Here is a 72,089-nt window from a genome sequence, read left to right as displayed (position 1 = left end):
GCACCAAAATTATCACGCATTAATTCTATTTTTTTGCGGACACAATAAAGTCTAAGGTAGGTTGTGTTTACTAATGTCAAACTTTCGTATGGAAACGTCAGATCACACCTCACAACAATCAGTGTTGCTAAGACTCAAAATATAGATAGAGTCCCTTGAACAAAAACTACTTGTTGCAGAGTCATCGCCATCACATATACGATGCAATTATAAGCTTAAATAATACCTTCCTTAATATAAAATACTTGCCAAAAGGAATGTATATACTTCCTTTAATAGTATACAAATATTATACAGATATCAAAAGGAAAGGAATACTCTCCTTCATGTGAAACACATTAAAAGAAAAGTAATATTTTCCAATAGAACTATTCAAGCCATGTATGGAAAAGAAAAGGATTATATACGTTAATATGAAACGTATCATTAATAGTCAGTGTTGCCAAAGTTCTTGAAACTGAAATATTTTCTATGCTAATTATTTTTAATAAGTTCATAAAGTTTCTTACAATATTAAGTTAATTTCTTCCTTTTTATTCTTAAATATTTACACTTTGTTATGTATTTGAAGCAAAGAGTTGCAAGCATTTTTTTCACATTAATTAGCAAAAATTAATTGCAATTTTTTTAAATTTTGGATGATGTGAAACAGTGACTGCGCCGAACAGCGTTTTCGGTTTCCTTTAAAGACCCAAGAAGTACGTATTACGTCGCAGAATTTCCGGAAGCGTTCAAAGGGCGCAACTATGACACAGCGTAATTAAAATGAAATTTTTATCAAGTCGTCGAGAGATGCTTAGACCCCCGCCCAGTCTATTTTATTGTATGTGAGTCAATTTACATCTTCCAGTGCGGGCGCGGTAACAAGAAAGTCGTGTGTCTTTAGTTACTCTTGACCATTTCGAATTCCCAGTTCAGCAGTTGAAAGGAAAACGAAAAACTCAAGAAAAAATTTTAATATTAACAAATATTTTGAAACTTCAGAAAAAATATTTGAAGAGAAGTAAGCAGAAGAGAGGAAAAAATTGCTTAAGACATTAGGAATGGCAACTTCTCTAATAAATAAACGCCACTTAAGCTGGTCCCCTTTCCTGCCGAACTTTTTAGTTTTGCTTTAATTATTCAAAAGATAATTACACTGAAAATTTTTGTCATTTGCAAAAATGTTTACCATTGCAGCGACAGAAAAATTGTTGTGGTTTTCAGTTTGCTCTTACAAAAAATAAAACAAAAACGAATAAACAATAAAAAAATTGTAAATAAAATTATAAAATAGGAAGGGTTTCGGGCTAGAAATTATAGCATTTTATTAAGATCATCTGGCAACCGCAAATAATATATTTTATTTCTGCAAGCACAAAAGAAATTCAGTAAAACTTTTGCATTTCCGTTTCATAAATGCTTTTAATATAATTACAGGAAATTAAAGCAAAACTGATTGCTAATATTTTACTAGGCGACATGAAATACATTTTAAGGTACACAAATGGAAACGTCTGCTGTAGCATTGTCATCCTCTTTCGAGCACATTTATCCTCACCAAAGGCTGTGTGGGCTTCGACCATTTAAGCTGCTTTAAAGGAGCTGTTCACATCTAACGTACTTCCTTTCAGTAACCACATAAATGCAAGAATACAACAAATTCTTATACTAGACACTGTACTTTCTCAGAGAGTGATTCAAATGAATTATCTTCTTCTGAAAGGCAAGATTATGCATTTCTACCTTCAGGGCATTGTTAAGATGGCTTTATGCATATATTTGCAACATAGATATTGTCACACCAAAAAAATTTTACTTCATAACAGAAACTTTAACTGAAGCGTTAATGTGTATTGAAACTTGAATAATTTCTGAGTATTCCCCTAACAAGATAAAATCTATTTTCCCACACATGTAAATATTTTCCATATACTAAATTTTATTAAAATAATTTTAATAAACTATTTCTTCACCAAAGTCGAAGCCAGTATTTTGTATGCAACATAACTTGCTTAATAAATCCACAAAATGTCATCTATTCGTCAATAGTAAAACTAAGGTATAAGCGTCGTTTTAATATTTGAACTTTCATTAGAATATGGTATACCTGAAATGTCAATTTTATATGTCATACACAAGCAAATTCAATATAAAATCACCACTTTCGTCCAATAGTCTGTCTTATCATGAATATTGCAACGTAAATTCATGAAGGGAGATTGATTTCCTGAGTAACAAACACACAATCAGTGTCATTGGCAAAGCACGGGGAGGCAAAGAACTTATCATGCCCCGGCAGTCACTCCCAAAAAAGAACCAACCGGTCCTACAAACGTGTTTAGTTTTTTCATCATAAATATGGTTAAGATGAACACAGTTCGATGAAGATGGTTAACATGATGAATTACAGGTTAAGATAATTGAAGTGTTACCTATTCAAGCGACCATATCTTCTTTAAGTGAAATGATTTTTTGTTGATACAAATCACAAAAATTTGTGGAAATAATTAAATATTTTAGAATCCGAAGTTCAGATTTCAGAAGTTAAAAACAAGTTGTATGCTTAACGAGTGTGATCTTACAGCATTTTGGTCCATTTCTAAACAATGGCTTTATTCAGCGCATACATACTGGCATATTATTTAGTCCGCAGCTTGCTTTCTAGCTCACTAAAGCGATTCAGACAGAATAGCCCATCGAATTTACATGTGGCGAATTCGAAAGGCAATCATGTCGTGTGTACAAAATAAAGTGTGGAACATGATTTTTAACTATTCTTGGTTCACACGGAACTGTGTTTTTTGAGACGCTGTCGAATCTTGTTGGAACGTCCATTGTATACGACCGAAATGTTTGCTTGACCCTGGCTTCCAAAATATTTTCCTTATAATAAATCGCATTGAACTTGGCACCAGGCTCGATGAAAACGATTGAAGAGCGTCCATCGGTGGTCACAGCTGCTTAATGCTCATACCATTACTTAAGATGGAAAATTACTTTCATCGAAGGGGTGGCCATTCGTAGTCTCAATATTTAAGGCAGTGCACTGAGTTAAGTAAACACGATTATTTTGCGCAGTCAGAGTTTATGAATTACTCAATGCGGGAATTTTTCTCATCAGAGAACACAGCGTTTGGAAATTCGTCACGTTCGTCCTCGTGCAAGCGTAACAACTTCTTTATTCTTTCGAGTCCAACTTTTTGTTGCTTTGGTGAAAGATCTTGTGCTTTTTGAAACTTGTAAGGTTTTATTCCTTGAGTTCATTTTAGAATAAGCGTCGGATGTTCCGCTGGGATATTTTCAGATCTTTGGACATTTGATTGCCAATACGACAAGGATTTCGTTTAAGTTGAGCCTACTCTATCCAAACCATTTCAGGTATTTTTTACGTCCACCATCATAGGGTTGGATAATTGGCAACGCTGCTGTACTATTATAATACGATACACAACCACTTAATAACCTTTGAAGTGTTTGAGCTCACGAAGAATTCACACTATTACGTTTGATTTCCATTTCGAATAACTTTTGTTCCATAAAACTTAAACGCAAATTCTTATGGTGGCTTGTAATCAATATAAACAGCTGTCATTCGTATGAACTTTACGTAGTTAACAATATGAGTTTGACTGATATACTGTGTGTAGTTTGTAACACTTCAATTGTCTAACTCTATAATATATATATCTCAATATAAGGTTAAGAGCCCTGAAGTATAAAAAAGGTATCTGCACTAGCTCGCAACGTAGCTGATCGTTGATAAATGTGCTCTCTTTATTTCTTTAAAATTATTTATGTGGTTTGTGTAATAACAGATAAAGTATCATTATGGAAACAGCGCTATAAGTATTCAAATATAAAAGAAAGGAAGTGAAAGCACTAATGGGATATCATGATATATGGAAAATTTAAGTGTCCGTTCTCTACTATTATGTTATGTTTAGCTATATTCTCGCTAACCGAAACTATATAAAATAGTATCGCTTCTATTTTAAATATTTAGAAACTTTTATTTTATTTTCAATTATTAATTAATATGTAAAAAAGGATCTATATAACATATATAGATGATATATATTAACTTTTTCATTAAAAAGAAATACTTTTTTCTTAAGGTCATCTTCACTGCTTTGAAAAAGTATTATCTCGACTGACAATCGATCTCATTTCACATAACTCTAAGATAGCTAATTTGTACAGTTGTATTAAATGTAAACTACATTATATTTTTTGAATAAAGTTGAAATAATGTTGGACTCTTTTAGGAAGATAAATTTATTCGTGTTCGTTATGGTATCCAAATGTTTTCATCATAATTGATATCCTTTTCCAAGGCAGGTACGAGATCTCGTGGAAGTGGATTTTCACTACTACGAAGCGTTACCATAACTGAAGATTTCGATTTTTACTACCTAAAGTCTTAGATATTCCTATTCACTCCATTGCTGGTGTCAATTCACAATTGCTTTAGAGGATGGTATTTAGTTTTCAGTTTTAAAAGACAGCACCTAATGAAAACGAAATAATTAATTTAATAAATGGAAACGCTTGTAATTAGAATGTTTTATTAAAATAAGTTTAAAATACGAAAATTTATATATAAATGAATTTAATTATGAATAGTAATATAATAACATAATATAAAATAATTACTGCCTGTATCAATTTTCCGACTGATCATAAATACATTAAAGTAAAATGTTTCTTAAAAATTACTGAACTTTTTTTTGCAATTTTAAATGAATTTCATAAACACTTTTATGAAATTATGAAATTATGAAATATTTTAAATATTTATTTTAAATATTTTAAATTTTAAATAAAGAAAAATTAACTAACTACTACTCATCGTCAATGACTGTCGCAACCCTATTTAAGCCATAACTACTTAAAATACTAGCCTTTTTTCCGAAAAAATAGTTGAAGGAACTGAAAACAAAAAGATTGATTTAAAGCAATAGGAAGACGGAAGTATTTTCTGAATTTGTGAAAATTTGTATAAATCATAGCCTTACAGCTGGTAAGAAAAATCGAAATAAAGGACCCACCCTACCTGGCTCTGTCATACTTATATACGCAACATTTTGAGCAATTGCTGGTGCAAATCGAGGTAGTTCCATTTGTACTACACCGGAAATACTCCAGAATGTTAAACATATATACAGCAATGTGTGTGTGGACCGTATATTAATGATGAACTAATTTACTGTGAGCCATGATGAAGTCGATGTGCTATTCAATTTACGAATATTTTACGTTTCATAGCAATAAATTTATAAGAAAATCATAAAGATTTTAATTCCTAAATTGTTTTATTTTTGCTTTTAATTACACAAGTATTAGAGTGTATTTATTATAACCAATATAAAAATATAAAAATATTTGAGGTGTAAATAATTGCTGGTATTGTAACAAAAATTTTACTAATTAGAGCAGTTATAATTTAAAGCTGGCAACATTTAAGTAATTTAAACGAGGAACTAGTAAATAGCAAATTAGAATAATAACTGGAAAAAAAATGCGGAGAACCTCAACAACGACTATGGCAGCTGCAACACCAGTGTAAATAACCAAATTGCATAACCACCAGGAACGCCAACCGACAAACAGAATGTAAACGTCAGCAGAGAACTGGAAACAAGGAAGTAGCGATACAACTGTGCGGCCCTTGCTCCCGAATGCTAAATAGTCATTACCAAATGCTAGGACGTGGCATTAATGCACGTAATTGCCCTCATTTACACCATCTCCTCTCACCAAGACGAGACACCTAGACACTAGCACTGATTACAAGGAAATGCTGCACTCCCAAGGGCATGTGCAATGGAGTACGATTATAATTTCAAACAAATGGAAATAATTTTAAACAGGATGGAACAAAAGCTTAAAGGGACAAAATAAGTGTTAGATATTTGCATTAAGGATAAAACATTTTATTTACTCTTAAGTCACTTGAAAAGAATTACAGAAAACTAGTTCCGTTAAACATGCAAGTACAAGTATGGATTAATGAAACAATAATAAACTAATGACTGATTTAATAATGATTATTAAATGTATTATAGTAATTATATTAAAATTAATTGAATTTAATTCAATTATATTGTGAAGAAGTCCCATTTAGTGAACACAATTTGTTGAACGTAGCAAACGTGAAGCTGAGAGAATTGAATCAGAAACCTATCTGTATTACAGGTTATGAAATCTTAATAACGCTATTTGGAAAATGGATCACAGTTGAGCTAGGTAACATGCATAGAAGCACAGGGGATTTTGTAAAACACAATTGAAAATGCTTCTTGTAAAAGAACACAACCAACTGTGGTCTAAGTTATACCTCCCTGCGTGCAACTTAGATTAACATCCTAATGGCGCCATATTCAGTAGAGATCTCCTTCCAAGATGCATTTGCCGAGCTCGCTCTTCTTATCATAGATACCCCGGTACTTTTTGCAGTGGACCTAGCATTAGTAGGGTCGAATATAAACTTAGACTTACAGTCCTTCACACAGATGTAGTATACTCCAGTATACAGGTCCCCGGTTAACATTTATCAAGAAAAACAATGTCTCCGCATGTAGCATGAACTGTTCTTGTTCAATTGAAATCAGGACATAGCCACGTGCAAAACAGTTACTTGTTACGCATAATCACTTTTATTCCTAATGTGTGTCCATTTGATAACCCCCATCTGTTCTCTTGCTTCACTGGACATTCAAAATTCCGTTCAATCGATTTTTGGACCGACCCCATTGGCCAAGTTTCTTCTTCTGAACCCGGGTTAATTTCAATTTAAACCCCACTCATTCTCGAGTATCGGTGTGATAATTGAATAATGAAATATATTCCACATGGCTACGACGGAAATATGTTTGCATGAGTCCTTCTGCTCATTAGTTTCTCATTAGTTTTATAAATGATACTTTATGAAATATCTTCCATTTTGAAATCCAGAAAGTTTTGTTTAACCAAGACAGTGCATTAGTCCAAATATCAAAACTCAACATGGTAAAAATACATAAATTTCATTTTAATTTGATTGAAGCTACTATATATTTTCGGAGTTAAAATTTTGAATTGATGTGCAATATAATTGGAAACGGATTCTGACTACGGCAACCTTGGGTCATAGTTAACAACAATAAATTATTAGAAAGCTGAATTTAAACGTGGTTGTATGAGTGTTTTTAATGAATAGCGTCCGGGTCGTCTAAAAGAGGCAAGAGACTGAAGAAAACTTTGAAAAATCCACGATATTGTGGATTGTGGTTGGATGATTCAAAAATTAAATTATATAAGATAGCAGATGTCGCAGATGACAAACATATCATACGAATATTTAGGTTTAAAATGGCTTTCACAATTGATGTAAAATCGAAAATGTTTATGCACAATCAAGCCTATGTGACTGTGAGCGTCAATTGTGGAGTGGTGAGTGGTGAGGGAAAACAACAAGCCACAGAATGAGTAGAGCCTAGTAGTAGTGTTCCCAAACGACAACGAATTCAACAATTAGTTGGAAAAGTTTTGACTTCCGTATTTTGGGATTCAAGTGGAAAAATTTTTATAGACTGTTTAGAAGAAGGAAAAACAATAACATTAGACTACTATTGTTTATTATTGGGTTGATTGAATGAGAAAATCAAAAAAAAACGACCACATTTGTCGAAGAAAAAAATGTTGTTTTTGCAGGATAATATAACCATGCGAAGATTAAATGAATTACGGTACGAATTGCTTCCTTATCCACCGTATTCTAAAAATTTCCTCCCAGTAACTATTATTTGTTTCTAAACCTGAAAAAATGGCTCTAGGGAAGGAGATTTACACCAAAAGATGAAGTGGAATGGGAAACTAAAAATGGAGGACTTAATATATAGTATTATATAAAACCTATTCAAATGTTGAAAGATCGTTCGACTCGGCGTGTCGAACTTTGTTATAAGGAGACTATATTTAAGCATAAAATATAATTTTCCAAAAAAAATGCTTTTTTGTTACTTAGGCCGGGTAGAAGGATTAAAAAAGTAAAGATTTTATCGAGACTTTAAATGGAGTTACGTTTTATTGAGAATAGTTATTTATCTTCGAAACTAAACTACAGGAAACTAAAATTTATAAGTTAAACACCACACTTTTTCTTCCATAATTAAAGTGCTGAACTAAACTTTAACAATTCTATCCATAAAGTAGAAAAATCTATCAAGACAACTTAAAGTATTAGTTTCTTTAAAACAACTTTTAGTTCCTTTTATTATTGGAAAGAAATATGAAAGAATAAAACAAAATAATTACTTGATGTAGCAATTGTGCAATGAATACTTGAAAAGAATAATTTGAGAAAAACTGAAATTATAATATCTATTCGGTATTAATTATGGAAATTTCATAAAAACCAAAACTGAAATGCTTGATATTCTCACTAAAAGAAACTCTACTTGAAATATTTTACACTGCAACAAATTTTCATATTTTATCATGGCACAGATTTGCAACGTTTTTCTTCTGAAACTCGAATTTTTAATCATTTTGCTTTGCGCATTTTTGCAACGCCATCAACACGTAAGGTAAACTTTTCGTTCTTTTTGACACCTGACACCTTCCTCCGACAGACCGAACTCACAATAGCGAAAAGCAAATTTAGCAGCCAGAACTTTGTGGAAAATCTTCTACTTCTAGCAACAATAACTTCATAAGCTGCAACCAAGTACCAACACAATCCGCAACTTGGAAGTGGCAGCACTGAAAAATTTCTATGAGACGACCAAAAAGTGAAATGGTATGATAAGAAGAAAATACTCGTGAGACTAGTGTCACATGGGTCCGCGTCGTCTAATTAACTTAAGCGATGAAAAGCGGAAGCACAACGAGTACTTACGGTTGCCTTGATAACCTTTTAGGAGTCATACCATAAAACTTACAATTCTGTTAAATTCTTTAGAGATCTCATCAAATGCTTCGCATCATAAAAACATATGCGGATTCACCATAACAAACTAGTTTAAATGACAGAACGCTTCAAAAACTGTTTTGTAGTTAATATCTAGCGGAGATTATTTGCATAAATAAATTGGAATTTAGTTTAAATGACATTAAATTATTTCCGATTAAACTATTTCGACTTCGAAAAATCATTTCAATTTATCTTAAGAGAAGCAGTGGATGCCTAAGAGAAGCTTTTACGAGAATATGTTAAAGTGAATGAAATCATATCTAAAATAGGTACAAAACTCCAATATTCTTATAGCCTAAAAATTTGTATGTTACAGATGTGATGTCTTCAGTTATCTTTGTAATAGCAGTACTTCTATAAGTAAACACAACCCATGTAATTTTTTTATCGCTTATATAATTTACAAATGTATAAGACCACCCAGGTATTATATTTTCCGGAAAATCCGTTCCAATATTCTTATAGCCTAAAAATTTGTATGTTACAGATGTGATGTCTTCACTTAACTTTGTAATAGCAGTACTTCTATAAGTAAACACAACCCATGTAATTTTTTTATCGCTTATATAATTTACAAATGTATAAGACCACCCAGGTATTATATTTTCCGGAATATCCGTTCCACTCTTCATACATAAAATATTTCCCTACACATTTTTATCACGAAATTTCATGCATACTCTACAAACCGATATTCTGCCAAGTAAACATTATTCCCAACATTCTGGTTGGGAGTATTTCCGTACACATTTTCAGCAAGAGTATAAACTCTCTGAGTCGACATTCTGTCGCATAAGATATTATCAAAAACACAGATGTTTTTGACTAATTCAATGTTAATTAATTCTTATAATAAACAAATAAAACCAACATTTAATTTTATTTATTTAAATCGACAATTTGTTGATTTATACTAACATCTTTGGAAATATCTAAAATCCGATCCATGGCTATAATTTAACAAAAATTAAGTAACACTTTTCCGAGTTTAAATATTCCATAGACCACTGATAACATATTGCGATAAAAATATAATCAATTTTTCTCTTTTGACTAGTTTAATTTGGGTTCGTTTTAAAATTATCTTTAGTACTTAAATATAAACAATCTTAATTGTTTAAACAAATAACTGAATGCTTATTTTATTGCCTTTAAAACGCAACAAATTTCAAGTGTATATCGTTTATATAGCCTGAGATATGGCCATTTAAAAATCTGCCTACAATGCTAGTTCTCAAAACCCTATGGGTCCATATCTTCAAAAAAAAAAATTACAAAATGTTTTCATGAGATACGTGTCTCATAACAGAAATCCAAAATCCGTCCAGTTTGAAAAAGAATGATCTGTATATGAGTTTTTGTCAATAAAGGATTAAAGTTCAAAATTAAGTTATAAAATATGAATTGAAAAGGTTTATTTTTTGAGATATAAATTTTTTTTTTTTAAAGATAAACATTTTTGGTTTACATATCCTTTCACAAATTCCCATCTTTTTCTCGAAAAGACAAAGTATTCTTCATATGAACCTATTGAAATAAAACCGTTTTAAGAAAAATTTGCAAAATCTCGTTTGATAGAAATGAAGGGCAATTTAGGATATTTGATGTCAGTATGGATGCGCCGAATCGGTTAAAATACCGGAAGATCGCATTCGTGAAGCATGCAACTTATTTTCCGTTTGAAGATTACAGTCAAGACATCGAGTTAGCCACATCGGGGTAGAGTGAATATATACTGAAATTTTGATTGATTTCACAAATTTTCGTAATTTGAATCAATAAAATATAATTTCACACAAAAAATTTGTGGTCGCTTGAATAGCTAACACTTGAATTGTCTAACCCTATATTACATAAATATCTATTAATTTATTTGTAATGAGTGCACTGAAGAGTCGAAATTCATATTTCTTAAAATAGAAATTTTTAAGGGTTAATAACCCTTTAAAATCGAAATTTTTGAACTTTGACACATTTTTGCCAGAGATGTGTTGAAAAAATGGATTGAAGCTCCAAATTCATTCAACATAATTAAAAAATCAAAAGAGGGAATTTAGTTTCGGATAGTGTAATGATTATTGACAATATTTAAAATAGTTTAATGGTCAATCAAAAATATTGACTTCAATAAAAATAAATTATATACTTATATTATATATTTAATATTTGAATAATATTTTATTACAAAACGACCAAAGTGCAAACATTTGGGTTGAGTCTCATACTCTATATACCTAGTTTAGTGTTGAAGTCTCTGAAAGTCTAACTGTTGAAAGATGGTGCACGATATCAAGTACTTAACAGGTAATACAAAACTTAATTAATTGCGAATGAAGTGGCGACTTGCAACGAAATCGAATGCAAGATACAAATTCACCAATGTAAACTATGTGGAAAGAAATTAATTAAAGGAAACTTGCCAGACAGACACTTAAATATTTTATTGACTTTATTACACACAAACAGATGCTGACTTGGCGGCGGGTAATATCTTCAATAAGTTACCTTCACTTCAGCTTATTTTGCATCAAAATGTGAGTAAGAGTAATCCATTTTCAGAAGCGTCAGTGTTTGCACGCTAATTAAGTGTCAACGAATAAGGAAACAAGAACACAGTGCGCAGTGTAGAGAAATTCTAAGAAATCCTTTCGAGGCACAAAGTTTTGGTCGGATTGACGAAGGAAGAAGTCAAGACGAACTTATTTCTATGCTGTGGATAGTTGCGCATTTTCATATTCGCTTTACTGTTGAATATGAATTGCAGTGAAGCCGCAAATCTACTGGGTACACGTATAAATGCTCTACACTGACTTCATGAGAGTCGGAGTGGATGCCAGCTTCAGCAAAGGTGGCATCGGCGACTGCATCAAAACTGCAACAGTGCAGTGGCAGAACTGTGATTATGCGACAGAAATTGGTAAAGACATTGATGTGATTCTTAATGATGACGATCATTATAATACGTATACTTGTTTAGATGCATCTGTGCCAGTTGCTGTTCTGGAATACTTGCTGATGAAGAAATCGCCTTTAAATGTGTTTACTAGAAACTTTACTTAATAAAAGTTTGATGCTTAGTTTTTTGAATATTTAATTTAATATTTTTTATATTCCACATTTAGTTTAAAAATAAAAAACGATTAAGGAATGAATGAATGCAATACATTTTAATTCATTATGATCGTCCTTGAAGACTTGGATTGAAATGGTTTGTATTGTATTTCATGTTGTCTAAGTTAAACGACACTCGCAACTGTCTTGATAAATAAATATTTTAAATGAGTTCTGCTTAGCGTTTATTCGCAAACATTTTCTTCGTACTTGGAATGTAATTTCCGGTATCATTTGTGGAATGCCATTCAAACCATTATCCTGTTTCACCTTAGAATGGTTTTCATTGCAGCTACCGATTTACTGCATATTTTTAATACGTACACTTGATGTTTAAGTTTGATAATATTTTGTTATAGTATCTAGCATAATTATGTACAAGGCTGATTTATTTAATTCAATATACAGGCCTACTCACAGTAACAGGTCCAATGAATTGCAACGGAATTACAAAAGTTTCGTATGCAATTACAATTACAAATGCACCTCGCAGCCACAGATTTTAATCTGTTTAATGTACAACTTGGCAAACTTTTTAATTGCAAATTTTAATTAAAGCAAAAGATAAATTTATTTATTTCTGTATATAAAGAGAAGCGATTTAATTTATTAGCCAACCAGTCGTATTTATGCCGTCATTTTTCAGGCACGCTTTATAAAAACAAATGACAGATGAATTAACGAATAAACGGATGTAGAGTGCCGGTTGACCAAAACTGAGTATATGGTTTCAGAGAGCAAATCAAGTTAACAGTAGGTATCGATCTGAAAAATACTGGTAAATCGGAGACTAAACTATATATTAATTTGTATAAACTTTAAGTTTATACAAAGCGCAACTATTTAGTTAGAGAAATGAAGAGTACAAAAATTAACATATTTTAGTACGTTTTGGTATAGAATCAGGGATGTCCTCGAATATTCGAAAGTTGTTATTCAAGATACAAAGCATATTAAACAAAGCAATTAGCCTTGTTTTGGATGAGTTGTGTAATACTGGGCTCAAAGGATCTTACCTGACTAAAATCAAGAACCCCTCAACTGGACGCAAACTAAGGCTCAAATCAATTGTTCATACGAACGCAACATTTCATTAAAAATATTATATTCATATATTCAAAAGTATAAACCATCATAAAATTAAATTGATTTTGGTTATTCTGTAGATATGCCGCTTCCAACTAGATATACTAAAGAAGCAGAGTGAGAAAATAGTTTAATTATTTAAACATCTGGTTGAACCAATAGTTAATTGCCCGACGGCAAGCACTTTCCCATCCATGTTCTTTATGACAATGCCAAGATCTTACGTGTTGACGAGTACCTATAAACACTCGCCCATACTTACTTTACCCGGCTCCACAAACTCCCCCTTGACGTCTCCATCCCCAATACCCCCAATAATTGTCCCACCACATCGATGAGTGCAACCGTAATCTCCACACCATATTCTCACCCCATTATCGCTAGTCTCACTCACGCGTATGCATTTTAACTCCACCTCCTTCACCATTGCTTCCCTATCTTTCTAATTTACGCCCCTGCTTTTTGGCTTAGATGAACCTAGCTCGCTAGGTATTAAGCCTATCTGTTCACATCTCTGTTCGCTGAATATTGGAATTAAGTTTACTCAATGCTGTGGAAATCTTCTCAATTTATTCCTAAAAGGTGGTTTTAGTGGGTTCAAGTCTCACACTGTGGTTTTAAATAGTTCCAGCCAATTCTTTATTTCTTGATTCAAAAAAGTGATCTTTCGGTGCCAACAATTCTGATAGTTAGTTAATTATTAAAACACCTGGAGGAACCAGTAGTTATAACAAATTCCTTGACTCTGGATTAAAAAATAGTAATCTTTCCATGCCAGCAAAGTGAAAGAGTGAAGGAGAAATATTGAAATAAAATCATATTTAGTTACATTTAAAAGTTTGATGTGATGTTTAAACATTTTATATAGTGTCTGCAAAAGTTTACTGAGAGTATTTTTCAGATTAAGAATGTATATATTCGCAGCCATGTATGAATACAGGATCAATAAAATTTTTTGCTATGATGTTTGTTTGTCTTACTACTATAAGATTTTAGTTCATAAGATCTTAATCTGTTTATATAGACGGATATAGAGTTCAGGATCCTAAACAAACTCGAGGGATATGCTGAGTACCCAGCTTTTATTAATACCATATATAAATAAAAATTATTTACTTGCATGTTAATTAAAAAACTAGTAAAAAAATTTAAATTTGAATGGGTTGTACAATATATCCCTGGATTGCAAAGATTTTTTTGTTGTCAAAGAAACATGGAATAAGAAGAAATTGTATAACCTACAAAATTTTGTACGGATCCTAATGAACTTGAAGTTGTCTTTTCTTACGCGGTTTGTGGTTATGTACGTTTCAAGATTATAAGCAAATAAAGTTGGTTAGTTTGGTTACTTCATGCATTAAGTTCCCAACTAGTCATCAAGAGTAAACAAGATTAAGAACTTATTATGCATATTTCAGTTTTTGCATTTGTGCAAACAACATCTGCTCGTTCCTATCCTAGTTGAGTGCCAACAGTTTTGGATGGAGAAATGCCTTATTTTCAAATGGACAGGCACATCAATAACAGAAATGAGATAATCAACCAGAGGAACTACAGCAACAGCAACAACATAATTATCACAACTGCAGCTGCACCAGTGAGAAAGTTTTTAATTTAAAAAGTTACGAGATTTCGTTAGTATTTGCGATGTTTCTCGTTTAAATTTGTTGAAATAAGTGTCCTTCATATATACTTACTATTAAATTATAAAAATTTTAAACTAAAACTAAACTTTTTCCCAATTTCCGTACTCTTAACAGTGATAGTTTCACTACAAAACAATTAATTAACAAAATATATTATTTATTTTCAGTTTACTTTCACTTGTGATTATACATAAATATCTCTCAGAAATATTGAAACATTCTCAATAATTTTTACTGCTCAAGACCCAGAAGTTTTACACACTGCCTTGATAAACAACAGTGGTGTACTATCTGAATTATCTATATTATGCTTGATTTCTTCATTTAAAAACAAAGACTCTTTGTCGTATGAAATGACATTTTATATATTCCAAAAAAAATATATGGAAAGATAAATCAAAGACTTTGAAAAAACCTCACTACCTCATTCTTCAATATTCTTTGATGAGAACTATTTCAGAAATTTTCAAATTTAGAAATGTTAGTATTGAACTGAATGATTTTGAAAGATGAAATTGTTTAGGCTTGATTTCTTTTGTATGCCCGGGACCTAGAGATCAATCATGCCTCCTTTATGGGCTTATTAGTATTTTTCTAAATATTAATTTTTCAATAACTTGTAGTATTACATCTCATCTCTACATCTCAGAACTCTATTTCTTCATCTAATATATAATAAAATGCTTACTTAGATTTCTCATTTATTAGCGACATGCAAACTTCTAGAACTTCTAGTTTCATTAGAGTTAGTTTCCTCTTTTTTATGTATAGTGCCCTTACATAGTGCCTGTAGGATTGTGAAATCATTTTTACTTGATTGTAGTTATATAAGCCTCAAATCATTTTAGTTCACAAATCCCTATAAGTGAATTTGATTGTGATAGCCATGGTAGATAATCTTAGTATAGCTTTTTTTTTGTTTCTCTTCTTCTCTCTGAATGGGTAAAAAAAAATCACTACTGCTCAAACCACAGCATAGTTTTGGGTCTATAAGCAGGAAGGCTGTTACTTTTTTGGCAAGTTTGTCTACAACTACGTTTCCCGAAATTTCAGAGTAACTCAGAAATCATTGGAGCCAAATCTAATTTTCTTGTTATTTGTTAGTTTTCAGTTACTTAGCCTTTCGAGATGCTTCATTACGAGTCTTGATGTGACTTCATGAGAAGTTAGTGCATTTATTGCTTCCTAGTAATCATTTCGGATGCATACTCTATGGTTCGGATAGTTACGTTTAAGTTTAATAATAGGTGTAATGAGGTGACAATTTTTGTAAAATATTAGAATGGCATTCACGGTACAATGTACGCACATGGGACGAATGCAAAGTACCGCTTTACAAATCACTTCTGAAAGATAATTTGAGTGGGTTAAAATCTTACAAACTGAATAATTAAGAGTGAACGTATGAAAAAGCATTGACTAACGCAAGTATGCTGTGTCATCGAATTCATGAAGCCAATTTTGTGGTCTTACCGGGTTTCAGTGTAAACAATAGCCGTTGTGTGTTCTTTGTTGCTGAGAAAACGACTATATTTAGCCATGTATTGTAAAGGCCACTGGAGAATTCCAAATCGGTTCAAAGATGTAAGGAGTACTTACAATGTCGGAGTGGAGAATTTTAACCCTTGCAGTCTTGCTGCAGAACGGGAATATGAGAATATGGGCGGAACGGGAATATAAGTGATAGAACACCAGCAATATTAAGTCTAGAGTTTATATTAAGTTACAACAACGTCACTTTAAAAAGATTTACCATACTCACAGAAGATTAAAGCGATTTTGCGTGGTTATCTGACGTAAATGCTTAGCACCGTAGTGTTCTCAATACATGTATCAATTGCTATGATAATTACTGGAGGCTTATCTAGCACCACTGCTGTTATTTCGAACACAATAATTGGTTGAAATACTATAATTACTGTGATCTACTTTGGTGCAAGCTCAGTATTTTAATGCTTTGTATTTTATAGTCCCTTTAAAAGTGAAATATTGGTTAATAAGTATAGCCAGAAACGGTATAATTTCCGCGCCATGATTAGATTCGGGAGGTTCAAATTGCCTGTACTCGTTTCTTAAGTAAACGTATAATGTTGATTGGCGATGTAGTTAGGAAACATATCTTCGTGCTCAGCAAAATCATAAATACAATTATGTTTGTTGACAGTAATAGTTTTAACCTATATTAGTAGCGAAAATCAAATTTAATGATTGGATGACTTGAAGAACTCAATTTAGATATAGACAATATCATAAATCGAGAACTCTAAATATCTAAAAAGCATATGTTTCCGTATGAAGTTAGGAAACATGAACTGCGCTATAGACCCCAATCTTTGTGGCATTGAGTTCTAACAGCACAAATGGCTTTACGGTGCTTGCATTTCTTCTATTTCCAGATAATATCGGAATGTTAAAGTGCACATTAAAGTAGAATATTAAACTTTTTCTTTAGAACAATTAAGGAATATTTCTGTAGAAAATTTTTTGACGAAATTTGTTTTCATATTTTTATACAAAAAAGAATATATTATAATAAAATTAATTGATTATTGAAGTCATAATTGATTTTTTAAATCAATTTTGAATTTTTTTGCACCTTACAGGGTTTTACTTTTTAAAGATCTGCAGTCCTTGATGTACCATTTTAGTGCGATTTCTCAAATCAAAATATTTTTAAGTCATCATCTGTTCAGTTTTCATTTTGCCACTTCAGAGTACTGATATTGTAAAAACTTATTGCAAGGAGCTTTAGGAAGGTCATTTTTAGCTTGGTCGATTTGTGAAAAAAACAAAGTTGTCAGATCTGGGACAGATAAATATCGCAATAACTATCGAAAGACCATTGGATGGACAAAAAGTCAGTCTATTGAGTGGCAATAAGCCTGGAGGTCCAAATTTTTTTCGAAACTCACGAATTGTACTGAAGTCATATAAATACCAATATGTTTATGTAGAAAATCGACGATATAGAAGTGAAAGGTATATAGTGTCAACATATCGGTGTCACAATATGCAATACATTCTATTTTGACTTCTATTTTTGGATTATCGAAAACGTGACGATGAACATCTGTCAAGTTCTGTTTGAATTATTACCAGTGATATGGCTACAAGTCATTTATAATACTTCAAAAGATCTCACTACTACTGAAATTTATACGTTTAAGCAATTTCAATGATGTGATATTTTTTACCGAATAATAAAGTTTAAGTAATATATTGCCAAACAAATTGATCGAAATGTCTATCAATAATGATTTTCTTTTGGAACCACAAAATGGATGGCCATGTATAACTTACTTTCACACTATTGGTTTCAAGAGATATGAAGAATATTTAAAAATAAAAAAATTTGAACTGAAAAACGTGACATTACAATTAAAAACATTCGCATGGAACTTAGTTGAATAGAAAACCAAATTGCATGTGCAAGATGCAAGTATGATAATTTATCATTAGGAAGTATCTGAGTGAGAAACCGCAAGGTGTATTACAAGATGCGCTCAGTGCAAGCCACAACTAGTTGAAGAGAAGATACTATAAACCAATACATGAAATACATGAAACCGCATTCTTACTTACTAACACAAACTCCGGTATCCGTTTAACCCAACTTAAATACGCAAATCGATGTTGCAAGGATATTGCGGTAAATCCTAATCGAGCGAGCTTATGTTGATTATTTATTGCGGTTTTCACTGAGAATTAAATACAGGATTCGGCAGCTAAGGCTTTCGTGTTCTATAAATAATTTTAAGCTACGTATTTGTTTCAATTTACATAATAATTAGTAAAAAGAAATTCAAGTCAATAGTCAAGTGTTAAATTTTACATACCACACCCTCACAATTAAGTTCTTGTCGTTATTTATAGATGATAATTGGGGTTCAAGATACTCCTGGCTTAACACGACACCTGAATTGCATTTATTTTATTCAAATGCTTATAAAACTTTTGTTAAGCAGTTTGATTAATATATTAAAATTGTATGAAATACCGCACCTACACAAATTATTTTACATTTTCTCATTTAAAGGAAAAACATTTTTAAGATTAATAAAAAGTTGGACTATTCTGTGGATATTATTGTGGAAAAGATGATGTAATTGTTTTTGAATAAATAAAATTTTGAATTTCATGACATTAAACGACCAACGCCGAAAAAAGTAACGACTCATCCATTAGGTGAAGATAAACAAATCTTATAGTTCTATGATTTTGGCTAAGTGCCTAATACTGCAGGATGAAAGCTCAGTCAGATCGATAAGAAAAACGGCCCCGAAGATTATCGATTTTTTCATAGCTAAAGAATGGCACTGATACATAAGACAGACCACAGTCTCCTCTTTATCTTCCTCTTTATCTGCAGTGGTCTGTCAGCACGAATACCGTAGTGTTGAGCAGGTTCCGCCTTAGTTGAAGTAGCTGACTAGTCAATCTAGATGTAGAAGTTAATCTAGATATCTGACTTTCCAGATCGCACCAATTAGAATCCCTGCCGTCTTCAGCAAATCATGTGTGAAAACTAATAGCATGATGATGCTTTATTTTAGCATTTTGGATTTTTGTTTTGCTTATCTCTATAAATAAGCCAATGTACTTTCTTCTTGAAGGCGTGTTTTAATATATATATTCTCCAAAGTAGACGACTAAAATAGTGAAGATGATACTTTCAGATTATTTGTATTCGTAGAGTATTCATACTTTAAATGAATGAATGTTGTGCTTTTTTATTAAAATAAAAATTATTGTGTTATTTAATGATTTCCAGTAACTTTGAAAAACCATGCCATAGACAAATTTTTTATATTTTGACAGAATAGTAATGCTGATAGCATGCATATTGACCACTACACTTAAAACTTTCCATTACTTAATAAAGTAAATTTCGTAAAAAAAAATTATATTAATTTTAACGGACCTATTCTGTGCACTTTTTAAACTTGTCAAACATTGACACTTGTCAAAATTGACTGTTCTAAAGGTTTTGGTATTTTGTGACATAAATAAAAAGCTCTTTTCCTTGTTAGTTCTTCTTCTTCTTGAGTTAGTGCTATTATGCACTTTTACTCTATAATGGCTGGGGGCTTATCTCTACCCCACACTAGGCTTTAACTAGGCTAAAAAAAAAAAATCATATCATTTATATGTCTTTTAGTTGATGACGGACCTTAAATCAGCATATCTTCCTTGTTAGTTGTCAATACTACAAATGCTGTTGACAACTATAAAAATATGCTCTTTTTAAGCATTTTTTATTTTTTGCATGCATGACAAATATTCTTAACTAAAATATACACTCTTTACAAGCATAATTTTTATTGTTAATTAAATGCATGAAAAATACTTTTGGCAACTTGAAATATGTGCTCTTTACAAGCACTTTTTACAAACAGTTACGAACAATTACGAACAGTTTTCTACACAAAACACTTTACACCATAGTGTGGTGAGAAGCACTAGGTACTTGAGCTTTGAAATTTGTCAAGATGTGTCCAAAAAACCAAAAAGCTTTCTGCTTTATAAAAATCAAAAATTTTATTAAAGAATTTGACAAATCTGTCAAGTGCACAGAATAGGTCAGTAAGTGTACCTAGAAAGCAAAGAATCAATCTGCAGAATCAATCTATAGATAGATGAGCAACTGCTAATATTATTATAATATCGAGTGGCAGTCTAATTGCAGTAGTAATGTAATCTACATGTGTAAAAATTTCTAATTCTGTTAGCTCTTCTCTATTTGAACGTATACATCATTCATTTACTTACTTCGACTCGTAAACACTTCTGAAGTAGTGATTGCAAAACATGAATTCTGTTTAATTAATTTTCTCAATTGCTTTCAGTTTTACTTGAAGAGAAAATTTTAAAATATATTTAAATTTCTACTTAAAATAGTATATAATTGATTTGTAAGAAATTTAACTTCGTAACGGATATTAAAATTTTGGCAAAACCAAAGTTAATTTCATTTCTGTTCTAATTATTGTTAGCAATTATTGAATATGTAATGTTCTTCTCAGCCTCTATAAAAGATATATTCAATTTATTTTGAAGAAACTATTTTCCCAATAAACGAACCAATGTATTAGACTTTGACTAGAATTTCTGTGAAAATTGGAGTTTCAACACCACAAATATTTCTTCAATTAAATAAAAATATATATACATACTTTCTATGCATATTAGAATTTTGTTCGGAATCTATTATACTTATATATATATATATAATATATATACTTATATTAATAATATAATTATATATATATATATATATATAATTGGAATGAAATGTTGGTGTTCAAGTGAAAGTTGCTTCAACTTTATTGCATAGTTTGATTATAAATGTAATTATTTTTGATTTAGGTATCTGAAAGTGTATCTTGTAATCCAATTCAACAAAGTGAACAGATTTTAATTTTAATTATACAACAACGAACACAGTTTATAACCTAAAACAAATCCACAAATAAAACTCATTTAACAGAAGTAATTACATTTTATAACCCACAAAAATCCACAACAATAAAATAAGCCCACAAAATTAAACACCAAACGGAGTCAAAATTGCACAAAACAAAGGAATTCACTTGCTTTACATAGGGAAGGAGAACAGCTAGTACGAGTAGTGCTCGGAGAGCAATAGACAGCCAAGGTGCGAGCGGTATGATGTGTTTTTTGATGTTGTGGATGTGATGGCAAAATTAGTGGCTCACCTGTTTCAACCTTTTAACTTAACCTACAATAAAAATAAATCTTAAACAACTCGAAAATATGCCAAAGAAAATTTGTTACGATTCATTGACTTTTGAAGCATTTCAGAGCATAAATTCCCAAAAATAACGCACCGCATGAAATAAATACGAAATTCGGAACATTTTCCCATTTTCCCATTACTTCACGGTAACGTTTTTAGCAGGCCCAATATCATCCGCGAACAACAACGGCACAACAGAAGGAAGCCACCTAATCTTATGGCACAAGTGCTTCACGGTGTCCTGTTTTCTCAGCTTCAAATATTGCAAAACCATAGGAGAAAGCCAGAATAGGAAAAGAAAAATAGAAAAAATTATTAAGTACTTAAGACTTACATTTTATTGTGTTAAAATAATAAAATGGCACTGGAGAAGTGTAATATTAAGGGCAGAGGCTTACATCGATGTTATTGATATAGTAAAACAAGTGGGTATACTGGACAGTTATTGTAGTTCTGAATTTGTTGGTCTCTGAAATGTCAATGTACATAAATTCTGTATTGTTTTGCCGCACGGCAATAAAGCAAAACAACTGCCAACAAGAATAAAAATAACAAATTCCCATAAAAATTATAAGCTTTGCAGGATTAACAAAGTAATATGACGTACAACAAATGTGAACACCTCCGAAAGTACTTGGCATTCGAATATTTTATAGAATTGGCAAACGCGTTCTTCAGATTTAGTATGATGGATGCGAAAGATCCAATAATAATTTTCATGGACACAATGATTTCTGGAAATAAATTTCGGATAGCTGAAGAGTGGAATACATTAAATAATTAATAAAATAAATAATAAAAGATCAAATAATCTACTTAATATTATTTCTCACTTCACGAAGATGGTATAAATCAAGTGTATTCGGTATATATGCAGTATATATTCAATATATATTCAGTATATATTCAGTATATACTCAATATATATTCAGTATATATTCAGTATATTCTCAGTATATTTTATTTTATTTCCTTGATGTATTTACAATGTATTTATTTACAATATCACTGAATAAAGACATCGCTCTTAGTAAAAACATTGGGCGAAATATATTTAATATACATTCGATATATAGCCAGTATATATTCAGTATGTATTCAGTATATAATCAGTATATATTCAGTATATATTCAGTATATATTCAGTATATATTCAGTATATATTCAGTATAAATTCAGTACATATTCAGCACATGTTCAATATATATTCAGTATATATTGAATATACATGCAGTTTCATGCAGTAGTATTCAGTATATATTCAAGATATACTTGGTATATATTCAGTAATTACTAAAAACTGAATAACTGCCATGATTTTCATTGTTAAAATTTAAATAAATATATATTTTCGATACTTATATGCTATAATGACAATAAACATAATAGGTTTCTCTATTTAATAACGGATATTGAGATCCAACGTGCATTAGATGAATTGCCAGTTAAATGTAAATTCCTAAAGACGAGCATCGAATTTGGTCGAAATATTAAATGTGTTATAAAATTATACAAATTTATGAATAAAAAAAATTTAACCTCTTTTGTTTTGAAATATAAACAAAATTTTTCTAAGAACAAAAAACTTTGAAATATTAAAAATTTCTAAGCAATGAAAGCCTGGGTAGATAAAGATTCTTGTCAGATCACAAGACACATCTCATTCAAATTGACCAAAGTTCCTACAAACTTAACCAATTGAAACCAATTCAATACTACTCTATCAATACAGATAGGTCACTGCGAGTCTGTACCACCTCATGCTTCAATATCTGTCATTAGCTAGAAGAAGATATAAAATTTTTGGGTCCGTTTTATAAATCATTTGATTAGACCTTTGTATGACGTCAGTCTTCATTTCTTCTGATTAATTATGAAAATTCTCTTCAATAGTTCTTATAGGTATGTTGTATGTTGATCCTTTTTTTCGAGTCAGCGGAACTGGGCACTTTTACTCTTTGATAGCTGGGGGTACTGCAGAGTCCCACCCATCTCATTGACTAATTTGTATATCTCTCATAAGCTTCATAATTATTCAGTGATTGATCTAAGATCTGCGAACGTCCCCGTGCGGAGACTGATTACTCTAAGATTAGATAGTGGTAAGAAGGATAGCCTGTCAATTTTCGCATGTAACTTCAGGGCTCTGTCCCTTATGTATTTTTTGATCGGGTCTATTCTTAGGTCTCTTAGCATGTCGTTTGTGCGGATGTACCAAGGCATTTTGAAGAGTCGTCGGAGAGCCTGACTTTGAGCGACTTGTAGTTTTTGTGTAGTAGAGTCGGCAGCTTTGCTATACGCGATGCACCCATAAAGTAATGCTGGCCTAATTATCTGGCTGTAGATCAGTTTTCTGTCCTTCACGCTAAGGTTGTTGTGTTTGAAAAGTGGTTGTAAGCATTGCAGAGTTTTAGCGCAACTACTTCTTTTGACTTGTATATGCTTATGCCAAGTGAATCGCTTATCAAACGTGATACCTAAATATTTAATGCTATCCTCCCAATTAATCACAATGTCACCAACTCTTACTCTCGTTGGATGTTGCCTGTGATTACTTGTAATAAACAGGGCTTTAGTTTTCTCATTGTTAATTTTTATTTTCCATTTATGGAAGAACCCCAGGATGAGATTAATATGCTCCTGCAGCATGTTGGTGACATTATAGGTCTTATAGGTCTTGCAATTGGCAGTAAACGACCCCAGAAGCTTTATTCCTATCATTTGTTGAGTTGAATGACGTCTAGGAACTAAAACTAATAAATCTAATAAAGCTTTGTCAATAGTCTTCATTTGTCCCGCCGAATTATGAAGATTCTTCTCAATAGTTATTTTAGGTGGCAATAAACCATTTTCCTTTCTAATAATATTAATATATTGACGATAGATTTGTGTTTTTTATGTAAATTAGAATAATTATATCTGTGTGGATTTATGTTTAATTCTTGAATATACGTTGGTGGTTTATGTACAGGTATTTAACCAATTATACCTACTCCGTCTTGTATGGATGCGATCTTACTAAGCTTAAGCAAGACGGCTTTAATATTATATATCAAATTCTGTGCCAGGAGGCACTAGTATACCATTTTTTCACTACAAAACACATTTCTTATTGAAATTTTTTGTGGAATATTAATATGGAATAAATTCGATATCATATTTCAATATTTTTGCTGGAAATACAACAAACTTGTAAAGCCAAAAATGTGAATGAATAAAATAAACGCTTATTAATACATTTTAAATGTGGGTGAGGTTGAGGAAGGTAGATAAACCCGTTAAATTGGTGTGTATATCTGACATTTGCGAAAGCGCCTTTTGCTTATTTTGTTATTGAAGTGAAACATGCACGAGCACAATACACAACACCAAACAAGGACTCACATGCAAATACTCACATACGCGCAAAGGACATTTTGGTTTAACAAATGCTTATGTATTCTGTTTTGTTCTGTTCGGTTCAGTTCGGTTCGGTTCTGTTGAGCTCCTGTACTCGAAACAACCAAAAATCATTTTTACTCCGCTATAAACCGCAGCAGTGATTTCAGTTGTATGAAGCTTACTAGATACAGCGGAATAATCAACTTGGTTTGATTCGAATATAATCGTCGGAGGTGAAGAGTAAGCAGTTCATATTCTTTTTAAGTGATGCTATTGATTTTTCAAGACTCAGTATTGAGTATCCACAAATAAGCTAAAGTACTTGAAAACTGTTAAAACATCAATATTAAATTGTTTTAATATCCCTTTTTAAATACAGCTCCGACACACATTTCTACTAAGCTCGTTATATTGAGATTCTGTCTATAAGAAATGCAAATTTTATTTGAATTTATTTTTATTATTTTATCCCAGTTATTTTCAACTGGGAAATATTTGCCTTGTACTGCTCAGATCATAAGTTGCAATGATATAGCTAGGTATATTAATTGTCTTTGACTCTAGTCAAGTTCAAACAGATTCCATTTTAGACATCATTAAGGGAAAATAATATGCTAAAGATCAATAAAATCATATATTCAATTTGCAAATAGTGTGTATTTATCATTCCTTTAGTCTTTAGGATTATGTAAAATTTTTAAAAATATAATAGATAATGTAGTTGGTGTTTCTCTTCAATTTTTTATTTTTAGTGTGTGTCTACTAGAAATAAAAATTTTTTCAACTTTTTCGACATACTAATATTATCAAAACAATAGGTCAGTTGGTTAATGAAAACTGACTCTGAACTTCGAAATTGGCAGGGCATGAGTTCAACACTTGATAATTGCAGTCACAAAAAAATTATTTACGAATAATTATATATAGGAATAATATAGGTCTGAAAAAACCTCTAATCAATAGAGGTCTATTTGGCAAAACTGGAAATAACTGGAAATAGCTTATTGTAATTTGTTTATTTACTTTTTGATATTCATAATACTTTAGTAGTAGTGATTACTCACTACTTTAGTAGTGAGTAAGTATACTTTTTCATATTAAAGAAAATAGATAATTTAGCAATATTAAATGATCAACAAAGACTCTGATTTTGTTATTTTTAAAATTAATTTAAGTTATTATCATTTACTTAATATACTAAATTAGTTATATATAAGATGAATATATATTTGAAATAGTCCAAAAGTAGAATTAAAAAAATGTGGTTTTTAGGACTGCACACTTACAGTACCAACTTAACTTGTAAGGGTTAAAGTGGTTTTCTAGGTATATATAATTGCACCTTGGTAAAATCTTTTTTTGTGTCTGGTGTACCTTTATGGATGTGGTAAAAGAAAATCTTATATTGATTTCTTTTAAATGGCTTATTGTTATGGTTTTAATTGAAGTCCTTAAAAAAATATATATGGGAACATAGGTTAACTATAAGAAAAAATAGCTTACCTAGGAGCAAACTTAACATCTCAAAACCAAAATTTGTCTTAATGTCTTACGCTATGTTTTGTAAAAATAATGTTTTTTGTTCACTAAATATGGTCTGACTCTATGTCTTTTTTTGTTTTTACTTTGATCCTTAAGTACAAAGTGAAATTTTATTTTATATACAGTAGGGGGATTAAAAACTGCTATATATTTCGAACTTTTAACTGTATTAATTGATTATATCATAAAATCTGATTGTTGCTATAATCAGATGATCTCTCTTCATTCAAATTAAAATCATCCACATAATATCAAAAAAAAAAACAAAATACCAGTAACCAAGTTTCTATGGCGTTCTCCACCCACTGTAATTTCAGTCCCATTCCCATTTACAAAAAAATATGGTCCAGTTATGCTTCTTGACTTTTCTGTTACTTTTGTGGATGAAAAAATCTTTTTTTTTTACTTATAGCATATGAGAAAATGCGTTCACTTCGCCTCCATTTCCGAAGTTGTTTAAATAGAACCAATCTTTACTGACAACAATGATTTTTTTATTAAATAATAAAAGGTTTTTCCAGTTTCTCAAAGATCTGACATATAAAATTTCCAACAAATGAATTGTCGTTCAGCTCAAAAATTTTGTCCAATTGAATTTTCCATGTTTTAGTGTATATATCTTTATTATGAAATATGTAGGTGAGATGATTTTTATGTCTGTTAAGGTATCTGCTGCAGCAGTGAAAGTTCCTCATGGTATCATATACCTACGTTATTCATCATTTTCAAATACTGGATCAAATATTTTCTTAAGAATTTACCTTTTAGAAGCGATTAGTCTGGTTGTGTGTTTTACGGATATTGGCCATGTTTCAGTTAAACATTGGCATGAGAATAGAAGTTCTTCAATTGTGCTTCAACGAAATATCACATTTTGTAGTTAGATAAATATGTTTAGAGTATCTTAAAGTTCGTTCATGTCAACATTATTTACTTTACACAGTTTACTTCATTCACTTTACCAGAATTTAACAGAATGTCGCCTTAACACGCACAGCAGCCGTCACTGTTTTGTTTACATTTAATTTTTGTACATTCATGTGTGCAGATGTAACAGTTCTAAATATTATCAAATTTGTTTGATAGTTACAAAGCAAACGTGTAACATTTCATCACACACACACTGTGACACCCAGGCAAACATCCTTGAGTATTATAAACGCTTACATGAAAAATCTACTACTGTTAGAAATTTAAATTATTCACGAAATCCATATATGATACATTTAAATATATTTACAAGCTTGAAAGTGTAAAATAAAATAGTAATTTCATCTGAGTAACTTGTTTCCACTAATAAGTATTTCAAACATGAAAATATCATAATATCTATTAAAAGATATTTAGTTAATTCAATTAATTATATTTGACTGAATAATGCTCTATATTTCAATATTAAATACCATTGCGATTTAAATAACAAAAAATAAAAATTTAAGACTTTATCGGGGATATAACCATCTTCTTACTTACTTACTTATAGTACATGCACACTGTCTCATTTAGACACTTCTCATTAAAGGAACTAATGAAAATGATTTGCCATACAAAAATCTTTCACCTAAATGAGCTGATTAACAATAAATCAGTTCATTAAAGGCGAAAAAAGTCAAATGCAACCGTTAAATATAAGTCTTCCATTAGGAAAATTACCAAAATGTGTCATATGATTTATATATGTCGAATATAAACAAACACCTGAGCCGTAAACAAAGGCACTGAGAAAGTTAGTATTTAATACAATCTTTGCTTTTATTAATTGAATATGTAATTGATGTATAAAATGTATACAAATGATTTAAAATATCAATTATATATTTAATTTTTTGTGGGAGTGTTAAGTGAAATTTATAAGAATTTTCAAAAGTTCTATCAGCTGCATAAATAAACTCAATTTAATGTGAACGTTCACTCATTATAATGAGCAAGTGCCTAAATGAGGCAGTGGGAAAGAAAGTTGTTGTTGGCCGCGTTAAGTAGCCTCCGCCAATGGCTCTTTCAGCTCACCATGGTTAAAAATCTTTCAAAAGATTTTTTGAAAGATGTTTCGTATTCTGCCAGCTGTCTTTCAAAAGACAAAATGAAAAATATATTATTGAGAACGTCTTTCGATTAACAGCTGATGTTTTGTGTTTTTTGTCTATAAAATTTTCCTTGTAAAAAATAAAATGAATAAAAATAAAAATTTTTTTCAAATTATTATTTGTGAAAATGGAATAATTACTTTTAAATCCCTTTTGAATAGTACCTCTCAAAATATATATTTTATATATTCATGTTCATGTTTCATTCATGTTTTAATACCTATGTATTTTTATGCATATATATTTTCATATTTATATAATTTTGTATTTATATATTTTTAAGCCACAATTTTTAAACTAATTTATTTTCTTTGCCACTACTATGCTTAATTCATAAATAGCTGCTACAATTTCTTTCATGGCATCAATTAAATTTGAGATTTTCAGCAACTAATACTCACTCACTATTCGTCTGATCTCCAGAATGCCATCATTGTTGTTCGCCGCATGCATATATAAACACTATATATCTACCTATATATATATACATATATATATATATATATACATATATTTATATATATATGTAGGAGAGATGGAAATTAAGTCATCAGAAATAGATATATTCAGGTTGCAAAAAATTAAATAAAACTTTACACATTTCTAAATTGAAAATACAATGAAAACCCCTTCCAATTCCTCCTAACACTGTAAAGAAGTTAACGGTTAATTAATATTTCTCCATAAAAATATACAAATATTTAAACATTAAATTTTAATTGTGAAAAGATAAATCAATTTTAATTATTGACACAATTACAATTTTCGAAATAAAGCACTGTAAAACTTATAGTTTTACTAATTATCACATACACACATCACAATTTCGAAAATTTTATTGCAGTTAGCATCGAAATCGTCCATGTTCCAAAAAAAATTTAATTACATTGTATCCAAATATCACGGGACACGTTTCGTTGTAGTCAATTTTATGATATATAAAGTGGTCGTTTCACTTTTGCCTTCACGAGTTGTTTCCTTCTGTTCTTCATTTTTCCTTTCCTGCTCCCCTTCAATTTTTTCTTTACCTTTACCCTCGTTACGCTTTTTTTTATTTTTTCTTCCGCGCTTAGCCTTCTCATGCTTAGCCTTAACACTTTTCTTCAATTCACCTTTCTTCTTCCGATCTTGTTCACGCTTTACTTTCATTTCCTCATGTTTATTCTTTTTCAATTCTTGAGCATCACCATTGTCTTTTTGATTAATAACGGGAACTCGAGGTCTTAATTTCTTTTTATAATCAGAATGCACTACCCTGTTTTTCGGTATTTTCTTTACACGCTTTTTTTTGTCAGTTTCATCCATATTTTGATTTTTCACGGTGGTGGAGAAATCTTCTTTTCTTTCTTTTATTTTCTTGCAATCACAAAAGCTTGTTTCTTGTTTCATTTCTTGTTTGTTCGTCTCATCTAAGTTACGATTTGCTTCTAATAAGGTTTGTTCTTCTAAGCTTTTTGCCCTACATTTACGTTTGGCTGTGTGCACTGTATCCATCTCATCCTTCCATTTCCTTTTCTTGGCGGAATTTTTCGACGGTTCATTTAAGGTGGATTTTTCACCATCACAGCAGACCTTACGTTTTTTGTAAGCAGCACATGTTTTTGGCAAAGCTCTCTTACCAACCACACGTTCGTTGTCAGGTTTTTGATCGGTCAGTTTATGGGTAATACGGTGTGGGACCGATCTATTACGAGTATCACTTTCTGAAGGCATTATCTATGATATAGAGAAAGGATAAATAAGATATAATGGTAATATTGTGAACGATGAATACAATTATGATTAATTAATATTATACTTTAATACATAGTACAAGACTATTTATTTTTTTCAATGTGAATAATTTGATATCTTCTCTAACTACCTCAAATAAGCTGAAATCTCTGATGATAAAGATAAGATAAAGTTATAGTCAATCTTATGTTTAAACAAAGGAGTTTCTTTAAATTATTTTGATTTTCTCTAACTACCTCAAATAAGCTGAAATCTCTGATGATAAAGATAAGATAAAGTTATAGTCAATCTTATGTTTAAACAAAGGAGTTTCTTTAAATTATTTTGATTTTCTCTACTAGTTACATTGCGGGGTATCCCAAAAATCGATCTCCAATACGTTAAATCTTTTAAAGTATACTTTATATATTATATACACTAATATATAAATGTAGCAGTATAAGTTTAAGAGTTAGTAAAACTTGGATTTATTAATCAAATTCCATTAAGTAAAATACATGATAATATAGATTCAAAAAAATCAACTCTCTTGTTATAAGCCTGTATATTTATTTATTGTACTCAAACCTCCAGTTTTCGAACCAAATTGGAGCTTTGTCACTATCATGCCATCGTACCCAAATCATGGTTAAGAAGCCATTTCCTTAGTGTCTTGTGCAATGGTATTACCCGGGCACAGTGGTTGCTGACCGCTGCAAAAATGGCATCGGAGATAATATAGATATAAAAGTATATGTAAACTGTACTTAGTTCTACCAATTTCTATGTTAATGGTCTAACTTACCGACATATAATAACTATTCTACATTCTGAATGTATCAAATATTTATAACTAAAAATACAGTGTATTTTACAATAGTTCATATTACTGTTAGCCTTTCGTTACTCACTTGATAAGAGTCCTTGTATAAAATCATTAAACATCGAAATCACAGATAACACACCATTGTACAGGATCAGGACCTTCTTAAAATGATTTTCCAATGCGTCGAAAAGGTGAAAAATTTTAAAGCTTTTACTCAGAGCTGAAAAAAGTACTTGTGTTTTAGAAGAATATTACTTTTATTTAAAAATAACAACAAAGATGAGCAAAGAAGCAATGTGTTCCATAATGGAACATAAGTACTTCACTACATTTTGGAATAGATATTTATTTAAATAATTTGTTTTTCAATGTGATTTGAAAAAAAGGTAATTTTTTTATTAATAAAACACTGAAGACTTTTAATTCAACCAAATACAAGTACATCATAGATGTCTAGAAGCACTTCAGATGCTTTTGAATTCAAATAGAAGATATTGATCGAGGAGTTTGAGCACTCAACTGCAAACACACTAAAAATTACACTTGAATGTATGGTGTGAATACTATTTTACTCTTACTGTGTTAGTAATGTCTTAGTTTTGGGTGATTACCCTTTGCATTGTATATGCATTATTGTTGCTCCAGCATATCGCATTTTAACTGAATAATACTAAATAGTTTTATTAAATCTATAGAATATAGATTTTTTTATCTTTACAGTGTATGTTAAGCGGCTGTAATCGCTATTTGGAAAGCTATGCATGTCTGGAAGTGGGCATTTCTTAGGATTATATATATACATCCCATAGTCAAACTGCTTTAAGGGCTTTAAGTTTAGTATAATTTACCCGGGACGATTTTTGACTATTATATATCTCTGAATGAAATATTGAAGCAGTCCAAAATTTCTCTAATATGAGTCCCCGGTTATAGGCATAATTTCAGCAATTGCAAAGCAGATGAGCTGTACTGCCTAGGGGTGCTTAGGGTAATCACTCGCAGCATCTATATAATATGGAAATATCGCAGTTATCATGTAAACAGTTTTTGAATTATTTTTGTGTTAAGCAATTTAATGCAAAATGGATAGACCCTACTATATGCAGGTATCTGTATGCAAGTTGCCCGCGTTCTATTAAAAAAAATGCAACACTTTGTTTGAGATGTCCCTTAAAGATATTTGTCTTGTGTTAGGTTTATTGATGGGTCACAGTTCATAAGGGAAATGTGGTAGAATCATTTCTATCGAACTTGGGTAGAGAGCAATGAAAGTGTGACACATTTACATTGCTACAGTTCTGCGCATGCTATTTTGAACATCTTGGCTAGTTTCATATCAGATACTCTTTATTATTGTCTGTCCAAATAGTTATATCAGATATTGTCAAAATCTTATGTCGTGAGAATGAATGAAAATGCTCCAGCGAAAAAAATATTTGAAATATAAAGTTGGAAACAGAAGCTATAGAGCCAGATCATGTCTGCGGTCTAATGATCAACTTTAGGGAGCACTGGAGAAAGTGCGAACGCAGTAAATAGTTTCGCAATCTTCCTTCAATCTGTTTATTGATAGCAAATGGAGTGCTAAAAGTTAATAGCATTCATATATAATTACTACTGATATATGTAATGGAATTTATGTTAAGATAATATAAAAGATATGACATATCTGTCAAAATTTAGGTAAAAATAATATGATTTTTAATAAATTTAATATTCATGAGTGTCATTTGCAGAAAGTAACTTCACTTTTAAAATCAATTTAAAACTTTAGCCGAAGTCCATCTGAAGAAACAAAATAACAAATTAACTTCCTGCTAATATATGCCAACAAAAGTGGTATAGAAAAGCACAATAATGCCACAACATATAACTTTTAGTGATATCCATTAAGTTTTACTATATATTAAAATTTTCTGTCTTGGCTAATTGAATACTTTTAATATAATTGTTGTCAGTTGATATGTTTATTTTTGCCGTTTTCATTTGATTTATTAATTAGTGAAAATATGAGGACTGTTAACTTCCTTAATATCCCGTCATGCAAGCAATATTACGCTTCGAAGAATATAAAGTTCTTTCCATGATAGAGTCACTCTAACAGAGTTTTGCAAACATATGATTGCGAATTAAATTCAATAAATTTCAAAAACTCCTACATATTTGATATGTTAATATGGATGGATGGCAATACTAGGGAAAAGATTTTGAATGCTCCTGAACTTAAAAATTCCGCGAATTACAATAAAAAATGATCACAAATTGAGCGAACTTTGAAACATTTAATACATATTTTTAATAAATGTTGATTATATAGAATTATTTGTTAATTGAGAATATAAATTTAATGACAAAAGAAATAAGTTTTTATTGCTTACATTAATTGAGATCCCAGACTTAAGGAAGTTATATAGATCCCAGACCTAAGGAATCCTCTAAATAAAATTGCAAATGAAAATAAATAACAAAACTCTTGTCAATGAGTACAACTTGCAACTTACCTTATAAATAGAGAAGGTTTCGTTTTCTAACCTCAGCTTATTTTTTGAAACTACTTATAAGAACAAAGATAAAAAATAAATGAATTGAGTTAAATTTTATTTTATAAGAAACTGATATATTCAAAATCAAAGCATACTTTTCCTTAATATCATTATAAAAAATCAAATCATAATGCTTATATTCTGATAAAATCACTTAAGTAAAAAATAATGGTATGCTTAGTGACTTCTTTTGAGATATTTTGAACTTTGTTTAGAATGCTAAAAATTTGTGAGGATGATTTACATAGTTTTATTGAGTTTATTCTGATTGCTACATTGGCAGCACTTACAGAAGATGCTAGTTTGATTGATTTTTGAAGCACTTGATCTTAAGCATCCTGTAGTTAAATGCCATGTTGTTCCTTGCTCTAGACCTGCCGCCAACTAAGGCAGCACTACCTAAACAACCGATTTTTCCTACGATACAAAAAGATGATATTTTCGACAAAGTCTGCTATTACCGATTTCTATTAGGATCAGAAGTTTCTTAACTGTTAAATTCCATAGCAGTGGATAAATAACTTCTATTTGCAAATCTTTTTATTTACTTTGAACCGAGTCCCGCAGTTCATTTAGTTAACAGTTTTCGAATAGGATTGTGTATAATCCTGTTAGTTATTTTCATTGGAATCACTTTTTTTTTGATGTTGCTAAAAGTTCGTTCAGCGTGGATGTCTGAATATTGCCAATGCTACAAACGACGTCCCTGTCATTCATGTTCAAACTATTTCAGATATATGTATGTCCCTCAATGATGAAAAGTGTTTGGCCATGTGCTGCTTCGTATGCATTCACATACGCATCGTAAGCCAATCATATTTGGCAATTAGGTTTGCCTTGAAACTTCATCACTATATGTGAGAATAAGAGAAGCCCTGAGATCCTTTTTAACTAGGATATAAGGTGTAAGTCTTTCTTTTTTTGTCAAATTTTGGAGTTATTAATTTTATGCTTTTTGGATGTTATCAGACAACTACAATGAATCGCTGTCATTTTGAAGCTGATTTGTCCAATTGGGTTATGTTGACTATTCATTCACATATTGTACATATATATTTATATATAACATACATGCACAGGATAAAAATGAAATGAGGTTATCACACCAAATTTATTAAAAAATACAATTTGGTCTGTCACCACAGAATGAGGTGCTGAACTTTAAGATCTGCTACATAGAAAACAATATTGCATTTCTAGTCAATAAAAACTTACTTTACAAATTGGAAAAGCTCCGTTTTCAAAATAATTATCTCCGGTCTCAGTTTTTTTATAACCACTAAAACTGAAATAAAAAATAAATGCATTGAACTGAATTTTATTTTACAAGAAACTTAAATATACATAAAAGCAAAGCATACTTTTCTCTAATGTCATTATAAAAATTTTATCTCATAGAAACTTTTACTCCGGGAATAACTACTATTGTGCCATAAGTCGTTGCCATTTAGCCGGTGCAGAGGCTATCCCAAGCAGCATTCTTGTCAGTGGATATAACGCTTTGTGTGCCCTTACGGTTGATAAATGTTCTTCCTCAGGATGTACCTCCATCTGCAAATACGCTTTGGATGAATCGATTTTAATAAACTTTCTATGTCTCGCCGAACATAGACCTAAACAATTCCTCTATTGTAAGTAAAGAATGTTCATCGGTTTCCAATCCTGGATTTAGTGTGACATTATAATCACCGCATAATTGAACTGCGATATTTGCTTTAAATACTACAACCAGTGGTGGAGGCCATTCGCTAACACCACTGACGTTAACTTGAACTGCAATCTCGTTTTCTACTGTTTCGGGTAAAGAAAATTCCACTTTTCTGATGATCTTTAATTTTGTCCACTTTTACTGAAAACAGGTTAGGGAATTTATTAATTATTGTTTCTACGCACTCTTCTTTTTTTTTAGTTTCCATTTTACTGATCATAACTTCGTTTCTGTTTGCTTTTTTCACTAATTTTGTCCAGGTATACAATTACTCTTTACCTACCAACGGTTTTTTATCTGACTCCAGACTTTGGATTTTGGAACGTATTGGTAACATCTATATATATTATAGTGACTGGAGAGTCCGTATCCAATTCAAGTTCTATCTAATTCTATTTGACTATTGTTCACTTCGAGTACGCGCAAAATTTTTTTACATTTATTACTTAACCTTCTGTTTTCCGTAACCTGAAGTAATCACTGAGAAGATTCGGGCTGATGCAGCATGTCTCTTCAGGCGATTCTGCTGTCTGCGCGCCTTCTACAGTCTCGTACATCTAGTCCGGTTAATGCTCTCTTGACTTGATTAGTCCACCTCTACACCTTCTTCCTTTAACTACTGCTTCAAGTTCGCTGGAGCATTTTCAACCATTTTACGACATGAAAAGCGGCAAAGCCGCTGGATTTTAAATCGCTGAATTATAACAATGTCTTGATAAAGCTCATACACCACATGGTACATTCGAATGTGGTAGTCGAAGCCAACTTGTAGAGGACCAAAGATCTTACCAAGAACTTTTCTCTTGAATACTCCCAGTGTTGCTTCATCATTCTGTAAAAACGTCCATGCTTCTATGCCATAGAGAAGCACAATAAGAATGAGCGACTTATTGATCATGATCACGCTTACTACGCCGAATGATGTCAATACCGTCGGCGTAATCAAGGAGCTCGACACATTTGCAAAACGTCGTTTAATTACGATGAACACTTGCCCCGCGCATGATCACTTCCATGACGAAATTGAAAAGATCGCATCATAAGGGATCACCGTGTCTAAAACCTCGTACGATATTAAAAGGTTCGAAGAGACTCGATCCTACTTCGACGAAACTACGGGTGGTGCTCCACGTCATTTTGCAGAGTTGGTAGAGTTTTGCGCGGTAATTGCAATCCTCTATGGAGCTATCGAAAGCTGCTTTATAATCGATAAAAAAGTGGTGAGTGTCGATATCATGTTCGTGGACTTTTTCCATGATTTGTTGCAGTGTGAATATGTGGTCATTGGTGAAGCGAATAGGTCGAAATCCGCACTGATAAGGTCCAATGAGTGATTTGACGTATGGCTTCAACCTTTCACACAGTGCAGTTGAAAAGACCTTGTACGCGACCGGTATTAGGCTAAACTAGCAATAATTGGCACAAATCGGGTTGCCTTTTTTTCAAAACAGGACAAAGGGTACTGATATTCCAATCGCTGAACATACTTTTATCCAATCATGTTCTGCAGATAAGCTGATGCATGCATTGTATCAGCATATCGCCACCAGCCATGAGCAATTCCGCAGGTCATCTGCGCGAGTCGCTTTGTTTTTCTTTAGTCGCGGTATAGCACTTCGTTATGGCTATATGTTGGAGTTTCAACATCATGATTTTCGGTTGGGGACTCCCAAGGCAATTCTCCAAAGTTGGATAGTTGTTTGGAGAGTTGTTCCTTCCTTGCTTTTAGTACACTTTGTGTATCCGTAATCAGAGTACTATTTTCGTGTTTACAGGTTAAAGCCCCAGGTTTAATGCCTTCCAGACGGATGACTTTTTGATAGAATTTAGGGGCTTCATTCCTGTTTTTACACAACTCGACTTCATCTTGCGCGTGTCTTTTTTGATATCGTTTCTTTCATCTGGATAGGCACTTCTCCACCTTCCTCATCTTCCGAAACTGTTTAGTCACGGTTTGCATAACTACTTTCTATAGAGTCTTCGTATAGGCTGCGTTCTTCACAGTAGTAGTTTGACGACACTACTCATCGTACTATTGGTTTAGTTGCAGAGGACGTTGCGAACCAATCTTCCGCAGTTGTGCGTGGGGAGTGAGAGATATGTCCACATTGTCTACCGGCATTATCGGGGCTGTTTAATCGGCTGGAGAGTTGAGCGGCGATAACTTTTGCTGTCTTTTGTGATCGCAACTTACTGATGTTAAGTTTTTCTGTTTACGGGAGCTTACGTTGTTGGCGTTACTAAGCCACATGCATGCCTTGCCAGCGATACGGTAGTGGTCTTAGTCGATATTTGGTGGACCACGGAATAAGCGTAGGTCCAACACATTTAAAGCATGTCTTGCGTAGTTTTCTCTTCGAAATATCTATAGTAGCTTACATGGTATCTCTTCAGCTATTCGGTTTTTGCAGGTGAAAAACGCAGTATTTGTGCATCTTTGGTAGAAGGACCAAGTGATCGACGATATGAAGACGTTCGATACTACCAACTGATAACAGTCAGGCCAACTAAGTAAGTATTATAATTTGTTGTCAGTAAATATTACTATCATCAATTTTTTCATAGTATAACCAAATTTCTGCAACATTATAATATATAAATCGTACAAAACTATATAAATGAGATTACAAAATCAATCCCATTTACTTAAAATACTTTTTTTAAGTCTTATAGATACATAACACATATGAGTATTATTTAATATTTATCCAAAATATGTACTTACAGTTCATAACTGTACATATGAACTGTGAATGTACAGTTATATTTTCCAGAGGTACGTAAAGTATAAAATTTCGTCATTTTGAAACCAAAGCACCAATGCTCCACATACGGATGAATTTAATTGCAGTTGCTCTTAATAACATAACTCCACTGCACAGTGAAGGTTTATGGAGAAATTAATTGCAACTGGAGTGCAAGTCATTAATTTCCGTTAGTACTTCGAACAACATCATCAATTTCGTAAACTGAAAAGGCGAATGTAGTGACAAAGAAGGTAACTTTACTCTCTAACATGGAACTAGTCGCGAAAAATAGTACTGCAGCGAGCAGTTGATATTATGGATACAAAAATATTTCGGTGTAATTTTCATTAGATTTTTGATTTTTAATTCACTTTAACTTCAACGATATTTCATAAGAAAATTTAAACAAACTTAAACCTAAAACTAATCAATTTTGCTTCATTGGAAAATATGTACCAAGCGAAATACGTAAGAAATTGTGATGTGTATTCAAAGTATTCAGAGCTTATATTTTCTCGGAACTGGAGATAATGCAAAGAAAGGAAATAGTTTGACACAACCCAAGTTGGCGCTTTGATCTAGCGCCAACTATTGCTAGATCAAAGCTTATGTTTTCTCGGAACTGGAGATAATGCAAAGAAAAGAAATGGTTTGACACAACTATATAGTCAAAAAGAGAATATGAAAAGATTTAGATAATTGAAAAGATAATATTAATTGCAGAGTTCTGTTTGTCTTTTGTCTTTGTAAATATCACACTTTTGCCGATGCACCCAATGAAGTATATATTTCATCTAACAGTGATGCTATCAAAACTATTGAAATAATTAAGACAAGGACTTAGCTGTGAAATATGCAGATGCAATAATTGCGTTTTTTTATTACATAAATAAAATATGACCGAAAATATAATAAAATTTAGGCAAATTGATTAACAACTGATTGATAGAATAGCAATAAATTTGGAATTTGAAGATTTCTTAATTACGAGTACAATAAATTTCGGTTTTGTCCAAAAAGTTTTTAATGTATTTTTCCTAAATCACATTTGCACTTGTGATTTTCAAACCAACAACGTGGACAGAAGTCATATTCATGCCATATGTATCTGACGCCTTCCGGTTTAGTTTCGGCTTCCGCAGAATTATTCAGGCCATGGCGTGGATTAGTCACTTGAAAACTGTTTTGCATCTGAAGCATGCCACGCACACCTGCCGATCCACTTGCAGGCAATGCCATATAATCCATTAAAACTTCTTCATTAGCTACGTTTTCGAAATTGACTTGCCCTTTTTTAAGCTGTGCGTTACTAAGTTCTGAAATTGCTATATCTTCATCTTCAGATTCGCTATCTGAAGTCAGATTCAGGTTCATATCAGTACAATGAAAAATATACTCAGTCGCCGATTCACTACTATTCACACCATATTTGGAAGCTCTGTCTCTAATATCACGAGTGACTAAAGTAGAGCTTCTATACGGTTTTGATGGTTTTGTGGATGAACCCATTTTGATGACTCTGTTCATTAACTGCTTAGAGTTTTGAGCACCATCGTGTTCCTTAAGGTAGTTCTGAACACTCATTTTAGAAAGAATTTCATTGGTAGAAGAAATACTGAAGTCACTGGGTATAAATTGAAGAAATTTCTTACTTTTTTTGGCAGCAATATTTTGTTGTTCAAAACATGACACAATGTTATCAACAATTTCATCTAATTTACAATTGACAACAGTAGCAGCTTCTCTTAAAGCAAAAGAAGCAATTGGATTCTGATCATTTTGTTTTGAACTTTCGCAGGTACGGTGGTTCTTGCTAAAACCCGAATAGTTTTCTGAAATTTTATCAATAATTACATCGATTTTTGCTTTAGCCATCTCTGCGCCCATTATAAGGTCATACTTTGCAACATCACTGTAGATAGACTTCTTTTCACCAGAAGCAACGCATCTTACGCTGCTTGAATGCATGAAATGAGTTGCTTCCGGAATAACTGACGACATTGTCTGATCTAGTGTTGTCGAAATATGTCGACGTTTACGTTTCTTTGGTGGCAAATAAAGTGGCTTTTTCTTATTAAAAGAATGGCCACAATAACTCCTTTTACGCTTTTTTAAGAAAGTTATAATATTGTCACTACTATCAGAGTCAGTCAATATGAGGTTTCGAAGCAGCTTTGTAAGAGAAATTAATTTTAAATCAGTTGTATTATATTCTAATACAATATGACTTACCTTCCTTTTTTTATTTCCTTCATTTTCAATAAGTTTTAGCCCTTTTTCGCTATCTTCTAAATTATAATAATATCCATTGCACATTTCCACGAAACCAAATTTTCGGCCACCCGACAGCGCCTCTATTACTTCTTGTTCTAGTTTTTTGAGATCTGGCTGTCTTTTACGCTTCTTTGCTATATGCTGCGCAATTTCCTGCGGGGTGGACGGCGCTACTAGCTCTCGCAAAGCTTTCAAGACCTTCTTTCCATCAATAAGCATTTTATTTAATAATATATTTTTTGATTTCTACAACTACTTTCTTACGTCAAATTTACGTATATTAATATCATATCTCATATCTCACAACACTTAGAACAAAATATAGACAAATGAAAACTTGAAATTTGTGTTGGGATATTAAAATTTTTTAAACCCACTAGCCTACTTTAATATATTTTATTCAGATTCTAAATTTATAAGAAATGACAACTATGGTTGCCAACAGCTTCAACTTGTTTTACAAAATTTGTTTTATAATACCCTGTATACACTGACAACTATAGCTTTGTCTCGGTACGAGGTCATTTAGAGAATTAAATCCAAATGTAATTGTCCAATGTCGTTACATTATTGTACGGATTTATTCATAATAATATATTTATTTAATAAAATTCAAATTTTCTTCACTGCTGGTTTTGAAAATAATTGTTTGCGTCCAAAATTAAACTTTGTATGGACTGTGACATTTAGTTTAGAGACATACTGAAATATCAACCGACCAATCACATTTAATTTTGATCGAAAATTTGGTAACACTGTACTATTACTTTATTAGGCCTTTTCGGTGGCCACACTTGCTTTCGGTGGCTCGCAATTGTGGCAAAAAACAGTATGCTGGCCTATTGGCGCTAAGCCAAATATTTTTATCACTGCTGCAATCTGTCAAATGATATGTTTTGGCAAATAGCAAATTTTGTATGTCTGCATATCTTTATTTATTTATTTAATCCTAAATTTGTGAAACTTATTAAGGAAGGTTCACAATAGTTTGCTTATTGAGTTGGTAACCCTTTTTGCTTTGCTGGCTAAAGTGTTTGGCCACTTTCACAACTGGGTGCTTAGACAGTGAAAGTAGTGTTGTTGTTATACGTACATTATATGAAGGTTCACAATAGTTTGCAAATATAGGCGAGCAACTTGCTGTTTCTACCACACTTCCGAGCCACCAAAAGCACCTGTTATAAATTAAACAAATTCCTGATGGAAAAACAATGGTGAACAATAATTGCTTCTAACTTTTAATTTTAATGGTTTGATTCTATTTATATTTACATTTTTTTCTATATTTCATTAATTTGTATTGATATTTAAAGATGTGATTTTCTCCCTTTTCACTTAATTGCAATACTCTATTATAAACTATTTAAATCACGTGATGGGGACACATATTGGTCTGATCACACAAAAAAATAGAAAGTAAATATTATATATTATATTTGTAAATATTATGTTTTTCTAGAATGCAGGAATGGAAATATCATTCAAGAAAATATAATATAAGTCATCTAAAATCTTAGAAGATGCAAAAAATACAGATAATAAGGAGTATACTGATTAGTATGCGAGTTAAAAAAATTACGAGTTAAAAAAATTAAATAGAAAGATTAATAGAAAAAAAAAGCCGGTTGTCTGAACTCACATTGAGGTAACATAAGGAAGAGTAAAAGTACCAATTGTAAACAAAAAATAGAAAGACGTTAATACAAGAGAGTTCTGAGCATCCAGAGATATTAATTTCTGAGAAACAAGAATCTACTTCTATAAAGGGACTAATGGGAAACGTTATGAACATTTCAATGGTTTAAATATTTGAAATGAATCCACCATCCATTACTTTATTTAATAGGCATGTGACAGGGCGAAGATAATATTTAAATATGACATGAAATTAGTAAAATAATATTTAATCTTAACATAATTTAAATCTACACTGGAAATATATAATCAAATAACTAATAGTTCGATATAAGAAGGATATTTACTACACTTAGTTCCACAGCAGTGTTGGGCATATTTAATATTAAGGACTACGAAGTAAAATATTGTTTAAATCGAATTACTATCTACTGATTTATGATTCGTCGATTTGATAATCTTAGGCGACATATCAAGCTTCTTGATTTTTTTTGAATCAGAATTTTTTCATTTTTGACAATACAATTAGTATCACGAGACTTTTGTGAAATATAACAAATAGTTAAGTAAATATCAAAAAATAAAAAAACTCCAGCATTGTCAAAAAATTTTGGAGCATATTGCACATAGTTTAGTATAGTTTAGAATATCCTGTAATATAATATCAGAAAACTATTTTTATATATGTCTTTTAATCGACCGGGTAAACGATTAGGAACGCCATATTAAGCATTGTGATGTTTGATTGTTACAGGCATATCATCATATATATATATCTTGAAACTTGGAACGCACTACATGAACTGCCTCAAAATCAGCAGAAGTACTTGATATTCCAAATTGTAAGGTTAAATTGCATACCGACTGCATATCTGAAAGGTACTTTTTTGGACTACTTCACATAAGAAATAATAAGTAGATGTTTTTTCGTTATTTATTTAGGCATATCCACCGTAATAAATGCATGACATCAATATGTTAATAAACCGAAAAAATATACTAAATAAATCCGTATTCTACAGATATATCTAGCGAGATTTATTTCTGGGAATACTCACATAACGGCTATAAAGTTTCTACCTCATATATACTGTATAATAGATAATACTTTTTTTTATTTTATTGTTAATTTTAATTATTTGTTGAAACCAATTATATATCTACTATCCAATTTTTTTTGTAAATAATAAGAATGAATGAAGTTTTACTATACGAAATTAAAAGATATACATTGAACACAGAAAACACTAACTTTTTATTTGAATGGTTGCTTTCCTATATCAATATATGAGTTTATTAAGAATATCACATTTTTGTAAATTTAAATAGATATTTGAGGGTAAAGTTATGTTTCTTAGACCATCAGTTTAACAATCTATTATAAGCAATTTAAGTGATCAAATAATAAATAACTAAATAAAAAATAATTTTATTAATATTATAATTGATTTATTATTTTATGTAAATTGATTGAATTTTAAATAATTTTATAAATTTTATATAAAGAAAATTCTCCAATAAATTCAGATGATTGAATGTTTTAAGTAGTATTATTTAAAAGTTAATTAATTAAAAAGCAATCCATAGGTGATAATATTAGATATTCTCTATGACAGTAAAAAAAAAACAAAATTTTATAAATATGTTTTGTTTCAGTTCATATATGTATATATATATATCCTAATAATCTTATCCTTCCTGATTCCTCCTAATATAACTTAAATGTTATCGTTTAATTTATTCAATATAAAAATATTAAAATGATCAGTTAATATATAATGATAGAATTGAATTAAATAACTAATTGTTATTGTAGTAAAAAAAAATATAAAAAAACAAAATTAATTTATATAACTAAAAATACATATTTTTTTTTGAATAAAATCCTGCTAAAACATAAACTTTCCTAATTAATTCTAAAAAGTTAAAGTTGCCAAATTGGATATATTATTACATCTAAAAGTAAAATGTATGTATATTTATAATACTTTTTTAATGGAATAGATTGTGAATTATATTATTATGAATAATAAACTTTTTACATATAAATAATAATTTCTTAAATGATCTTTAAGTTAACAAATCAAAAAAATATTGTAAAATCTAATTAATAAAATTCCAATCATTAGATAAAGATTAGATAAAGCATGACATAAGTATGGTTAGCCCTAAAACCAAAAATAAACATACAAACTAATAAATAAGCTATTAATAATAACTAAACTTCTAATAATAAATAAAGTAATATACTAATTTTAATTGATAAGTTAAATCGATTTATTAAAAATCCGAAGGAGTTGAATTGAAGGAGTTGAAGAGTAATCATTCAACAAGAACTAAAATAATTATCAATTTAGCAATATATTGTGCGGCTGATAATATCATCTTTCAATGGAATTACACAATTCTGAAGAGGTGTAAATTTTGGATGACTATTAGGGACTATAAACGCAAATGAGGAGCACACATTATTTGATATGCCCTTAATTTCGTATTGGATGAGGAACCTACGTCAGATCATATAAATATGTACAAGCTTAATTAATTGTAAATTACCATAAGGATAAACATTTTTTGAGAACCAAAAAAAAATTACTATTCTCTTTCTGCAATAAGGAATAACTACGTTTCTTAATTTCATTAACTATTATAAAATCATATGAAATAGGTGGGTGTCCTATACAATTCTTTTCCTGCTAATCCACCAGAAACTCCACCAGAATGCTATTTTTTATATATATTTGAAATCATTTATATTTATATAAATATTTTATATATATTCCAAATAATTAATTATGGGTAATATTGTCTTAGTTTTATTAATTGCGATTTTTAAAAACAATTTGTTTTGTCACATAAAAAAATTGCGAAATTAACGAATTTATCCAATCAATCAAATTTTATATTAAATTATATTGTTATTGCTTGAATTGTTAAAGAACTTTATGTCATAATTAGACACAGATTACCAAAAACGTTTTTCGGTATTTTATAATTAACCCATTAAATAAATAACGACCTATCTGATCATAATCATAAAATTCACAAAAGTATAAGTTTTAAGGTTAAAATGAACATATTTTAAAAACATATGATATAAAATTAAGTTCTCTATTAAATTTTTTTTTAAATATTTATCAATTTAAATAAGTTCTATATTCAATTATAATTAATAAATTTTAATAATTGATTTAAATAATATTTTTAAAATAATACATTAATATAATGATAGCAATGTAAAGCACAAGGAACTGAAATAAATAATAAAAATAAATAAATTCTAATTGAAAGAAGAATATTAATCTTAAAAAATTACACAAAATAATATAATAATAAGCAAAATATTTAAATAATTAATTAAAAATCTTCTTCTATATTCAACATTGAATCTAGAAACTAAATCAGATTCACTTTTTTTGAACTGATAAAGACTTCTATTAGATTTTTCCATACAAAATCTTACTCAAAAAAATTCTATAAAACAAAATAAATCATATAGGTATATACAATTGACATTTTATGAAATCAACTAAATTAAATCCTTCAATTAAAAAAAATAAAAGAATACAAAATTATAGCCACTCTAATTACTAGAAAGTCCATGCAGTAATTATAGCGTAAGTCTCTATAATAATTAAAAAAAATAATAAGTTTAAATTAAAACTATAATCTTCTTCTCAATAAACGTATACATATTCACTAATATACTTATAAAAAAAATTAAAAAAAAATTAATTAAGAATATTTTGAGTTCTAAGATGGATAAGTTTATTATATTGTAAATAGCTTGATTGTATCACTGAACCGCGGTATAATTCTAAGAATTTTAACTGTATTTATACATTCATGAATTTGGATATATCCTATCCATACAGTCTTCATTCTAGGAAATTTCTGAAAGAAACACTTACTGATACACAAAAACATTGTAATAAACTTTCTAATTAAGAAATAATTTGTTTTTTAAATACCATAAATATTATTTATAATTTTTTAAAATTATAAAAAAAAAATTCTAACATCGGGGATGCAAAAAATTTCATCGATGAGAACTCTACAAACTAGTCATGTTGTTATCTCTAAAGTGAATAATTTTTTAGTCCCAATAATGAATCATTTATTTATAACTTAAAAAAATTAAGGTTGTAAGATGTTAATATAATACATAAAAATTCGACTAAAAAAATAATTATAAAATAAAAATATTATAAAATATTTTTTAAAAGATTTCAACATTAAGTCACTGAATCCAATTAAAATACGGAATATTAAATGGAATAAAAATTGATGTATATCCCGTTTTAAAGATATTCGAAGTTTTTTGACTGATGGTCTTTTTTTAATGTGCGATACTTCGTCGTTCTGTATCTCAGTAAACCTTTACAACGAATCCATAATTAATAAATTACTTAGATATAAAAATGAGTCATACACAGGGGTCACAAAAAACTTTCCGCAATAGGTGATATATATAAATAGTTCACCATTTATTATATATAATTGAAAAAAATGCAGATGTACTATTTGATCAAAATAGAACGAGAAGTTAAAAAAAAAACGCAAAATTTTAATTTTTAATCATTTTCTTTATTATCGCCTTCAAAATACTCTCTTCCTGCAGCAATACACGCACACCACCGCTTGATCCAATTTTCCATACAAATTTTATAGGCCGCCGAAGGTATGGCCTTTTATGTCCTCTATGGTCGCAAAACGCGTTCCTCGCTATGGCAATTTAAGTCTGGGGAAGGGGAAAAAGTCACACGGGGCCATATCTGGAGAGTACGGTGTTGGTGTTAGTTGATGATATTGGTGGAGTTTTTGGCCAAAAACTGTGACACAACCAACGCTGTGTGAGCCGGTGCGTTATCGTGGTGTAAAATCCATGAGTTTTCTTTCTATAAATCTGGCCTCTTTTTACGAATAGCCTCACGCAAACGACGCATAACGACTAAATAATACTCCTTATTGACCATTTGACTATCCGGAAGGAATTCATAGTGTACCACACCACGAATATCGAATATCGAAGAAAACATTCATCATAACCTTTATTTTGGACCGTCTTTGGCGTTCTCTTTTCGGCTTCGGCTCACCTTAAAAGAACCATTCGGTCGATTGTTGTTTGGTGGGCATGTCAAATTCATAGACTCATGCCTCATCACCAGTTATGATGCGTTCGATGAATGTAGGGTCACTATCTACGTTTCTGCGTTGGAAATGATCTCTTTGGCCACATCACAACGACGCTTTTTTTGAATAAAATTTAGCTAAAAATCGCCATACGAAAATTTTTTGACTTCTTCGTATAGACGCCAAAAAAACTAATTGTACGATATGCGTTAAACTTTGACAGAATGTACATTAAGACTGAAAAGTTTTCGGAAATTCTCATTTAAAATTCGCGCGCTGTATATTTTTCGATATTTTAAGTTTATGTAGTTTGGCAGCACTGTCCTTAATTACTATGCAAAAAATGAGCGCGATCTGTCAGACAGTTCGTTTACGGCAGCTGTTGAAACCAGTTCACCTCAGTAGTGCGTTGCGAAATGTCTTCGACGGTCGTACGACCGTCCTGGAAGGCTTTGTACCACTCATAAACTTGAGTTTTCGATAAAACTGATTCCCCATAAGCCTTTTGTAGCATTCGCAACGATTCTGCACACGAAATTTCGTTCGAAACACAAAATTTGATGCAAACTCTTTGTTCAATATTTTTTTCCATTGTTTTTTCGCAACGCACTACTGAGGTGAACTGGTTTCAACAGCTGCCGTAAACGAACTGTCTGACAGATCGCGCTCATTTTTGGCATAGTAATTGTCCCTAATTGCTGCCAAACTACATAAACTTAAAATATCGAAAAATATACAGCGCGCGAATTTTAAATGAGAATTTCCGAAAACTTTTCGGTCTTAATGTATATAATAGTATTGCCAGCGTGAAAATAAAAAAATTTTACCGATTGGATAAGCGCGGGAATTCGAAAAAAGAACGAATAAGTTCTTTTTTGATCACAAGGTATATGATTAGTTTACCATTATGTATTATATATATATAATATATAATTGAAAAAAAGGCAGATGTATATATTTTTTTTATTTAATAACATATTCATTTAATGTGAAATATTCACAGAACAATCGTTAGGTAATTAATACAAGATAAAGATATTTGATTTTTAATGATTTACAAGAATGACAATTTTTCTTCATATCTGGAAGAGTTCCTTTGTTTTCAAGTAGTATCAACTACTCTTTTTAGATTTATCGAACTTTCTCATTATCATTATTGAATATTGTGCAAGGAATGTGATATTAGTTTTTTGCATTAATCTTAAATTCTTAATAATGTTAACTTTGATACTATGTGAAATGTGTAGTGTTATGTGTTCTAAAAGCTTTATTTTGATATATGAAAAGTTACTTAAAACTTTTTATCTTTACGTTTTTTATGTTTCTTATTAGTGCACGGCTTAAATTCGACAAATTTTGATAAAAGTTTTTAATTTTGATGGCAACGAGAAGACTTATTGGAGTAAGGTTGCTGATATGCCTTTCTTCTCGTTCTAATATTCTTAAAATATTTTCTTATTCTTTGTTCCCTTTCTACCTTTCTTTGTGCCATTGTATTTTGGTACAACTTTTTCATTTTTAGTTTCAACTTTATCATCCATATCAGAGTTCTTCCCTGTATTTTGAATATTATTTCCATCACCATCTTTATTAAAAATCTTTACTTGATTTGGGGACTTTTCACCAGTGGTAAAAGCTTTGAAATTTTGCTTTGCACTTTGCTCCAAAGTTTCACCAGCAGACTTCATCACCTTGCCATATTTCTTAACAAACTTCTGATCATTGTATAGCTTTTTGCCTACCCCATATTGCAATTTGTCATTCCTTTGAGATAGTTGTAGATTTGCACCCAGGCCTTGGTTACCAGCAGTTACAGATGGCGAAACATTTTCACTCAAACCCTTTGCATTGAAATTGTTTTTATAACATTTTGGCTTAACTTTATTTGCATTCTCTTTAATTAATCTAGTCATCTTTCCACATTTAGGACCAGCATTCTCAATGGATGATGTATCATCAATTTTGAGAACGTGATCCTTGACGTCAGACTGACCTTTCTGATCTACCGCACCTTTTTTATATCCCGGTACACGGAGAGCTTGTGTAGCATTCCTTTGCGATAGTTGTACTTTTGCACCCAGGCCAAGATTACTAACATTTGTAGGTGGAGAAGTTTTCTTATTCAAACCCTTTGCATTGTTTAGTTTATGACTTTTGAGTTTAACTTTGTTTGCATCTTCATTAACCAATTTAACCATCTTTCCACATTTGGGACCAGCATTCACCGTGGGTGATGTATCACCAATTTTGAGAATATCATCCTTAACCGTTGGTACACGGAGAGCTTCTGTAGCACTCCGTTGTGATAGTTGTACTTTTGCACCCAGGCCAAGATTACTAACATTTGTAGGTGGAGTAGTGTTCGTATTCAAACCCTTTGCATTGTGTTTGTTATGACTTTTGGGCTTAAATTTACTTGCATCCTCTTTAACAAAACCAACCGTCTTTCCACACGTAGTGTTCTCATCACCGATCTTAAGAACGTGATCTTTAAGGCTGTTCTGACTTTTGTGTTCCATCGCTTGCTGTGTTGGAATAGTGACTGCAGACTTTTTTTTAGTGCAATTATTTGTCAAATTTTTACGTATGGTGGAGTTTTCAATTGTCTGCTCCAGCGGTGGATCACATGCAACATATGACAAATAGGTCACACCTTTTTGATCGACAAAATTGTATCCATCATATATATTAAGAAATTTATGTAAATATTTTCCATCAATTTCAATTTGTACATTACTTGTTGCATTTTCTAAAGACAAGTCTGCATCAAAAAAGCGGAAATCATAGTTTTCGGGGACTTCACCTGCCTGTTCGAGAAATTCTTTTTCGGTCATCGAGGGTGGTAGGTTCATGATCATCAACTGTAAAGAAATATTTGTTTTATATATGCACATTTGCACATTCATGTGCAGTATCCGATATATGTATTTCAGCTTACCAATATGCTATTTTTTTTACATTTTCGTTTAGGTTTTTTTGGTTTCTTGGTTTGAATAGTAGAATTTAAGTCAGCCATTTAAGAGAATACCTATATTCAGGATTATCTTTATTAAAACAGCACAACTTTTTTAATAAATTTTATACTTTGCACAATCAGAAAAAAATTTTCTTTCCAATTAGCCACGTCATGATATATACTATCCTTTGGCATACTGTTTTTTCTTTTTTTACACACCAAAGAACATTTAAAATATTGGACATATTTTCTTTGGATATTCTTTGTTCGTTGCAGAACACAAATTTGTTTTCCACACGTAATAATATTAATTATATTATTAACAAACTGATCTGTATATTGAAATAATTGTTGTGAATTAAATAAAACTCATTATTGTAGTTTAGTTTATTACTCTCATACAACTCCCGTATGACAATTCCCATTCATTAAAGAAGTTTTAAATAAAAATATTAGCCCAATCAATAGATTTTGGTCCTTAATAGACAGTTATGTTGTAATATCTGGACATATAATATTTTTGATAAAACAACATATAGGCCGTGTGCAAGTTCGAGTAAATTGAGGTAAATAGTAAATTATGTCGTCATGGCAGGGAATGTTGGTATTTACCAGAATTAGGGTAAATTAGATAAAAATTACGTAAATTAGGTGATACCATTGTAAAAATTTTATAAGATATTTAATAAATAAATTTTAAAACTTTTAACCAAAAATAATAAATGAGTGCAATAAATAAATAAACAAATAATTACATAATTGGAGTGCAAAAAATCCCTAGGAAATTTCAATTTACTTTACCTCAATTCACTCAAACTCGCACACGGCCATACTAATTAAAATTTTCAATAAGTATTTTTATTCTTTGGTGCTGTTTCTATTAGTTGTTTTTTTTGGCTATTTATCAAGAAAAAATGAAAATACGGTTGTTTCATGCTAGACTGCAGATATAGTGATAATGAAACCATATATGAAGTACACTTTGGTTTTTTCTCTTTTACTAAACTGCATCAGAGTATAAAAAAAACAATCAAAACATATAAAAACTGATGAGTATCACCAACAAGTATATAATCATACTCTTTGTTTATATACTCTTTGGTATCATTAAAGACGATTCAATATATAATAAATTAATTAATTTATAGGAAATAAATAATCATTATTTAAGTTTTAATAGTTTAACGAAAGCATTTCCAAATATGCAAAAACTAAAAGTTCTTTTCTATTTCTAACAGGAGTTTCAAATCGTGCCTTTAGAATCATATGTTCATTACTATTATATGTATGTGAATATATTTATATCCTCTTTACTTCACATTGTCTCACTAATGTCGCTCTGAGAATTTGAGTGAAAAATTAAGCCTAGAAAGGGTCTACTAGTAGGATGATCGGTGAGTTTGTTCCTGAAGCGCACTCTATGTATTAAATATTCTTCGGCTCTGCTTAATATCGTAAACAAAATTTTACGGCATCCGATAAACAAAATCGCACCAATTATCGCAAAAATTATTAGGATCGGTTCGGATAAGGAAATTGTTTACTGTTGAAGACACACTCAAACGTTAGAAGCAATATGTTTTATCAATGTGCACCTAGAATCTCCAAACTCTTTGCAGAGAAGGTGCATATATACAGCTGATTAAGATTGTCAAGAAATACAAGGCTGACATCACCGCTTTGCTGGAAATGCGATGGACGGTACAAGGATCCTTTAAACGAGAGCATTGTGGCATCTGCTATAGTTCCATGTAACAAAGCAAGAATTCGGTGTAGAATTTGCGGTAAGCCGAAGGTTGAGATATTTGGTCTCAACCTTCACTCCAATAAACGAAAAGTTTGTTAAAATCTGTATTAGGGTAAAATATTTTTTACATTAGCCTAATTTGTACCTTTGTCCCCACGGAAGATAAAGATGACGACATCAAGCAAACTTTATATGATCAGCTTAAACAAGCATGCTGTCCTCATCATGATGTCAAAACGATTGTAAAAGACTTCAACGCAAAGAAGTGATCTTTGGTGCTCAGTTCAGCTCAGAAAAGTTTACTGATGTGACAGAAAGCGAAGATGAATTGTGATTCCATCTACCGATCATAATGAACTTAAACAGCTGCAATGCGACTTGTTAGAAACCAATTTATTAGCGATCACATTTGTTTAAATATTTATTTATTTATGATTGTAGTGATGTAATTATGCTTTAAAATCTATAAGATAAATGCATTTAGTATTAATACTTAAAATAAATTATTTTACTTACTCTTGGTCGCTGCCACCACCTTGCTTGGCAATTCATATATGCACTGGGTTGCATTTGGCAATAATAAACTGAACAGTTGCAATAACTAAAGAAATTTTACAAATATTTTAAGAAGCGGAGTTCTAGCACGGCTCAAAAACAACAAAGCTGTAGGTGCCGATGGTTTACCGGCTGAGCTGTTTAAAGCTAAAAGCAAAGAGCTATCAAAATACGTACTACAGCTAATTCGCACAATACGGTCGGATGAATGCATTCCAAATGACTGGAATGCCCTACCCACCAAAATGGTGATCCTGCAAACTGCACCAACTATAGCGTGATCAGTCTTTTAAATATCGATTATAAGGTCAAATGTACTAAGTGAAGGATTGAAGCCAATTGTTAACCAACTGATTGAACCTTATCAGTGTGGCTTCAGTTCTGGCAAATCGACCATAGATCAGACATTCACAGTAAGTCAAATTCTGGAGAATACCCAAAAAAAACAAATCGACACACATGCACCTACTTGTCGACTTCAAAGCTGCTTTGGCACTACGACTAGAAGCACACTCTATGCCGCTACGTCTGAATTTGATATCCCAGCAAAACTTATACGGTTATATAAAATGACGTTGATCAACATCACCAGCTCCGTTAGTATCGGAAAGAACCTTTCCGAGCCGTTTGATACCAAGCGAGGTTTCAGACAGGGTGACGCCTTGTCTTGTAACTACTTCAACCTGATGTTAGAAACGATAATTCGAGCGGCAGATTTAACACAAGTAAAGTACAAACTGAGAGCATAACACAAATAAAGTGCCAAATTACGCTCTTTACACAGCTTTTCATGGAACAGCTTTGTGTAAAGTCTGGTGAGCACACCAGTACCGCGCAATTAAACAATACAAAAATTCAAATTCATGATAAAACAGCTGATACACACATACACAAAAGTTTTTCTCGAGTAAAGTCTGTATAGCTTTTTTAAATTTCGACAGGGATGTTATGATCTCTCAGATGCTCTCATGTACTTGAAAATTTGCTGGTGGAATGCACAGTGTTACTCAATATTACTACGAGTAGCTCGTGGAACAGACCTATTATGTATATAGAAATATAGCATTCCATGAAGTATGAGAAAATGCAACCCTGTGACTTGTTGGCTGGATGAACACCCTTCCATATTTTGTTGAAAGGCATTATATGTTGTTTAAAATTAATTTTACGGAATTTGTTTTAAATTTCACAATTAAATTGTGTGCCATTTATTAGCTAAGGGTAAATACGTAAATTTTGTTACAATACAACTTCATTTATTCGTGTTTTGTTTGGTTTCAATTATATTGAATTTACTCCTTTTCTGTATATACGCAAATCATCAAAAGTAAAATACATTTTTAACTCTTTTAAGATTTTTGGTAATATGGAGCGGGACCAGAATGAAAGGAATGTTGTTGAACTAGATTGGCACCGGTGGTGTCGTCTATGCGCTAAACAGGATTCCAACAATTGCAGTGTTTTTTCTTGCAAAGAGTTAGATGGAGTGGATACGAATATTGCTACCGCAATTGGAAAATATTTTTGGGTGAATGTGCGTGATATTCCATATAAAAGTGACAATTTTACTAATTCATTTTTTTTTTGTAGATCAAACGTTGCGATGACTTGCCGAAAACTTTATGTCATGAATGCTATGGCCTAATATCGTCATTAATATCTTTCACTGATAGAGTAAACAAGGTACAATCCATGTACTCTGTTTTGCAAAACTTGAATACTAATGAAAGGAGTATGCTTATAAAAGCGCGTACACAATATGGACTAATAGATAATGAACGTCGATTTATATTTAAAGAGGAAGTGTTGAATGACAGCTTAAATGGTTCAACAGAAAATGATTCCGATGAAATAGGAAAAATTTATTACGAAATCGAAGAATCAGAAGAAGCTACTGATGAGAAAGCTATGTTAGAAGAAAAATATACATACATAGAATATTCTAATCAAGACGACTTAAAGCATAGCCGTACACGGTTAGTCTCTAGTTTGGATAGAGAACAAGAACATCGGAAAACTGCAAGAACTGCTACAACAGACATTGACAAAAAATCTAGTGCAGCTGTTATAGAAGAAGTTAACGATATGGAAGTTGATAGTTTTGAGATATACAGTGAAGGTGATTACAAAGTTGAAGCTGATGAACATGATGATGACATTATTGATAATAAAGAGGTTGAAGATGATGGTGACACTGAGTTGGATACTGAAGCGGAAACAGAATTTTATACTGAACACGATGCTGAAGTAGATACTAAAAATAGTCATATTTCAATTGATGAAGATCATGATGACGCAGATATTGACTATTTATCGCAACAACAAAACGATGACACGAAGAGTGAATCGTTTTCACAATCTGTTACTGAGTCGCATTTAAGTATATACGATGAGGATTTAAGGTTTACTTGCAAACACTGTAATCGAATATATAAAAATCCTACATCTTACCGCAAACATATGATGGTCATACACGATGTAGAACCAGACATTCCAGAATTTATATGTTCTCAATGCAACAAAGTTTTTATTACGGTAAGGCAATTAAATACTCACATACGAACACATTTGCCACCTGAGGAGAAAATGAGAACACCGTGTCCGCATTGTCCAAAGAAATTTTCAACAGCTGCCGTATTGAAACAACATGTCGCTTGCGTTCACTCAAATCATACTCCATTCATTTGTGACATTTGTGGTAAGCGTTTGAAAACACGAGCAGCTTTAAATGAACATAAATTTGTTCACACTAGTGATTGTCCCTTTGAGTGCGATGTATGTCATAAGAGATTCAAAAACAAGGCACGCTTAAAGGTAAATATATCTGACGAAAAATAATTCCACAGACTAACAACGATTAAAATTTTTTCAGTTGCATGCAGATATACATACTGCCTGCATTTATACATGTACGGTCTGCGGCATGAATCTAAATACCCGGAGAACACTTAAAATGCATATGTTGGTACATTCTGATGAAAGACAGTTCAAATGTGATTTTTGCCAAGCATCTTTTAAAAGAAGTAAAGCTTTAAAGAATCACCTTATTTTACATACTGGCTTAAGACCCTATAAATGTGACTTTTGCCAATTAACGTTTTCGAACGGCTCAAATTGTCGTTCGCATACAAAAAAAACACATCCTGTTGAATTAGCTGAACAAGAAGCAAAAGGTGTGCAAAAGAAAATCGTTACAGTTCCAAACATTGACGAGTTACGATCATGGTAAGGAAATATCTATAAAAAGTTTTTTATATACTTCATACAATTGTGAAGAGTTATATTTAGTTTAGCGTTTACTACAGTCGTTTCATGAATTTTAAAGTGATCGGGTATACTTCCGAGAGCCATTCGTCTTTTCAAAAGATCTCCTTGTATATATGGGTTAGGATATAGATGATAGTGTAATAATAGTGTGAGAGATATAGGAATTCCTTAGGAGTAAGAATGGATTGGGTATGGATGGGATAGAAATTAAAGTCAACTTGGATGAAGGAGAACAAATTTAATCACTTCAATATGGCGGGTCCAAAGATCGATTTAGACTCAAGTTTATTAAATGTTTATTAAGAAACTATATTTTAAATGAATTGGAAGGAAGACTATGTCAGCTGAATATACGTTCTTTGATATTTGTATAAAGCAACTTCTTTAGTTGATAAAGTCAATTAAGCCTTTTCACCTAAAACGTGAATGTGGCAAATATGATATGTGTGACAAGTTGTTAATATAAGGGTTTGTCTGTTATTCAATATATTTATTTGTTTTACAATCTGGTTGTCTGTCCATCTGTCTAATTATTTGTGGAATAATTGATTTCAGTTTTTAGTTTTAGTTGGAATAAATTTTTGCATTAGAACTTTTTCTGAGTCCAAGCAAATCAAATCGAAAAATTATTGAAATTATAATTGATTATCTTACAACGGAAACATACAATAACTCCCATAAATAGTTATATATTTCACATTTATAATTTTAAGCGAACAAACAAAGTAGATTTTGTTTAGAAGTTGGAAAAACAATATATGTATTGTCAATAATAGACTATTTGTATGAATTTTGTTCTAGTTTCTTCAAAATTATGTCTACTCAATTTGAGTTTCTTATTTTCAATACAATTTTTTATTAATAACTTATCACTTATTGATTTTATTCTCAATAATCAATTATTAATAATAATATTAGCAAAAATTGTTATATTATTAATAAGCAATTATAGATTTGCTTTTGAATAGCAATTAATTTACTGCTCGGAGTATATTCTAAACACATTTAAGAAATCGTATATAACAACATCAGTACTTTAAATGATATTAATTTATAATTACAATTAATTTTTAGCGGCTATTTCTGTTTATCTAATTATACATTTTTTTTTAGTCCAAAAATGCTTAATAATCCACGCAGTGTAAATCGTTCGAGTGGCGGGCTACCAGTGAAGGTGCGTCAATTATTAATTGCAGCCGAAGAGCGCGAAAAGCAGTTGGCTTTAGAAGCTGAAGAAGCTCAATTGACTGAAACCGCAGAAACTTTGGCCAATATATCAAAAGTTGTAAGGTATAATACTGATCAAAAACAAAGTAATTCGTCAGAGATCAAAGTCGTAGAAGACAGTGATAGTGAAACAGTTGTTTATGAAGTAATAGAATATTAAGATTCTTATTTTATTTGTTATTATAGTTCTATAAAAATTAGTTAATTTTTATATTTTTTAACTAAACTAAAAAAGATGGAAAACAATTATTGCTCAGCTAAGAGCGTAATCATATCATCTATTAAGTCCATTAAAAGGAGTTATAGTTTTGTTTATTTTGCACGACAATTGTGTTAAATTTAGTTTCTAAAATTTATATTTTGGAATACTGGAACATTTCTATTTCATTATATTTAATTGCCTTAATTTAATTGTAATTATTTGTTCATAATTAAAAATTTTATTTATATACCCAAAGCATATATTTAAAATATACCAAATAAATAAACTGAATTATCTAAGAAAAGAATTTTATGAAATAATAGAGGTTAAGTATAATAGAGTATATATAATAGAGTATATATAACATAATAGAGTAAAGTTCTAGTAAAGTGTAATTTATTATGTGTAAATCCTTATTTTCGTTATTACTAGAATAGAATGATAGCTCCAAAAAAGGTGCACTTACTTAACTATAACATCTGTTCCAATCACTTCACATATAATAATTCTAAAACAACAGAACACTTTTCTCACACATTTTGCTTAAAGAATATTTTGATTAGCTCAGAATCAGAAGATTCTTTTTCCTGTTCAATAAGAATAGAAAAATTAAATCAAGTAAAATAGCTTTCGTCAGAGTGAAAATGTAATTTATTTTCCTCTCATTCACTAAAAGACAAGCAAGTACTAAAATATGTACCAAGCGAAATACTTTGTTGCTGCTGTTTACCCTGAGCGCACAGGTCCGAGGAAGAAACGCAATTCAAAATATTCAAAGCTTATATTTTCTCGGAACTGGATATAATGCAAAGAAAGAAAAAACGATTTGACATAACTATATACTCAAAAAGAGAAGATTTGGATAATTGAAAAGATAATATTAATTGCAGACATCATAGATCTAACAAAATTTTAAGAGCTTGAAGAAAAAAAATGATGGATGCAACAGATTGTAGAACTCTTTCTTTTCGGAACGTGTCTGTACACGTCGTTATTAAATTTTGAGGGGAGCTTATTTTTTGTGTGAAATAAATTTTATTCTATTTGGCCTGATTCTTTCGGACTCGGTACCACAGCTGGTAGACGATCCAAAGGGACTCCATCCGTTTCTCTTTTTGATTAGCCAATGCCTCGTTAATAATGTGCTGTAACTTCTCTTCTCTCTTTCTATTTGCGGACCAGTGGTGGTCTCGTTTCTAGTTTCTCGTTTGTGTACTGTATTGCATGTCCTATTTGTCTTTCGTTTTGGTAAATATTATACTTTTATCGATGCACCCCATGTTTTCGACGTAGCTTATTACTCTGTGTGCTCTGTATATATTTCTCTTTTTTTTTTAAATTGTTTTGATTTTGCTTTTCTTGAGCGATTAGATGTTTTTATTCTGTGAATTGCTGTCATCATATGTTGGTTTGATGTCTCCTTTGTAGACAGTAGGAATCTAATGAGAGTTAATATATATTCGATATTGTCTTCACCTTCAAATCCTGTGGTCAGTTTGCCAGAGAAATCTTGAGTGGTCTTAGAAAAATGGTTCTCCTAAATGTATACCAGTTAATTCAGAATTAATTTCAATACACTGGATTAGACTTAGATTTTGTTTGTTTTCCCAAGTTTTAGCCATGTTGACATGACGGTGTTGAATAATTGTTGTAGCTGAAATTGTTTTTGTTCTGGTGTTTTGGAACCGATTTCCGAACCTAAAATATATGTATTGTAACAATTCATGGGTTGGCACGGGACTCGTCCTTGTATGATCTATATGGGATGGTAGCTAGTAGATTCTAAGGTAGCTGAGTTTTTGCCATTTGTAGTTTTGGCATATAATAATCCCACGTTTTACGTAGATTGTTAGAGCGTTGAGCTGTCATAGTCTTAATGGTTTATTTCACTATTTTCAAACGATTACCTCTCATGGAGTATATATTGCGCTGTTAGTTAGTGTTTCATACGTATTTCACCTAGAAATATGAAAGCATGGTACATTTTTAGTGATCAGTACCTGAAGTGTTTCAAAGTTGGTGAGAACATTTTCTTTGAAGTTGATACTACCTCTTTGCAAAAAAATTATTTCAATCTATTTAAAGCACTCTGTTTATGACAAAAAGCTGTAGGTTATCCTGCAATAACAGGTATAAAATTGAATATTTGATTTGTCTTTGCAATTCATATACATAAATTTGGTTTATTTAAAATATAGTTTTAAACGTAGGTTGAATATAAATTCTGATCTGTATGGTATATAAGTACATGTCTGATATAAAACGATTCGAAAGAAATAAAGCAAATTTCAGTTGAGTGAAACAAAGGAGATGGAAGTTATGATAAGTGTACACACTAAAAATTTCTAATACGTTTTACGTAAATTATAAGGTTATTCTTCATCAGAATACTCTAGAGAGCAGCCAGTTGAGAAATTATACTGATTGATCAACAACTGCCTTTTTGCTGTGCTTTCTGCGTCATCATGTAGAAAATCGGAATTCCATGTTGATTTACATCTCTTTCTATGACTGCTCAAGGGTTTGAATGATTGTCTTTGATTTCTGTATTCAATAACCTTTTCCCTCAAAGGATATAGTGGTTTTGTGCAGCTATTGTTATCATTATTTGAACTATTCAGTGCTCTAAAGCAGAAATTTGTCTTTTCATTTGCTGTATCCGGAGTCGACATAAATATTTCTTCCGGCTTAAGCTCTTCAAAAAGTGAATCTACCTTATCAACCGTAATAAACATTTTTTCTTGTTCTTCTGAGCTAGTATTTTGTCTCAATGAGGACTTACAAGTTTTTTCTTGTGTAATGTCAGCAAATAAGGATGTTATATTATCAGAATCGATAAATAATTGTTTGTTATAACCTGAGTCATTGCAACCTCTTAACAAATATTGGATACTCTCTTTATCTGCTAACCTGCGGTTTAAATTAACTTTAGGTGCAACTTCTTCTTCTTCTTCTTCAAAGAAGGAATATATCTCATTAGATTTTCTAAGCAGATGTTGAGTGATATTCGTTCTACTGTTAGATTTCAACAAATGTTTTTCAGTACCCTTTTTGTTTCTTTCTTCCACTGATCTTCGAGGCAATTTCCTAGTTTCATTACTCAAATCATCAGATAATGAAACATTGAAATAGTGGCATTTTTCTTGAAAAGTTTTATCAAATTCATACAAGCCAACTGGCACATTTAAGATAGACGAACACTGAGATGTTGAGTGAGATTCTTGATTACTGGGAAATTGAAAAACATGTAAGGGATTCATAATATTTACTTGAGAAGTGCCTTTGGAGTTCAGAGTTATTGTAGATGAAGATGGGGGCATATAATCAGGTTCTTTCCTTTTCCTAATGTTTGTTTCATAATAAATATTAGTCATTTTCCACATACTGTCGATATATTCTTTAACACATTTTTGCGTCTTTTTCAGTTCCTCTCGGATTTTGCATAACTTTACTATAGGATTCGGCTGTGTTTCCTTGGATGTTCCTCTGTACGTGCCATTGCGCTTCTTTTTATTGCCATTGATTATACGTTCCATTAATATTGTCGGAATTACGAAAAATTTATAAAAACCTAACTTCTATCCAATGTCGATAATTAAAATTGATTAAATTCAGAATTAAGCGACAGGACGAGGTTAGGCTTAACAAACTGAAAATTTTTTTAATAATTTTTGAAAAGTTTTAGATTTTTCACTTTGTCAATAATATTTTAAAATATTTATTAAAAATAAAAACTGAAACAAGTAATTTTGAAGTGCTGATGAGAGTATTTAATATATGTATATTGTTATTTGTTTTAAAGATGCTTACAACCAGAATTGTGACGATGTCTATATCCGCATAAAGATATACAAACCATCTCTGACTACCACCGATGATCGACTTTTAGTATTTTTAAAAGTTATATAAATTATTATGCAGTGTGAAGCCATCAACTTATAGTGTGCCCATACCTTAGTCATTACCACCATTGAGTAATTCAATTGGAAACCTTGAAGGTGATCTCATGATTCAATTGCACTGGTAATATCCTTTCGTTCAGTTATTACCGACACTACGTTGTTCGGAAACAAAATGATCTGGTGCAAATAATTCATCACAAACACTAAATGACAAAGAGAAAGGCTGGCAGGCTACATTTCGCAGGCTTGGTCTTGAAGCTGTTTGGATTGGCAAAACGTGAGAGGAAGTGAAGGCGGTTGCTTTCAATAGAACGGAATGGAAGAATCTGATTCTGGCCCTTTGCTTCTCATAGGACCTACGGGAACTAATATATATACATATATATTTTATTGTCCTTATTGCACATTTCTAAAGATCACAGATGATGAGTAGTATTATGTGTCAAAAAATCAATATCTTGAAAATAAAAGTTTTTGATATTATGTAGTACTCCTGCTATTAGCTAAATATTGTTTTTATCATGGAAATGCAAAATAAAATTAGAAAAATTACCATAAGAAGAATTTATGTCAGATATTAAAAATGTCATTATATATGTTTTATTTATTATATATTATATAACACATGTTTAAAGGATGGTGTGAATGTTATTTTGGATGTGTCTTTCTTATTTGAATTTAATGTTTCTTAATTAATTTTTTATAATTTTATAAGCTTATATAAAATACTAGATGTTGATGTTGAGCCTTTTCCAAATTAGTGTATCTGGGCACTTTTATTCTTTGATAGCTGGGGGGTTTCTGCAGAGTCCCACTCATTTCACTGATTGATTTCTGTGTTCCTCATATGCTTCGTGATTATTCAATGACTGATCTAAGATCTACGTACCGCCCCGTGCGATTAGTGAATACTCTGAGATTAGATAGTGGTAAGTGAGGTAGCCTGTAGGTTTTCGCATGTAGCTTCAGGGCGCTGTCCCTTTTCTATTTTTTGACCGGATCTATTCTAAGCCCTTTAAGCATCTCATTCGTGCGGATGTACCATGGCACTTTGAAGAGTCTTCGCTGAGCCTAACTTTGAGCAACTTGTAGCTTCTGGATAGTAGACTCGGCAGCTTTACTTTGCCGGTTGATATAGTATTATAATACTGTATTAGTAATACTGTTTAAGTGACACACTGTTATTTGAGGCATCTAATGTTATATAGCCAAAGACTGTCGAATGATCAATGCATTCACAGAAAGACTATCGGGCTTCTTTAAAAATAACAAAGGTGTGATATAAATTGCTCGTTCTGTATATATAATTTTAAGTTTTGCTGATGGGAATTGGACACCGAGTTCATGAGATAAGTATTTTTGTGGGGTTACGCAAAGAATCATGTTTATGCAAACAACATCCAAGAAGTAATAGCCGAGTTATTGTCAAAATATTCTCGCAATATTTAAGATGATCCGTAAACGAAATATGAATAATGTTTCTTGCACCTTATATCCAGATCCAAGCAGTAGATCCAAATTGAATCTTTATCAAAATCTCAATCACAAGTGTGCTTTATTTATGCTTGTTTTTGAAACAATTGATTCCATAAACATGTTGATCAAATGATCTTTTTGATTATTGAATGTAGACCCAAGTCTTCTATCAAAAAAAAAGCTGGTTAAAAAACTGTATTATGATGTGACTGTATAAATTTATTATTGTACATGTGTATTATTTAATAACTAATAAATTTTGCTTGAGCTTCGATGTAATATTTAAAATAAATAATTTAGCTTGCACATATTATATACTGAAATAATTGAAAAAGCATCACTTATCTCCCTACTTTTTGAACCTAAAAAGCTCATCAGAACTTTATGAAGAAGTACAAAATTCTTCCATTACTATTCTAACCCTGTTCCAAACCCGAAAAGTTGATCGAAATCAGTTAAAGCTGTGCGATGTTCTTCATCAGTCATAGCCGTACGATACTCTTCACTTGTAACTACAATATCTTCGAATCTCTCTACCTTTTCGTACTGAGCGTCCTCGAGAACGCATTTCAACCAACACTTTCTTCTGCCAAGATTATTGTTTAACTTGATAGGTGATATATCGTTATCTTCTAATAATTCTGCTTTGGGTTCGATATTTTCTTTCCTTAATTTGTTCGAATCGTAAATGTTTGATGGAATTAAACACTTTTTCATGGTTGCAGTTAAATTCTTTCATCGTTGGGTAAAATTGTTGAACCTGCCTGGTTATATTAATTTCTGTTGGATTGGAATTTTTCGAAGGTTTAAAAACTTTTTCTTTCATAGTTCCACTATTTATCGTAACTGCTGTCTTGCCACTGTTGGGTATATGTAATGAATCAACTGCAGGGTGACGTATGCATGGTTGTGGTGGCACTTGATTCAAATGATTAAAATAATTAACCTTTTCGGATATTAGTAAGAACGAAGAATCTGTAAATAATTTTTTTAATTATTAGTTAATAATAAAAATGGTGTTTTTAAACAGCAAACAAATTTTTGATATTTTATTTATGATTTTTCGGTACGCTCGTTTGATAGTGGACTTTCATGAGGTCATATGTACTAAATATTTCCCAATACGGAACATGACAATCAGGCTTAGTTTTTATATGAAAATCACTAATAACAAATACCAGTCGCTTTTGTAATCATAGTCAAAATCAAAAATTGTTTATACTAGTTGGCGATAGATGGCGTGTGTGGTTTTTATTATTGTAATCAATGTAAACACTTTGTAAATCTTATCATTGATGTGTCGAGAAATAAACTAAATCGACATATAACATTTCAACACAGTGAAAAAATTATTCAAAATAGTTGATTCTACTATTATCCGCTGTCAAACTGCTGTGCCGGGAAAAGCGATGTAGAGTCAGGTTTTAAATTGAGCACCTTAAATTCCAAATTTTTATGTAAATTGGCAGATTACGAAATTTCTGACACTTTTATCACCATAGGTACTGAAAACTGTTCTGAGAGTTATTGAAATTAATCCGAAAATATAAGTACGAAACTGAAAGTTTTATGAATTCTACAAAATCTTATGGAACCGACAAAGACACTGTAATTTCTTAAGCTGTGCTCACCAAATACTTGGGTTAAGTTGGTTTTCTTTTCATTTGAGAATTCTGTCTTCAATTCAACACATTTCTCTCTTATTGGCTTTGAAGAATGAGCTGGGATATTTGAGAGTCAACTATAAATAAAATAGAAAGATTGAGAAAAACAAAATGGAGTTGATTATTAAGAAGCTTGAATATTTATGTGTATATTAAGACATTTATGGGACACAAAATTAAGTATTCACAACAAAACATTAATTTAAAAGCAAGTGAAAGACTGACCTTTATTAATGGTTGAGTAGTTACTTTACTAAATAAAGTAACGACTATTCTAATCTTTAGAGTTGCCAAGATGTTGTTTCCTTGGTTTCATGGTATGTAAGAAATTATAAAATCCGTAAAGAATTAAGAATCTAAAGTATTTGTCATTATATAAAGGATAGAACTTTCAAACAATTATCAATACTAGACGTTTATTTGTGTCGAAGATTAAATAGTTTAAAATTAAACTGAAATTTTGTTGTAGAAATTTATGTAGTTTAGAAATTTAGTGCTTTAGATAGCATTTCGCTATTATTAGAAAAAAAACGAATTTCACCAATATATTGAAAATCGATTTATAAGCCTTCTTATAAGATAGTGTTAGCCACTAACAAGACAAGAGAGAAATCGAAATGTAACTAACTTTCGTAGATAGATCAGGAAACAAGCCGACGAATAATACACCAAATATAGGACTTATAGTAAAGTTTTGTTTACTGCTGTGTCTTCTATGGAACTATTAGTTATTACTTATGTATATATTCTGGTCATCATAATTATAGTCAAAATCTAATACATTTTCAATTCTAGTTAAAAAACTTTTCCAACATTTATAATTTTTCTACTTCTGTAGGAAAGACAATGATTAACAATGCAAGCAAATACCTAAGTACTAGTGGTTTGTTCTGAAAGTAGTTTCGTTTCTTCCCAACAGAGGACTGGATTACATTCTTTCACAACCATACTCTCCCATAAACTGCATAATAATTATATATATGTATTGATAGCTAATATAGCAAGGACTTCCGGTTTTTAATGGTATCTTTTCAAATATGGAAAGTAAAAAGCATCTTTTTGGCATATTTTACATTTTTGCTATCGAAAAGATAAAAATGCTGTTGAAGCAAGAAAAAAATTGTCCGAACTTGTAGAGTAGATGTATTGACATCTGGCTTGCAAAATTTTAATCTAAGAATATTGATACTGAACTGGAAAGCCAGTTAAAGCTAACAAAACCACAACAAAGGTTGAAGTTTATATTATGTTCAGACACACCTCAATTTCGCAAAAATCTTAATTTCATATTCGTTTCAGCGAAATTAAGTTGTTTTTTCCATACAAAATTCAGTTTTAAAGTTAGAACGAAATTAAGGAAAATGGTCTAAATTTCGTTGAAACGAAGGCTGAAATTAAGAAAAATTTCAAATGTCACTATGCAAAAGATAAATTTTAACCAAAAGATAAGTTGAGATAACGAAAAAGTGACATTTTTTTGAATAAATGTCAGTAACAGCTGAGTTTAATAAAACCGGGAAAATATTTTGAAAGAAGTACAAATTTCTAAATTTGAATATAGAGAAAAAACTGTAACAGTTACTAATTTGAAAGAGAGTGAAAAATAATAATTCACTTACCTGACATCCACTAAAGCTAATAAAACTACTGAATGTCATCCTATATAGTTACAATAATCAAATTTTAAAATTTCCCAGATGAAAATGGTGTTTGGAGCATGTAATTTTTAACATTCGGTTAGTAAACAAAATACATTTGAATTCCTTAATTTGGTGCAGTATAAATACTTTCCAAATTAACTTAATTTCTTTTTCACGAAATTAAGAAAATTCGGCTGTCTGAGCATAGTGTATCCGTTGACTTTAATTGATCAAATTTGACCATTCATTATCATTTAAAATCTGGAACTAAAATCAACACATGGGTTTCTCATATTTTTTGATTCAGAAGAAATCGCATATCTTTCGGAATTTGGTGTTGTAAGTTTTGAAATAACTCCACTCGTTCACGTACGATACCACTCTGTATCTTCTCAGTCAGGCCATGTACTTTATTATTCTCAATAACTTCAGAACCACCGTTTGAAGTCGATTTTGTGATGGCTTTCTGGAAGTCTTTATGGATTTCAGACATGTGATGTTGAGTAAAAACGTTCGTTAGATGGCTTGTGAAAAGATGAGCTTTTTCAAACGTTCATTCCGTCCAAGTATTGTCTGTTTTTTTAAGTGGGGGTCGATAATTTATTGTATTATTTACTTTCCAGTGTGTTTTCCATAAAGAATAGTTAGATAATTGAGACGAGTCGAGGCAATGTAAGAACTGCGTGTCTAGCTTCGTCTATCCTTGTAGAAAAATCTTTTGATCTTTAGTAATTTAGTTTGGTTTCCGTTTGTGTTCAGGAAATCTAAAATGATACCATATTTTTCTAGTCTCTCGTTCATTTCTCAGTTTTTTGTGTTCTTCCCAACATAAGTTACTAGATTTGTCATATAGTATAGTAAGATTCTTACTGTCTTGTATAATTCACTGCTTTTGTTGTGGTTAGTCGGGATTCCCAGTTGTAAATCGATAACCAAATATTGAAAAACGTTTGTGTAGGTTTCTTCATTTACATTATGTTTTGATGGGCTATATATCGCAGATATAAGAAGTGGTCTGACTAACACGACTATAACGAATATAATGTTTGTTTTTTTAATAAATATTGCAGAACCTCCATGAGCTTTTCCGTCAGGATGCGGAAACTGATAGAAACAATAGGATGGAATTTTAAAAAATCTTTTTTCTGTGAAGGGAATTTCTGAAAGTAATAGTACGTCTACGTTATGTTTTGATAGAAATAATTCCAGTTCTGAAGTATGTTGTGACAACCCTTTGGCACTTTATAGAACGAGCTTTATGGGTATGAAATATGTTTAGATTTGTCATGGTGGTTATTTTTTTTTTTTATTTTTTTCTATATAATTTGTTTCAGATGCTTGCAGTTTTTTATACACTAAACCGCCCTTGTTAACTACAAGGTTGGTTACCTTCACAAAGAACACATTTGACACCAATTGTTCTGGTGGTGCTTTCACAGTAGGCAGATGCGTGATTACCAGGACACTTAATGTATTTGGGTTGCCTTCTACATCCTGACTAAGTGTGTCCATAGTGTTGGTATCTTGAGCATAGAGGTCATTCACGTTTGAAATGTGGGTTTTAATGTAGTAGATATCTGTGTTGCTTGGTTTTTGCTCTATCTTTACAAAGAACACTGAAAGAGTTTTTTTTGTTTGGCGGTGTTTCATATTCCAAATTTTCTAGAGCTGACTTTATTTCACTTATATTGATAAAAGGTAATAAGGCAATTCTACCGTAAAACTTCTTTTATTATTTGGTTTGAACTTACCGAATTCCGTGTTCTTACTTTCAAGCAGTTTGATGATTTTTGCGTAAACTTTTGGTGTACCAGGCTATACACTCTTATATCAAAGTTATTATTTACAATTTCGTTAAGCAAGTTTATAAGTGCGTACACTTCCTCAATCTTATTTACAAAAATAGGAGGTGATTTAAGGGTTTCTTCCTCTTGTTTAGTTGGTTGGTCTTCTTTTTCATCACCTACGAGCCAGTCAAATCTATTACTGAGTCAGCAGCTTAATTTTTGTTATTTCGTCTTTTTCATTTTTCGGGACTGTCCTTACTACCTTTGACTTCGTTCCATTCTTCTTTACTCTACGATTTCGTATAACTTAGTAGGATATCTCGATTTTGGCATTATTCAGTTCACTCATAGATCCCCATCGTTCACGTTAAGGTACCTTCAATAAAGTCGAAATGTCTCTACTGGCGATTAATCGGTTTTTTTCTGGAGTGTGCTACCTTCCTTTATTGGAGGTGGTGTTCTATTTATAGGCATAAATATTATTTGTTCAATCGATGTATTTTAATATGTGTTTGGCAAAGTCTCAGTAAATTTATCAGTATTTCAATGTGTTTGGCAAAGTATCAGTAAAAAAATTTGAAGCAAAATAATTTTTCAAAGTTGAACTTTACTTTGTTTAAAAGAAAAAAGGCTCTGAATTTATAAAAAAATGTTACTTATCTTATTAAAAATCGGGCACTGTTTTATCAGAGTTTGACTAGAGTCATTGTCTCAATTGTTTTCATTAATTTTATGAACACTTTATTCGTTTCATCAATTAAAAACATTAAAAGTTATGGAGTGATTTATTTTGCGGGCACTTCTATTTGACTCGCGAACAAATTGCAAATACAATGGATTTCTTTTTACAACTTACTTACTTACTTAGTTGGCCATTACAGACGTGTGTCGTCCTTGGCCGCGTCGAGTAGCCTCCACCAGTCAGCCCGATTAGTTGCTTTCTGACGCCAGTTGGTAGTACCGAGCGCCCCCAAATCGTTGGTCACCTGGTCCTTCCACCGAAGATGCGGACGTCCTCTACCGCGTTTTCCACCTGCGGGTATCGAATCAAATGCCTTTCTAGCCGGAGCACTTTCTTCCATTCGCACGACATGACCAAGCCAGCGTAGCCGCTGAATTTTTATGCGCTTAACTATGTCAATGTCGCGGTATAGCTCATACAGCTCATCGTTCCATCTAATTCGATACTCGTCGCCAACGCGTAAGGGACCATAGATCTTCCGAAGAATTTTTCTCTCGAATGCTCCTAACGCCTTCTCATCACTGTTGGTAATTGTCCAAGCTTCTGCACCATACAGCAGGACAGGCATGATAAGGGACTTGTAGAGCGTAATTTTTGTTTGTCGAGAGAGGGCTTTATTTCTCAATTGCTTACTTAGCCCGAAGTAACATTTGTTGGCAAGAGTAATTCTTCGTTGAATCTCTAGGCTGACGTCATTTTTGGTGTTTAAGCTGGTTCCTAAATAAACAAAGTCTTTAACAAAGTCTTTCTTTTTACAACACCTATTATATATTAGGTCTGTTCCACGAGCTACTCACAGTAACTTTGGGTAATAATGTGTCTACACAAGTGCGTTCCACCAGCAAATTTTCGAGTACATGAGAGCATCTGAGGAGAGAGCGTAACATTCCTGTCGAAATATAAAAAAGCTACACAGACTTTACTCGTAGATTTTATTTCAAGTAAAATTTGTGTGATGTGTGGATCAGCTGTTTTGGTTTGAATTTCAATTTTGGTGTGGTTTATTTGTGGCACTGGTGTTCCCACCAGACTTTACACAAAGCTGTTCCATGAAAATCTGTATACAGAGCGTAATTTGGCATTTTATTTGTGTTACGCTCTTAGTTTGTACTTTACTTGTGTTTTACTTGAGTTTTACTACAAGTAGCTTGTGGAACAGACTATTATCCACTATTTTTCGAATAATAAGCTATTTTACTACTTAAAATTTCAAATTAATTTGGTTAAAATCTGTTTTCAATAAAACTAGAAATTATTTTTTATTATATTTATTGCTTTGCTTTTTTTAATGGCAACGGAATGAAGCTATTTTATAATTTTTTCGGATAGTTTAAATTATTCACTTTTTAAGATCAGTTAACTTCTCTCTGCATCAGGAATAAGTAGAATTCAGAGATATTGTTTAATTGGTGTTCTTATAAAAATTGCTTATTAATTTAGTTTAAGCTTTTGGAAATTATAGGAATACTTTCTATTACTTGCAGAAGACTTCTTCAAAGTTGTAGTCGTATTAATTGTTGCGTTTTTGAATTATATTCATTAGACAGCATCTGTAATTATTATTTTTATTAATTCTGACAGTTATTTTCTCTACGTATTTTATAATATTATTAATATAAAAAATTAAAACATACATTTAATTTTCAACCACATAACACACTGCCGAAGGAAACTCCATAGAAATGTATATGTAATAGTAACATATAGATCACGGGCGTTACATTCAACTAGTGCACTGTATTATGCATGTCTCACGAATTGTGGTGTCCTTGGTATACCTGCAATTTTAAGACATTATATATGTATATATATATTTTGTGTAAAAAGTTCTAAATTATGTATTCATGAGCTTCTTTCTTCTCTCTCTATGCCATCAGATATTACCGATATTTTATTGTTACCCTTATAAGATATATACGATAATTATTCGCATAATATCAAACTTGATTGAAAACTCTAATTCGATTGAGTAGAAAGTCTTTATCCTTTGAAACGCATATTTTTCTTAATCCAAAAAAATTGTTGGACAAAAGATCTGCTCCTATTTATATAATGGAACTGATTTTTGCCCAGTGTTTGTATTTTTTTAAGTACAAAGAGACTGGTCAAATAAATTATTACTTACGTTTGCGTGCTGTTCTCTTCTTTAGAATAATGAGACTTATTCTATTAAATGATCTAATTTGAAGAAAAAAAATGAATGTATAGTTAAGTTAATAATGTATAATACAAGGTAATATATGGCATTTATGTTTACCTATTTAGCGTCACCGCCACCGTCACCGCCGCCATCGTCTTTCTTTTCGCCGCCCATTCCAATTAAACCTTTAATATCTACGTTGAAATCATCAAGATATCCACCAGCAACAGCAACTGCGGTTGCAATAACAATAGTATCACTTAAAGCCTGAACATAATTCATGCCAGGTATGCATAGGGCTGATAGAAACATTGTACCATCTTTCAATAATAGCACAACTAAACCAATTGCCATATAAAAAATGTTATTGTCAATAAATCCGGAAACCAATAAGGATATGCAACAACTTGCGATTGTCAAAACCTTTAGATATTCTGTCGCACTATCTTGATAATCTTCGTTGCCGAAAGTCGCAAATAGATCATAAACGACAACAATTGCAGCAAATCCGTGAGCATAGGCGTAATCTGAAAGCGTTTCCGACTTTTTATAGAAATGAATGCAAATGCACATTAAGGGTAAAAGATCCGCAACTGTTTCAGAAATTTTTGAAACTTTGGTACATTCTTCATCGCTCTCATTGTTAATGTCTCGCACAAGACACAGTAGTCCATGCACTACACAAAACATACACGCACCGAGCAAAAATATGTTGTCCTTCGGTGCATCTACAAAATAAACTGCCGCCGCAGAGACAATTACGTAGACTAAATGTATCCCAAGGTCTATGGGCAACATGATGATTTTTTTCCTCAAACTCCGCCACAATTATATTGATTTTGTAAGAAAGCTGACGCTTTTTATTAGTTGTATCAATCTAAAGTATTTTAATATTAAATAAGTAGATTAGGATATTGTAATCAAGGCATGGGATTTGAATATATATTTGAAGAGTAAACGGAAAATTTTGAATCAAGGCCTAATGTGTTATTGGAAGTATATTTGTGGTATATAGTTATATGACAGATTGTTTGATGGAAAAAATGTTTGTACAATATTTGAAACTAAAATTTTTTTCAAAAAAATTTATGATTTCAATGGTTTCTTTTCTATTTCAACTATTCTACATAAACAAATGTAAAATAAAGGAATAAATAGAACTGCAGACAGGACAATTGAAGTATTCAAAAAGTTTGTGTGATATTTATAATGCAACAATAACGAACAAATAATAATTCCAACCCGTGTTCAAATTACAATATATTCTCTCAAGTTAATTGCAGTATTGTAGAAATATTGTGATATCACAGTGTATAGTGGTCACTTTCAAAATAGGGTATAATGCTATAGTTCTTATCAGGCTCAGATCTAGTTATTGCAGAACTTTTTAAAGACTTCATAGTGTCAACATTGCGTGTTATCTTTAGAAGGCTAAATTTGAATTTTTCGTTACATATGACTCTCAATGCATAAGGTTAACTGCCAAAGAATACGAGAGCAAACTACTAAACATCAGAAACCTTTAAAAATATATATCTAAAAAAGTGGACTTCTCCTACGCAGGTGTTTGCGGTGGGGCAAACACTAGAGCAGTTATATACGTTGTTATCTGGCAAATTTCTCTTTGGCTAAATAAAGTACGGGTACTGAGAAGCGGTATAAA

The 72,089-nt window shown here is 31.3% G+C and overlaps 4 protein-coding genes and 2 long non-coding RNA genes across 8 annotated transcripts in view; 1 reads left to right on the top strand and 5 right to left on the bottom strand.

The window, feature by feature from the left end:
* Nucleotides 1–29,286: 29,286 nt before the first annotated feature.
* LOC119662680 (protein MNN4-like) lies at nucleotides 29,287–34,910 on the bottom strand. Of its 3 annotated transcripts, none has more exons than XM_038072367.1 (5): nucleotides 34,840–34,910; nucleotides 33,583–33,632; nucleotides 33,460–33,516; nucleotides 31,167–31,301; nucleotides 29,287–30,258 (listed from the first exon to the last, which is right to left on the bottom strand). In XM_038072367.1, the coding sequence occupies exons 4-5, from the start codon at nucleotides 31,191–31,193 to the stop codon at nucleotides 29,443–29,445; spliced, it is 843 nt and encodes a 280-aa protein (XP_037928295.1). In that variant the 5' UTR covers nucleotides 31,194–31,301; nucleotides 33,460–33,516; nucleotides 33,583–33,632; nucleotides 34,840–34,910; the 3' UTR covers nucleotides 29,287–29,442. The 3 variants fall into 3 exon arrangements, with proteins under 3 accessions (XP_037928295.1, XP_037928296.1, XP_037928297.1); XM_038072368.1 differs by having other exon boundaries at nucleotides 33,583–33,635; nucleotides 34,840–34,891; XM_038072369.1 differs by lacking the exons at nucleotides 33,460–33,516; nucleotides 33,583–33,632 and having other exon boundaries at nucleotides 34,840–34,891.
* Nucleotides 34,911–38,930: 4,020 nt separating this feature from the next.
* On the bottom strand, nucleotides 38,931–40,684 carry LOC119662632. Its single transcript, XM_038072293.1, has 2 exons — nucleotides 40,312–40,684; nucleotides 38,931–40,251 (listed from the first exon to the last, which is right to left on the bottom strand). The coding sequence occupies exons 1-2, from the start codon at nucleotides 40,570–40,572 to the stop codon at nucleotides 39,103–39,105; spliced, it is 1,410 nt and encodes a 469-aa protein (XP_037928221.1). The 5' UTR covers nucleotides 40,573–40,684; the 3' UTR covers nucleotides 38,931–39,102.
* Nucleotides 40,685–48,152: 7,468 nt separating this feature from the next.
* LOC119689731 lies at nucleotides 48,153–50,183 on the bottom strand. The gene is made up of 2 exons (XM_038104625.1): nucleotides 50,060–50,183; nucleotides 48,153–49,982 (listed from the first exon to the last, which is right to left on the bottom strand). The coding sequence occupies exons 1-2, from the start codon at nucleotides 50,135–50,137 to the stop codon at nucleotides 48,564–48,566; spliced, it is 1,497 nt and encodes a 498-aa protein (XP_037960553.1). The 5' UTR covers nucleotides 50,138–50,183; the 3' UTR covers nucleotides 48,153–48,563.
* A 3,550-nt stretch (nucleotides 50,184–53,733) lies between these two features.
* On the top strand, nucleotides 53,734–57,238 carry LOC119689671 (zinc finger protein 69 homolog). The gene is made up of 4 exons (XM_038104550.1): nucleotides 53,734–53,913; nucleotides 53,970–55,193; nucleotides 55,252–55,604; nucleotides 56,760–57,238. Exons 1-4 carry the CDS (start codon nucleotides 53,746–53,748, stop codon nucleotides 57,031–57,033), a joined length of 2,019 nt encoding a protein of 672 aa, XP_037960478.1. The 5' UTR covers nucleotides 53,734–53,745; the 3' UTR covers nucleotides 57,034–57,238.
* A 5,489-nt stretch (nucleotides 57,239–62,727) lies between these two features.
* On the bottom strand, nucleotides 62,728–68,441 carry LOC119690100. The gene is made up of 3 exons (XR_005253545.1): nucleotides 68,405–68,441; nucleotides 64,085–64,194; nucleotides 62,728–63,428 (listed from the first exon to the last, which is right to left on the bottom strand). It is a non-coding gene; the product is annotated as an uncharacterized LOC119690100 (long non-coding RNA).
* A 1,117-nt stretch (nucleotides 68,442–69,558) lies between these two features.
* The window catches only part of LOC119662594, a 3,409-nt gene continuing 878 nt past the window's right edge, over nucleotides 69,559–72,089 (bottom strand). Inside the window, exons 2-5 of the long non-coding RNA XR_005250819.1 lie at nucleotides 70,544–71,303; nucleotides 70,412–70,464; nucleotides 69,921–70,064; nucleotides 69,559–69,836 (exon numbers count right to left, since the gene is read on the bottom strand). This is a non-coding gene — a long non-coding RNA (uncharacterized LOC119662594). The remainder of the gene's footprint in view (nucleotides 69,837–69,920; nucleotides 70,065–70,411; nucleotides 70,465–70,543; nucleotides 71,304–72,089) is intronic.

Source organism: Teleopsis dalmanni, chromosome X, assembly GCF_002237135.1.
Source record: "Teleopsis dalmanni isolate 2A chromosome X, ASM223713v2, whole genome shotgun sequence".
Classification (NCBI taxonomy): domain Eukaryota; kingdom Metazoa; phylum Arthropoda; class Insecta; order Diptera; family Diopsidae; genus Teleopsis; species Teleopsis dalmanni.
This window is presented reverse-complemented; position numbering and strand designations above follow the sequence as displayed.

Bases quoted from the DNA above. Each gene is read 5' to 3' on its own strand.
- LOC119662680 (XM_038072367.1), bottom strand. From the start codon at position 31,193: ATGATTTTATACAAGGACTCTTATCAA. The intron at 30,259-31,166 runs GTGAGTAACGAA...TCTATATCATAG, and splicing joins TATACAAGGACTCTTATCAA to ATAATGCCTTCAGAAAGTGA.
- LOC119662632 (XM_038072293.1), bottom strand. From the start codon at position 40,572: ATGCTTATTGATGGAAAGAAGGTCTTGAAAGCTTTGCGAGAGCTAGTA. The intron at 40,252-40,311 runs GTAAGTCATATT...TCTCTTACAAAG, and splicing joins AAGGAAATAAAAAAAGGAAG to CTGCTTCGAAACCTCATATT.
- LOC119689731 (XM_038104625.1), bottom strand. From the start codon at position 50,137: ATGGCTGACTTAAATTCTACTATTCAAACCAAGAAACCAAAAAAACCT. The intron at 49,983-50,059 runs GTAAGCTGAAAT...ATTTCTTTACAG, and splicing joins GTAAAAAAAATAGCATATTG to TTGATGATCATGAACCTACC.
- LOC119689671 (XM_038104550.1), top strand. From the start codon at position 53,746: ATGGAGCGGGACCAGAATGAAAGGAATGTTGTTGAACTAGATTGGCAC. The intron at 53,914-53,969 runs GTGCGTGATATT...TTTTTTTTGTAG, and splicing joins GAAAATATTTTTGGGTGAAT to ATCAAACGTTGCGATGACTT. The intron at 55,605-56,759 runs GTAAGGAAATAT...ATTTTTTTTTAG, and splicing joins ATTGACGAGTTACGATCATG to TCCAAAAATGCTTAATAATC.